This window comes from Ascaphus truei, chromosome 6, assembly GCF_040206685.1.
Source record: "Ascaphus truei isolate aAscTru1 chromosome 6, aAscTru1.hap1, whole genome shotgun sequence".
NCBI classification, from domain to species: Eukaryota; Metazoa; Chordata; class Amphibia; order Anura; family Ascaphidae; genus Ascaphus; species Ascaphus truei.
Window position 1 is genome coordinate 115,432,856 of NC_134488.1, and position 72,089 is coordinate 115,504,944.

At 45.9% G+C, this 72,089-nt stretch overlaps 1 protein-coding gene across 4 annotated transcripts; it reads left to right on the forward strand.

Annotated features, from left to right (window-relative positions):
* Positions 1–21,762: 21,762 nt before the first annotated feature.
* On the forward strand, positions 21,763–54,914 carry FBLIM1 (filamin binding LIM protein 1). Of its 4 annotated transcripts, none has more exons than XM_075605921.1 (8): positions 21,763–21,998; positions 27,347–27,572; positions 39,197–39,405; positions 42,439–42,568; positions 43,577–43,746; positions 47,085–47,263; positions 48,436–48,553; positions 49,068–54,914. In XM_075605921.1, exons 2-8 carry the CDS (start codon positions 27,350–27,352, stop codon positions 49,179–49,181), a joined length of 1,143 nt encoding a protein of 380 aa, XP_075462036.1. In that variant the 5' UTR covers positions 21,763–21,998; positions 27,347–27,349; the 3' UTR covers positions 49,182–54,914. The 4 variants fall into 4 exon arrangements, with proteins under 4 accessions (XP_075462036.1, XP_075462038.1, XP_075462037.1 ...); XM_075605923.1 differs by lacking the exon at positions 21,763–21,998 and adding an exon at positions 24,404–24,425; XM_075605922.1 differs by lacking the exon at positions 21,763–21,998 and adding an exon at positions 25,484–25,613.
* Positions 54,915–72,089: the final 17,175 nt, after the last annotated feature.

A 72,089-nucleotide genomic window follows, 5' to 3' on the forward strand; every position in this document is an offset into this window, starting at 1 on the left:
CATAAAAGGTTATTTTCTGTTCCAAGCTGCATGGTACAGCATGTAACACAGGGGTGTGCAAAGTTTCGACCCTGCGCCCCCACTGCCTTCTCACCTCCCGGCTCATGACCCCCCCCCCTCCTGACCGGCGTCAAATGATGTTGCGTGGTCATGTGTCGTCACGTGACCTGCGTCGTCATTTGCCGCCGGTTACCATGGCGACACATCGCCAAAGAGCAGGTAGGAGATGCTGCAGGGGCCTCGTGCGGTCCCCCCGGCACTTAATTGAAGTGCCTTGGGGGAGAGCGCGGGACCTCTGTAGCCTCCTCACCCCCCCTGGAAATTCTCCCGCCCCCCACTTTGCGCACTCCTGATGTAACACATTGCTTACATCTGGGACAGACGTGAGGCGTTGACAGCCCGCTTTTTGAGCCCTGCCCTCTCTCTAGCAGTTCACCAATTGTATCTAGTGACTGCCTGGTCACATGATCTTCCCCCAAAGAACTTTGCATCTTTGGTCCTCTTCTACAGCACTGACAGCCATTTAGTGAACCCCCGAGCCGAATCTTCGCCGATTGAACACATGAGAACGGATCGATCGGCAACTTAGCGAATGACTTATCCTTGTGTGGATTGTATTGATGCGCATATTAAAGGGTTAAAAAAATAAACAGCAGCCTGGACTGCTGCTTTAATAATACTGTGTCTGATAACGTATCTAACAAAAAAGACATCTATAGAAAATTACTCGAGTCCCAATCAGTACTGAGACCCAATGGTATACGGGTCTTTAAAGTATATATCTGATAGTGATCCAACCCCTCGATTCTATAACCACCTCTAATAGGACATGGGATATGTTCAATCCCAATACATGTACATTTGTTGATATTACCCTGTGCACACATATTGCAATGTCTCGAAAGTGGATGATTTAGGTCACTGTCCCTTGTCAACCGCACATGCTCCATTATCTTAATCTTGTGAGACCTGGTGCTCCCACTGACATACTGTTTCCCACAGCCACAGGGAAGTAAACACAATAACAAAATTGGTGTTACAGTTGATAAAGGACAATAGCTTCTGACACCTTTTTGTTATTTGAGAAGTAAAGCACGTTGAGGGTTTCATATAGGAACACATATTAACAAACTTGTAGGAACACATATTAGGCCTTGCCCCCGCTGCCTACTACAGCGTCCGCTGTGGTGGACACTGCACGGACGAGAGCCCTCCCCTCAATGGTGCCGGGCCCGCTGCGAGGGGGGGCCGCAGCGCTCGGGCGAGAGCTGCTCCTGCTCTCAATAGAATTGAGAGCAGGACTCGCGTCGAGCGATTAGGCACGCCCCCCGGCGGTTCAGCCAATGAGGGCGAACCTGCCGGGTGACGTCATGGCCGCGCCCCCGTCACTCCCCCGCCACGCCCCCCCCGGTCTCTCCTCCTGCAGTGAGCTGCAGACCGGGGAATCGGCTGAACGCGCCGCCAATATCGCGGGCGCGCGTTACAGCGGCGTGACCGGGGCCTTAGCCTTACAATGACCGGATCTGTGTGACCCCTTTTGGAAAATGTAACGTCTCTACAGGATCTATACAATTAAAAAGACTTGGAGAGACATAATTGGCAATTGTTTTAGGCCGTCTAAATGCAAATTTTGGACCTGAATGAGTAAGGAGTTTTTAAACAGGATCAAGAGACAAAAAAATCCCAATGTTGATGTATAATTGACTTCATTTGATTACCTGTCTGCTATACTGAGTAATAAAGAGTTGAGTGCCCCCCTCTATCTGTCTCTCTCTTAGGCCTGGGACATAGTGGTGTGAGCAAGGCTGAGCCGTGCTGAGCCGCGCTCACACTCGGCACTGAGCCACTGCAGCCCCAATGAGAGCGGCTTTAGCAGGGACTCGCGCAAGCGTCCGCACGCTTGGGGAAGCGTGTGTCTCAGGAAGATTTCCAATTTGGTGCTCGCCGGAGCGCAGGGCCGGTCACGTGAGAGGTTCGCCCAATGAGGGCGAACCAGCTCCGTGACGTCACAGGCCGCCCCCAGACCCGCCCCCGACACACCTCCGCACTGATTAATTCACTATGTCCCAGGCCTTAGAATGCCTTAATAGACACGATCTATCCATGGATACAACATCTCCAAAGACCCTCTCAAGATCATAGGGGTGACAAACCCTTCTTCTAAATCTATCATACAGGTCTATGGATTGAGTCAAAAAGTCCTCATGATTTTAACAATTTCTCCTCAGCCTTATAAACTGTCCCTTAGGGCAGGGGGCGCAAACTTTTTTCGCTGCGCCCCCCTGCCGGCTGTCCCCTCACTCCTGCGCCCCCCTCCCAACCCCAACTTACCCGCGCTCCGGCGTAATGACGTCACGTTGCCATAGCAACGTGACGTCACATGACCTCGCAGCGTCATTTTGACGCCGCGTTGCCATGGCGACACAGGGAGGAAGCCGCCGGAGCCACGGTAAGTTAGGTTAACAGAAGCCCTGCAGCTCCCCCGGCACTTAATTTAAGTGCCTTCGGGAAGCGCGCGGGGCCTCTGTAAACCCCGCGCCCCCCGTCGGCAGTGTCGCGCCCCCCCTGGGGGTCACGCCCCACAGTTTGCGCACCGCTGCCTTAGGGTAGCGGTGCGCAAAGTGGGGGGTGTGCCCCCCCCTCAGACTCGCTGCTGGTTTACAGAGGGCCCCGCGTGTTTCCCGAATACATTTAAATGAATGCCAGGGGAGCTGCAGGACCTCTGTAAACTTCTACTTACCTTGTTTCAGACGCTCCTGGTCATGCATCGCCATGGCAATGCGGCGTGAAATGACGCCGTGGGGTCATGTGACGTTGCGTTGCCGTGGCAACGTGACGTCATGATGACAAGGTAAGCAGGAGGGCGAGTGGAGAAGGGTTCAGACGGCAGGGGGGGGGGGGGCGCAGGGAAAAAAGATTGAGCTCCCCTGCCTTAGTGACACCTCTAAGTAAAGGTGTAGGGTGACAGCTGTCTGCTCCTAAAAAATGTATTGTGTGAAGTTAATTTTTGAAACACATCAATTTGAATGTTGAGATGAAGAACAATACACATTAATACATCTGTATAGTGAATGTGTTGGTGATTATAGTTAAATGTGAAGTGCAAATTATAATGATTGGTGTTCAGAATATCAATACAAGGAGAAAGATAATAAATCATCAATAAATCGCCTGTAGAATACAATGTGATCCCTAAACTTGTTTCTATGTCCAGCCATGTGGCCCATGAATAGGTTGGCATAGGAGGGGGCAAAGCTTATACCCATTGCCATTCCACGTGTCTGGAGATAGAAAACCCGATCTAATTGCAAATTAGTCATCAAAAAATATGTAGAATCCAAAATGAAAGTGCCTTGTTATAGTGAAATATCAGAGTAATCTAAAAATATCGAACAGCTGTCATCCCTGGCGGATGTTCTGTAATAGTGTATAAGGGCGTAACATCAAGTGCAAGGTAACGTAAATATAATGTATTTTCCACTTGAAATTCTGTAATTGGTTCAGGGTCGCCACTATCAAAAATAAACGACGGCAGAGAATGAACTAAAGGCTGCAAAAAAATGGTTCACATAACGTGATAAACCATCTCCCAAAGATCCAATACTCCAGATGGTGGGCCTCCATGGAGTGGAGATCAGAGTTTGATGGATCGTTGGGAGGTGGTGAAAAATTGGTATAACTGGATTGAATTTTGGTTATAGAAAATCCACCTCATTGTCAGCCAGGACTCCAAGAATACACCCCTCCTCTCATCCATCCTTCAAGTTTTTCAAACAGAATATGGTGTATCCAGACTGCAGTATAACATAGGAGCCAGTATCCATGAGTTGACGAAGAGCCTCTTCCAATGGTAGTCGCACCTGTGCTGAACAATGGCTCCCCCTTTATCTGTACCCTTGATTAACAGGGATTTGTTTGATTTTAATGCCTCCAAGGCTAATAACCCTTCCTTGGTAAGATTATAATTGATCAAAATTGGGAGAGGCCGGACCAACACAATACCCATTCAACAATAACAAAAGATCACTCTATACCAAGTTTTCAAATGTAGTGAGACAGGTAGCCTTAGCATATGTGGGATGAACTATACATCATTTTGTATAGCCCGAGTTCCCTCTTCCAGAAAAGGCAGAGAGATCTACCTCAGAAATCTGTTTACCTAACAAATCATTGAGATCTTGTATTACACATAGCTCTTTAAATGATTGCCCTACCCCTCCGTACTCCAGAGAGATAATGAGCCATTAACATCTGAAAGGGACTGAGGAGAATTTGGAGAGGTCCCACAACTATGTAATCCCCCCCCCCTCATCCATTTTATCATTAAAGAACATTTTCAAAGTTAGTTTGTGCACACATTTGTGCAAATCTACAATCGTGTCAAATAATCTAAAATTCCTATGTGAAGCAAACTTTCAGCCCTTATTCAAAAGTGAGACTTTAGCTTCAGTGAAATGGACATTGGAGATGTTAATCACACTTCAATTTTCAATTAAAAGTTATTTTTCCGTTTGTTGGAGAATCTTATTTGGTTTTCTTTTCCTGCTGTGTCTTATCCTTTTCCGTTTTGTTTTGTTGCTGTGTCCCTACTGTATATTGGCTGTGGAATCTGTATCTCTCAAATGATGTCCCCAATAGGCCCGTTGTCCAAATCTTCGGTTATGGCTAGGAGAATTGGTTAAGTCCTCCTCTGAGTTGGCACCTGATACTGAATGAGAAAACATATCACCATCAGAACAATCCGACGCTCCACTCGCTGATTCAGCAAGTGATTTATTTAATATTGATCTGTGTATCTGAGGCATTTGAGTTGTATTTATTTGTGGAGTATATTTCCTTGTACTTCTTATAGGTGTCGGGTTTTTTTTTGCCAGGCATAAACCTGATTCTTTTCGTGGTCTAACCCAGGGGTGCTCAACTCCAGTCCTCAAGCCTGCCCAAACAGGTCAGGTTTTCAGGTTATCCCTGATTAAGCACAGGTGGCTCAATCGGAGGCCCAGTCAAAGACTGACTGAAAGCAGGGACTAATTGAGCCACCTGTGCTGAAGTAGGGGCTGATTGAGCCACTTATGCTGAAGCTGGGATATCCTGAAAACCTGACCTGTTGGGGGCGGGGACTTGAAAACTGGAGTTGAGCCCCCCTGGTCTAATTTATCTCTCTCAAATTTGACTTGTTTTTAAAACAGAATTTATTTTTCCGATCTATTTATATTTTGTGCTAGGGATTGATCTAAATCATTTAATCCCTCCATATCCATATGTTGATGTAATTTGGTCTGTAGTGGTTTCATTTAATTCTCCATGGATATTTCCCATGTTTGGCATGAACGGAATAATCAGTTCCATTCATATCCAGGAGCAGCCATTCAGAACAATCTCCTATTTCTGCACCAAATCACTATCTTGAAAACCAAAAGTTGGAGACTTTTTTTGTGTGTGTTTAGACCTCTAGGAATTCTCTTAAATTTAAACCATTCTCCAATGTGCCAATGACATAGAAAACGGGAGTTATCAAGTTCTGCAAATCTCTGTACACAAAGTAAGTTATGGCGACAGAAACCCCTCCTCTACAGGAAATAAAACGACCACGTGTGACACATTCAGATGTCTCAGGCAGGTCCCACAAACCTGGCGTCACCACATTAGCTCATAGCATATAGGTAAGTAGAACAGAGTTCAACAATAGTGCTCAAATGACTATAGGTAATCAGTCTTGACAAAATCAACAATGGTTTCTTGATTGACGAAGCGCCGTACAGGCGTGAAATGCGTAAGAGCTACCCTCCATTCCTGTCTGCACCATGGTGTTTCAATAAAGAAGTTTTTTTACCCTGCTGCTGTGATCCTGATATATCCTTATTGAACGGCTGTGCTCTGCCTCACCGCTTCATGTGGAATCTCCATTTAGCTCGTAGCATACAATGCATCCACTGCAGCCAAGGATTCTGGGTAATGACATGTAAACGGGCACTCACAAATCTGTCATATTTTCTCTCTAGCTTAATCTATTCCTCCATGTCAGATATGGCGTGAACCTCGCTGGGTCTCTGAGAATCTTTTTCTATCTTCAACAGATCGAATTCTTGATAATACCGGCGAGTCTCCTCTTTCGCCGGCAAAGCACCATCTCCAGACTCCTTCCCTTTCTTCTCCCTGGAAGGTAATTTGGCTGGCATTTTTGGCCAAACATCTAAGGGTGGTGAACAGGATATAATGGACAATATTAATGTCCCTTTGGAAAATATAAAACCTATTCACTTTCCAAATGACACAAAGATGTGACTTTTTTTAAAAGTGGAAAATTCTGGCTAAGGACTGCAATCACATTGGTAAATTGCTTAAATATATACATTTTCTTTGTTTACTAAATGGATGTACCCATTGGTTGCATTGCAATGCTTTGCTGACTCCTCTAGCAGCCATGGGGTTAAAAACACAATCTGGGCAACATGCAAAAGTATATAGGGATGGATAACTAAATGATGTACATTTCAGATGAAGACGGTGCTAGCTAAGATCTAAGGAGTATAAATATATGCAAACTAGCTGATATACCCGGCGTTGCCCGGGATGTAAAGGTGGGAAGGGGGGAGGAGGGGGGAGGTGGTGGGAGGTTGTAAGGGGGGAGTGAAGGGGGGTGAAGGTGGGGGTGGAGGGGGGTGAAGGTGGGGGTGGTTGGGGGGTGGAGGGGGGGGGTGAAGGTGGGGGTGAAGGTGGGTGGGTGAAGGTGAGGGTGAAGGTGGGGGTGGAGGGGGGGTGAAGGTGGGAGTGAAGGTGGGGGTGGAGGGGGGGTGAAGGTGGGGGTGGAGGTGAAGGGGAGGGGTGGAGGTGAAGGGGAGGGGTGGAGGGGAGGTGAAGGGGGGGTGGATGGGAGGTGAAGGGGGGTGGAGGGGAGGTGAAGGGGGGGTGGAGGGGAGTGAAGAGGTGGTGGAGGGGGGGTGGAGGGGGGTGGAGGGGAGGTGGAGGGGGGGGGGGTGGAGGGGAGGTGGAGGGGGGGTGGAGGGGAGGTGAAGGGGGGTGGAGGGGAGGTGGAGGGGGGGTGGAGGGGAGGTGAAGGGGGGGGTGGAGTGGAGGGAAGGTGAAGGGGGGGTGGAGGGGAGGTGAAGGGGGGGGGTGGAGGGGAGGTGAAGGGGGGAGGTGGAGGGGAGGTGAAGGGGGGTGGGGGGGTGAAGGGGAGGTGGAGGGGGGGTGGAGGGGAGGTGGAGGGGAAGTGAGTGAGGGGAGGTGAAGGGGGGTGAGGGGACGTGAAGGCCGCTCACTCACCCGTCCGGCCACTGCCTCACCCGTCCGGCAGCTCCCTCACCCATCCGGCAGCTCCCTCACCCGTCCGGCAGGTCCCTCACCCGTCCGGCAGCTCCCACACCCGTCCGGCAGCTCCCACGTGGATCTGAGGCGGGAGGCAGCGTGTTGTGGCCGCTCCCCCGCTGTGTCCTGGGCGCTCGCTCCGCTCCCCCGCTGACTGTAGCGGCGCCGGGGGGGGGGGGGGGGGGTGAAAGCGCAGGAAACAGGGAGAGGCGGAGCCTCCGGGACCGGCAGGTAAGAGAGCGGGAGATGTGCTGCTAACACTGTGAGCCCCGCTAATGTATGTAACACCCCCCCTACCTAGTGTGTGTGTGTGTGTAGTGGTGTGTGTGTGTGTGTATAGTGGTGTGTGTGTGTGTGTGTATAGTGGTGTGTGTGTGTGTGTGTGTGTGTGTGTCCTTCACTCCGCCTCAGACCATTGAGAGGTGTGCGGGGGCGGGCGGGCCAAAGGAGCAATCTCATTGGCCTGGCCCAAGGTCCAATGAGATTGCCGCTAGGGACACGGGGAGGGACACAGGGAGACACATACAGACACGGACACATAGGACACTTTCAGAAATATATAGTAGATAAAGACAAAAGTAGATCATTTAGCTCTGCCCAATAGGTAGAAATGATGTCTAAATTAAAAGTATCTTTAATTGGATGAAACATAAAATAAACATCAAACTAGATAAAAACAAATAAAAGTGAGGGGGTTGTACAGTGTACTTATGGATATATATATTTATATATATATAGTTCATTTAGCTGATGTGTAAAGTCTCCAACAGATAAAGAGCGCACGAATGGGGTACACTTTGAAATGGGGTGGTATATATAGAATATATAGAGAGATTCTATTCAGATATAATTATTTCAGGATACGGAGTCTCTTAGTATTGCAGAGAGTCTCTGATGGAGTTATTAGGTGTAATGTTAACCATATTCTATGGTGTCTTTTGACTTATGACAGCACTCTTCTTAGGCCGAGCTGATGGTGCCGACGCGCCACCGCGCGGATTCCTGCAGCCGCAGCGATGTGTGCACTGGGCTGGAGGAGATTGAGGAGGCGATCGGGGGCGTGGCGAAAACGCATCACGGATGCGTCAACAAGCTGGTTTGCCCTCATTGGCTGAACCAGCTCACGTCATGCTGACGTCACGCGACTGCAGCCCGAAATCTCACATTTACTTGTCTGGCCAAAATGCAGCAGCGTCGACGCTCTACAGCACCGCGGGCACTTGAGGAACTACAACGGGAACACAGGTAAGACTGCGGCCAGGGTGATGCTGAGCGGACGCGCATGTTCGTGCTCAGCGCGATCAAACACATTGCTACAATGTGTTTGTCCAGGAGAGCGCATGCCTGCGCATGCCCTATGAGCGCACGACGCTCAGTTGCTTGCAGAGGCAAGTAAATTTATTTCTTCCATTCGCTGGCGCGTCACATGAGCAGTTTGCCAAATGAGGGCGAACCAGCTCCATGATGTCATGGCCGTACCCCCCAACACGCCCCCCCCGAGCGCACAACTGACTGGCCACAAATCCCCCAAGAAAAATGAGCGTCGAGCGCCAGCACACTCTCATTCACCATGAGTGCGCCCGTAGTTGGTGATAGAGAAAAGAGCAAGAAGCTATCTTTGTTGTTTGTCAAGTGTTTGAAACTATAACTCAAATAGATATTATTAAAAGTTCTTTAGTTAGATTGCAACAATGAAATTGGGTATTTGCAGCTTTTATTCCCACTAGAAGTAATACATGTACAATTTCAAAAGGGCAGCATTGGTGTTTTGTATCAAAGTAATATAGTAGCTACATACAGACAAATAGCCGCCATGCTGTATATAGCTCTAACCACAAAGGACTTGTATAATCAGGGCAGTTTAGTTCTCTCACAAGACAGCCAATTAGAGAGGAGAAAGTGTTCTGGGTGTAACCTTAGATATTTATCTAATACTTATAATAGTATCTTTGGTGATGTCCATTGACTGCCTAATACAACAGATCTAATGAATAGCTGTGTTAAAGAGAGATCACTTACAAAGTGCAACAAAATGTACAGCACTTGACTTTGTATGTATATCCTCAAAGGTCTATCATTCATTGTAAAGAGCTGTGCATACAGCATATACTGTAACAGAGAAACTGCTGTCTATACTTTAAGTCATGTTGGCTGCCTAACAGGACAGAGCTAATGGATAATTATTTAAAAGGAAATCATTTACAAAGTGCAAACAAAATGTGTAGCACTTAACTTGATGTATAAACACTCCGGAGTCTATCAATAAGGGCAAAGACCTGTGCGTAGAGTGTATAGTTAATAGCTCCCAGATAATACCTGAAATCGTATTTTAAGTGCTCTTAGTCATGGAATATATAGTATCGGCTGAACAAGTCACCGAAAACGGGGTTATTTATACATCCCCAGAAGTAGCTTAAACTCCCACACAGTTATTTCAGCAAAGATGGCCTCCGCATTAGGACCGCATGCCATAGAGCCGCCTGATGCTATAGTAAAGACCGTAGGTACAGCTCTCCCCCTTCCACCGTAGTGGGGCTCACACGTATGTGACATCACGCACCCAACTCGCGTTTCGCCAAAAATAGGCTTCGTTGGGGGTGAAGTCACCCGTCTCACGGCACAGAAATGTATACTGTTCGGTCACCATTGAGATTCCCAGTCGCTCGGTCTGTTATTGACGCTCCATAGAACAAGCGACACATGTTTGATGTATAGATGCTAAACTACACCTCGTAAGGGACATGTATTTGAGGTGCTAGAAATAAGCCCTTTTCATTATCCAACGCACCTTCTTACCCATATGTATATGGTTGTTAATGAAGGTTTATTTCTCTTTTTTTTCTCGGGTACAGTTTCAAGAGCCAATAAAGACTCCCATTCAGTAAGTATTAAGTGGTAGGGGGGTTAAAATGTTGTCAGATCTTTCTAATGTATCATAGTCTACATAAATGATGCCAAGTATTTAAATTATAGGTCCATCTCGATTCTTGCTGCAGGAGTCTACGGTTCCAGTCCCCCCTCCCCCCCGCGACCCCTCATCTGTCATGTGGGATATGTTCAGGGCCTTGGAAACTCAGAGTTTCCAGGCTCCCATCATGTGTTTCCCTGACATGTTTAGAAATTAGGGTATCCCAAGACGTTCGGATGGATCCTATGTGTTCGAGAATTCTCCTACGGAATTGCCTGTGAGTTTTTCCCGCGTGTTTTAATCTGCAGGTGCATGTGATAAGGTCGATGGCACCTTGTTGTTTTACAATTGATAAAATGGTGTATTAAGCATTCTATGGTGTCTCTTTGGTTAAAGAAGGGGTTTCTGGATCTTAAAAATGTTGCAACTGTCACATTTATTGGTACCCCTGGTTTGCAGAGAAAGACGATTCCTTTGAGTTGTTACACTGTCATTTTTTAAGTGACTGTGTACTAAGATGTCCTTAAGGTAGAAGGAGCGGCTCAGTGAGTAAAGACACTGACTGGCACAGGGGAACCTGGTTCAATTCCCGGTGTCAGCTCCTTGTGACCTTGGGCAAGTCACTTTATCTCCCCGTGCCTCAGGCACCAAAAAACATAGATTGTAAGCTCCACGGGGCAGGAACCTGTGCCTGCAAAATGTCTCTGTAAAGCGCTACGTAAAGCTGGCAGCTCTATACAAGAACATATTATTATTATTAATAAGGTTTTTTCACCTCCTTCTGACCATGGCGGGGGTAGGTTTTAGGACATTTATAAGATCCCTGTCCTCCAGGAGTATGTGCCAATGTTTTTTTTTAATAGATTGAGGTTATGGTTGACCATTGTGAATTATAGGTCCCTATAAATCTGATAGTCTTTTTATCCTCTTTCATCTATTTTTGCCAATGCAGAAGCATTTGTCTCTCCATCCCCAGGGCGTTTTGGTAAGCCCCTTTGATGTTTTTGTGACTGTATCCCCTGTATAGGAATGTACTCTTCATTAGTTCAGCTTATTTTTAAAATTCACAAAGGTCAGCACAGTTTCAGCGAATCCTTACAAATGGTCCAGTAGGGATACCTTTAATAAGAGCTTTTGGGTAATGACCATCTGCCTGTAGGTAGCTGTTTGTTGCTGTGTTTTTTTGTATGAACGGTTGTCGTAATTGTGCCACATACATCCTTTTGCTGCACTCTTGAAATTGTACACATGTTTTACTCCTAGTCAGGGTCGCCGGGGCCCAGGAATAGAGTTTTGACCGGGTATGGGCGGGAGAGGCAGGGCTCGGCAGCTGCGAGGGGTCCGGCGGCCAGACGTAGTGGCTCTCCTCACCCCTCTCAGCGGACCTGCTTCTAGTGGCAATAAAAGCTGCAAATACCCAATTTCATTGTTGCAATCTAACTAAAGAACCAACAGGCAAAAGAGCCGCAAGAAAAGGGACGACAGAAAGCATAACCTTGGAGGTGTGTGACTTCATTTAGTGCCTCCCTTTGTGTGACGTCATTGTGTGTTGAGCAACAGTACAACGAAGGTTAGGTCGCCGTGTTGGTCCTTTCTTCCATATAGTAACATAGGAGGCAGAGGGAGTAGGAGGTAGGGGGTAGAGGGTAGGATACCTTTTATTGGACCAACAAGTAGTTGATATGTTACAAGCTTCCTAACCTCTCAGGGTCCTTCATCAGGTACTGAGAGGTTGGAAAGCTTGTCACATATCACTCCTTGTTGGTCCTATAAAACATATCACACCCCCTACTCCTTCTACCTCCTTTGTTACTATGTGCAACAAGTACATGCACATATAAAAGCCCCTCCCCACCTCCTGCTGGTTTCTCTGACAGGGAGGAAGCCCGTAACTGACCTGCGTTCTGCATTTTAATGCTCCTGCTGGAAACAATTTTTTTTTTTTTTAAATGTACTTAATTTTTGGAAAAACCAAGAAAGTAACATTTTTGCTCCAAGGACAATTTAATTTGTTTATGGAACAATTCTGATTGTAAAAGACTTCCAATGAAGCCCAGTGAGAGAGATGTAAGGTGGACATTCATGAGCACTTTGTGGACAATGGAACTGGTTAAAAACCTTGCAAACCTCGTAAAAAAAAAAAAAAAAAGAAAGAAGTGTAAATATCTTACTCGGAGAGCAATGTGAATATTGGATTTTTAAAATGATACTTGGTGAAAATTGGCAAGTGTCGTACTATTTTAGATTGTTAGCTCTTCGGAGCAGGGGCTCCTTTTCCTAAATGTTACTTTTAAGTCTGAAGCACTTATTCCCATTATGTGTTATTTATTTCTTATTATGTGTTATTTGTATCTTATTATGTGTATGACTGTAACTATTACTGCTGTGAAGCGCTATGTACATTAATGGCGCTATACTAATAAAGACATACATACTATTCCCATGAAAACCATAAGCACACATTTGTTTGCCTTGCGAATGACCCGACCGCATTCTTGCTCTCGAGAACATCTTAAAACCTGCGAAGGAACATTGGAGAGCAGAAGTGGAACATATTAACACGTCTGTATTAATGAATGTGGCAACAGAGGACCGTGCTGACCAGTTCTTCCTATTTATTAGGGAGACTCCATCTCTACGGGTTACCTCTTCGAGTTCCTCCTTTAAATTATTTCCATCACCTCCGTTCCAGATCGCCTTGCATTGTCATCAAAAATCTCCGCGAAATGAATCATTATATATTTCCCAGTGTACATAGCAGTGCCCTTCACTCTACATCACGAAGGGCCAAATCCAGTCCTCAAGGGTCACCAACAGGTCAGGTTTTCAGGATATCCCTGCTTCAGCACAGATGGCTCAATCAGTCCCTGCTTCAGCACAGGTGGCTTAATCAGTGACTCAGTCTTCAACGGAGCCACTGGTTGAGCCACCAGAGCTAAAGCAGGAAAATCCCAAAAAACCTGACCTGTTGGTGGCCCTTAAGGACTGGGGTTGGCCACCCCTGCTTTACATAAAGCCTGCCCATAGACAGAGGGTTTTCTATATCTGGCACAGTAAGTGCTGCGTCAACCATTACACGCGTGTTAGCCACAAGTATTACCAGAGCTATTGCCTGCAGGCTCTTCCAAGGATTAAAATCCTGGCTGTGAATCCTTCCCAGGGAAAGCACAGAGCACTGCGTGGGAAAATGGCTGCACCCAGACACAGCTGACTCAGGCACAGAGACACAGCGCAGTTGAGAAATCAAGGGTAACACATCCTGCTCCCATCTGCAACCTGACAAATTAAACACAGCAACTCAGCAGGAAGCAGCCAGCATTGTTTATGTAGCTGATAACACCCTGTTTTTATATAAAGCTACCACAGCACACAGTGCTACGCATACACTAGAGAAAACAGATGCCTAATGAAAATAACCTATTGGGCCCCTCTCCTGAGGACAAAGAGAAACCTACCGGAGGAGGGGGGGTGGGGGTTGAGGGGGGGGTTGGAAATCCTGCTCCACAGTAAGGATGGGAATTGGTTAAATAAATCAATCAATCTAGAACCTTAAGGGTGCTGATAGCTGGGGATCAAACTTGAATTAATAATGAGGTGGCTTCTCCAAAAATACTGGACACAATGGTGAAAGGTGCGACATGCTCGAGACACACACACATATATACCCCTCTCACCTCTCACTGTTCCATGCTGTTTCCTCCTCTCCTTGGTCCCATCCCCAGGATCTTGACACCTCCTCCTAATTGATTGGCTATTGCTGGGTAATGCAGCCAATCAGGATGGACGAAGCTGCCCAGCCCACATAGCAACAGCCCGGCTCTCTCCCTGCTCGGGGAAATCCCGTGGCCCCATGTGCCTGTCAGGTAACTATGTCCAGAGAGGTAATACCGGTATACACATACATGTGCAGAGAGGTAATACCGGTATACACATACATGTCCAGAGAAGTAATACCGGTATACGCATACATGTCCAGAGAGGTAATACCGGTATACACATACACGTCCATAGAAGTAATACCGGTATACGCATACATGTCCAGAGAGGTAATACCGGTATACACATACATGTCCAGAGAGGTAATACCAGTATACACATACATGTGCAGAGAGGTAATACCGGTATACACATACATGTCCAGAGAGGTAATACCGGTATACACATATATGTGCAGAGAGGTAATACCGGTATACTCATACATGTCCAGAGAGGTAATACCGGTATACACATACATGTCCAGAGAGGTAATACCGGTATACACATACATGTCCAGAGAGGTAATACCGGTATACACATACATGTCCAGAGAGGTAATACCGGTATACACACACATGGCCAGAGAGGTAATACCGGTATACCGCAGTGTTCGACAAACCTATACATTTGCACGCCCCGGGCGAGTGGATTTAACATCGTGGCGAGCTCCTATTGGCCCAAGTAGCACACGTGTGGTACTAGGTGGCGAGTAGATTTTTTTGTTTGGCGAGTAGATTTTTTGGTGATTTGTCGACCACTGGGTATACGCATACATGTCCAGAGAGGTAATACCGGTACATATACATGTGCAGAAAGGTAATACCGGTACATATACATGTGCAGAAAGGTAATACCGGTATACACATACTGTACATGTCCAGAATTACCTCAAGTTTTTTACAGTGTCCAAATACAGGACAGTCCGGTTCAATACTGGACACCTGGCAACCCTACTTGTTAGCCACAAGTATCTAAGGTTGTGCTGTGGGCAAGAAGCCTACACTAACAGAATAATACCCTGGACTTTAATAAGTCGGCCATATACCCAAATGCCAAGCGGGGGTCAGTCTAGGCGAGCGGGGTCACCTACAAAGGAATCTGTCCCCTTGTGTCTCTTATTATTCCCTCTACAAGGATGCGGATGCTGTGCTCCTTTCCTTCTACATATCCTCTCCCAGGAGCCTGCAGTTTAATTACAGCGAGTTCCTAATCACACATCGAGAGGTCCTTTTGGTTGCAGACCCCACGACATTGAGGGGTTGATTACTACATATTGTTTAAAGGAGCAATTCATGCTATGCAGGTTAGTTTGTGTTTAACCTCACTGGAACAGCGGGTCTCTGAGCTCTCGGGACGGCCCGCAGTTGACAAGAAACGTGATTTTAAATCTCCCGGGCAAGAATACAGGAAAGGCCAACCTGACCCCACGGCCGGGGTCGCGGCCTCTGACGGCCGATAGGAAGACGATGTTACAGTTTTTCCATTGGGTTTCTTTAGAAGAAATAAAACAATGAATGTCCTGGTTCCCTGAGCTTGGAATACAGAAGGTGCGATGTTTAAAAATATTTATTTTGCTAAACGTCTGCTTTTGAAGGGACATCCCTTCCTAGGACTAAAGTGTACTAATATGGGTTACCTGTTTAAGTGGTTACATCTAATTGGCCTTCATTACCAAAGTCTGACCTATAACTATAAGTATGTTTCACATTCATTTGTAATGTTGGTTTGCAAACCCGGTGAGCGGAGACTTGGGCGGGGGTTTGATTTCCTCTTGCTTCTCCCTTTTTGTGATGTCACTGTGTGTTCAACAAGAGTTTGTACAGTCAGTGCCCCCTCCCCTTATCTTTATTGGCTCTCTACTAAGAACAGGTTGGACTAGTGTTAAAGAAAACACTTGATTGACAAACACTGCCCCAGTCAGAGGCTTCCAAGAAATGCACATTCTAATTAAATTCCAGAGAAACCAAAGAAGCCTAATATTTGCCTTTAGCCTGGTTAGATTAGAAGTCAATTCATGTTTTTTTTAATTGCGTACAAACGTTTGTTTTTGTTGGCCAGCTAGCTACATGGGATTGCACTTTGAAGTGGAATTTCCATACATAATATCACTGTTGTAACCAACTGCTTGTTTTTTCCTAGGTAATATGAGTTTGAATCAGGGCATCCTGGTGCAAATCCCTGTCTCTGCTCCTTGTGACCTTGGGCAAGTCACCTTTTCTCCGCAGGCAACACAAACATAGCATGTAAGCTCATCTGGGCAGGGACTGTGCCTGTAATAATTCCTATGTGCTGCGCTCCGCGCGCTGTACTGTCATTGTGACGCGCTTTGTGTCCCATTGGGAGAGAAGCGCTATATGAAATGAAGTTATTATTAAGATATTGCATTTGTTTTTAGCAGTGTTAGATGCTGGTTACAGTGTGTTTATGGCCCATCAATTCTGTGCGTTCCAAGTGAATTAGCTGGGAGATGCTTTCCGGTGCCGGAAAGTGTCATATGGCATAGAACCACTTAGTAAACATGGCCCAGATACTTTGGCACAAAACCGTGTGTTGCAGGTCCCTCTGGAGCAAAAAAAATGAGTCTGTGCAGGAAGTTTTGTTACTCTGCCAATAGGATTGTATTACCGCTTTCCCTAAACCCCTCAATGTCCTACCTGCAACATCTGTAATTGCACATGTCAACTCTTACTGGTCCATGCCCACAACTGGAACAACCTCCCAGAGACACTCAACGCTGACTCCAGTTTAAGTCATTTCAGCTCTCACATTGTAATCCCATCTGTAACTGTTACGTACGCCCATAAGCATGTTATCTCTGTCCATGAAATGTCTGTAACTATAACGTGTGATGATGTTGTGACCATAAGTCTGGGCACAGGACATACTTGGAAACGAGTGGTAACTCTCACTGCATTACTTCCTGATAAAACATTCTTTTATAAATAGCTAAATAAAGGGTGACAAGCGTTAGCACGTCAACACCCATTCAAATGAAAATGAAGGATGTGCTAAAGCCTGGCACCCCTTTAGTGAATATGGGCCACCGATTACCACAAAGTCTCACGTACGTGGAGTCACTCTGACTGATTTTTACCATTTGTGCTCTTACAGACTTCAGTGGAATAGACGTGAGAACTTGTCCATTTAAATGCCATCTTTTCGGCTCAGAACGCTCACATCTCACGGGTTTCAGTCCTCGGAGCTTGCCATCTCTGCAGTTGTTGAATCAGTATATTGCAATCTTTGTGCCTTGCATCTCAGCCCAAACACACGCAGGAGATGCATATGTCCATGTATTTTCCAGGTATAATATTCTATATATGAAAAACTAAATAGAAGGTACCACAAAATATCTCTAATTCTGCCGGATCGCTACAATTTATCGACGTGCGATCCAACGATTTGCATCCTAGTGAGGCTGACCGAGGTAAAATGAAGACTTCTTGCCCCTGGATAATAATAGTAAAGTGTAATCTCACAGCTGCAAGATAATGCCGTGTAATGTAATGTAGCAGCCCTGTCACGTGTAGCTAAAAAGGTCTCAATTTGTCTCTGATGTGATACCTTTTATATAACTTTTCACAGAGCTCATTAACATTTTTACAGACAAGTTTTCTGGAATATTCCTTTCTGCCTTCATCAGGTCTAGAGGTTTTGGGAAACTGGGAGCTGTTAAAGGTATCTGTCATTTGATGTGGAAAACACTTAGTCCCAGATCCGCGAAAGGTTGTGTCACGTACGGCGTCCCCGTGAGCACGTGACCTGCATATGGGACACGGGTTAATACACAGCTCTCTAGCTGGCCCACTTTTCACCTTCGCAAAGGTCCCTCAAATGAACAATATCTCCCATCAATCTGACACCATATAGCATCTGTCGTGAACAGCACACAAGTGAGCACGTGACTAAGGGCTGTAGCGTAATTTGACACGCGTTACCATGGTGATGCATCACGTCACATGATCCAGCGGCGTCATTTGATGCCGCATTGCCACGGTGACGCGTCCAGAAGCCGGCTGAATCTCGGTCAGTTTAGATTGCAGAGACCTCACACGCCCCCCCCCCCCCCCCGGCATTTAATGTAAATGCCACGGGGAAGAGCGCAGGGCCTCTGCTACCGCTGCAGCCCCCCAGAAAAAATCCCCCCCAGTTTACGCACCCCTGCTTTAGATTACAGAAAAAGATTACAAGAACATGCAATTACAATAAATACAGAACAGTTTCTTAAAATAAAATGACAAAACATAAAACAGAAATCCATATGCAGCACGTTACAATATGTCATAGGTTTTTCCCCAGAGAGGTAACTGGTGTAGAAAGATGAAATTTCACGTGTTTGATCCCAAAACACACCTCTTGTTGAATTCCGATTTTCTATTCAAACATGCCAACCTTTATGGCCAGATCTTGCAATGAAACATACATAAGACCCTCCCCTGTCATAAATTAGCTACTGGGTTGACATTAATGGCTTAAAGCAGCAGTCCAAGCTGCCATTTTTTATTTTTCCCCTTTAATATATGCATCAATACAATCTACACAATGAAAAGTAATTAGCTACGTTGCCTATCTATCGGCGAAGATTCGGCTCGGGTTCACTAAATGGCTGTCAGTGCAGCAGAAGAGGATCAAAGAGGCAAAGTTCTGTGGGGAAGATCATGTGACCAGGCAGTCACTGGATACAATTGGTGCACTGCTAGAGAGAGGGCAGGGCTCAAAAAGGGGTGTGCCAGAGCCTGTTTCAGAAGAGGAAGGGGATATGACTCTGTAAATGGTTGCTATAGAAACAACAATGCTTGTTACATTATAAAACATAAAAAATGTAATTCAGAATTGTTTAAAAAAAATTGATACAATTATTTTGTCATAGTACAGAACTGATTTATTTAAAAAAACAAACAAAATAAAACATATGTAGAATATTGCTTGGTATGCAGCTTTAAGGGGAAAAAACACTTAATTTCCCTAATACTTAGACAGACGCGTGTCAGATCAATAGACTCAGGAGAATTTGACAAATGTAACAAGCCTAATTTTGACTGGCGTGCTCCTAAATTTGAGTGACACATGGATATATCTGCCCCTGCCCACCTCCTACACCTGAAGTGTCTCTTCGAAACGATTACAAATAACGGAACGTTCTAATTTAGAAGAGAGGTTATCACCGGATATCTTCATTTTTAATAAAGTCCTCCAACGAAGTGGTGACCTGTGTGTCAGCCCTCTCTGTGATTCACAAGTGATCACTGGAGACTGTCACCGTATCCTTTGAAAGTGGCTTGTTTATACACGTGTCAGGAGAGCCACAAAGTAATCCCATCTCTGGCAAAACAAATGCCCTTATCGGTAGATTCTATCAGTCCCACATACAACACACATGCCATAAGTGATAACCCACCAATTAAGCCCTCTTTGTATGTCAGCGCAGACCCAGGAAGACCTGTCATAAACCCAATATATTGTATTTTTAAGACAAACGGTAACCACATTAACACCTGAAGCACCAGATTGATTCAAATAATTAATATCTCATGATATTATCGTGACAGTGCTAAACTTGAGCATTTCTTTACATTCCTATGAAAGTAAAGCCATGCTAACGCTTAGCATTCTTTTTTGGATCTAGGCCTTAGTCACTTGTTGTATATCTGCCGAAGTGGCCAATCGCCCTAAAGAACAAGCCCCTTAGTCAGCTTCTCTCTACCTCATGCACTTGTATCCCTCCTTGCCCGGTTCTGAAGGAGTTTACATAGAGATGAGCTATATACATGGCAGTGCTCAGACTCTCATACCTGCTCAGGGTGCTGGGTCAGCGCAGGACGGGCGTGGATATGCAGATAGCTTAAGGATGGGCGCCAGGAACATTTATAGTACAAAGAGCTTTATTCACATCCGTTTATAAGGCTCGCCGTACATAGACATACTTCACATTAGACATATTAACTGGTGGGAAATCATAAAGTTACTCTGTGCTTCTTCCCCTGGTACCTCTCACTCCTACACTGGGGAGGTACTCATGCTTGTTTCCCTTGGTATTGGTTAGATTGATAATCTTCTGCATAGCGTCAATAGTGCCTGATATCAAGTGGGCCCATGTCGGGAATACACTCTGCTTTCTGGGATCAGTATCCCATTACTGTGTGTTGCTTACCTCGTCCATGCATATTGAATCCGGAGTTTACTAAGGACCTGCCAGTGGGGACGATTCGATTATGTTCGGGAGCTACTACTCTGAGAACGCCTGCTAACCACATGCTCACTCCTCTTCCCGCATGTGAACAATCTTGGGCCATTACTATAGGCGCTAACTATTTAGGGCACGTTCCTTAACTGAAAACAATAAACAGGGACAGGACACTTAATATACATAGCTATACACTTAAACATATTTACAGGAATTACGATGAGGCCCTCTGCAGAACTCCGAGGAACCTGCTTCTAAAACATTGACTAGAACGATATATACCCTCCTATCTAACTAAGGTGACATCACTGTTTACAAGACATACAAGGGAGTGGCAATCCCTTCTGCCTAGTCATCCTACATCACATGATGGGGAAAGGAGTAACCTGAGTGATCTCACCCTGTTAACCCAGGGATTCTCAACTCCAGTCCTCAAGACCCCCAACAGGTCAGGTTTTTAGGATATCCCCGCTTCAGCACAGGTGGCTTATTCAATGGCTGAGTCTTCGACTGAGCCACTGATTGAACCACCTGTGCTGAAGCTGGGATATCCTGAAAACCTAACCTGTAGAGGGGTTCTCGAGGACTGGAATTGAGAACCCGTGAGTTAACCCATTAAGACCATTAACCCCTTACCTTACTTAATAGTCCCCAGAGGGAACTACACACTAAAAATTAAATCCTTTTTTCGAAACTCAAACTGTGCTTATTGATTTTTTTAAATAAATGTTCTATCTTTATATAAACATATACTGCTGTTGGCGTGTGTGTGTCTGTACAAGAGATACGCACGCCAACAGCAGTATATGTATAAAATGAAACAGACAATACAGAAATAAAAGAACGAAACCAACTATATGCAAATTCTTATTTTTCTGTAAAAATGTCATTTCTATGTGTACGCATCAACGAGAGATCTGTATGGCTTCACACGCTCTGCACACTATTATTTCAATAAAGAAATTTAATGAGGGACCAATAAAAGTTATTACAACCTCCAATTACACTTTTCCATGAAAAATACCGCTGGTAGAACATGGAACTTTATAGATTTTTTCTTTTATAATATATATATACAGTATATACATATATATATATATATGTATCGCCTAATACTGAAGTACTAATTTTCTCTGCACTACTGCAACTAGGCTGGCTATTTCTACTTAATTCATATATTAGGACGTTTAAAGCTGTATCACGCGCCAGATATCCCCAGGTTCTGTGTACAGCAGACAGAACTGCAAAACAACAAAACAATAAATGTAAATGATATTTTGTTCGATAAAAAGTTTGCATACAATATAATTATTGTGAACATTTTCTTTCTGTTATTAATCATATATGTGGCTGTATTAGATGTAAAGACAGTTGTTTTTTTGGGGGGGGGCTGCTATGTTAAAAGAAACAAAAACGAATGCCTTTTTGTATTATTATTATTATTCTGCTGCTGTCTTCCAGCACATCAGCAGGCAGGTAAATGAGCCACTTCCTGCTGCTGCTGCTGCTGCCGCCTTGTACCTCCCTTGTAACGCATACACCTTTTATGGTAAGGCACAGGGCTGAGGGGCAGGACGGGGCAGGAGAGAGGGGAGGTGGTGAGGGAAGGGGCTTGTGTGATGTCACCAGCAGGAGGCTCTGCCTCGCTCACTGACCCCTGCACAATGCACAGCGGGGCTGGATCACAGAGAGAAAGCGCAGGCATAGCGCAGCTATTGTTCTGAGAAGAAAGAGAGGAGAGGAACACACACACACACACACCCACTCCAACACAAACACACACACACACACACACACCAAGGACCCCGCAGCCTCCGAGAGCCCACCCCCTACTATAGCAGCCAGGTATGGACCATGCTCTTTTCTCTGGGGAATGCTAGTTCTGCTTTTGTCCTGCATCCCTCTGTCGTTCAATCCTCTCTTGTGCCCGTCAGTATATCTTCTAGTCTCTCTCTCTCTCTCCCCCCCCCCTTCTCTCTCTCTGTCTCTCTCTCTCTCTCTCCCCCCTTCTCTCTCTTTCTCTCTCTCTCTCCCCCCTTCTGATTTTCACCTGAATGCATTGTCTCTCCCTCTGAAGGGACGAAGTCACTAGCCTCTGAAGTGGGAATGCTGGTTTTGTAAACCCACTGACAATTCTGTGTTGACCTTTTTGTTATTTTTATACTTTTTTCCCCCGAAGTACTGGAAAAAAAAAAATGTAAACTGTTTGGAGCAGGAGGTTTATTGTGACTGTATTAATCTATGTGAAACGCTTTATACAAGTAACGTGATCAGACGTTGTATGTATATACACTTTAACGTCGGCTCTGTCCATCCATCGTGTTCCTTCTCTCTGTGTCTCTTTACACTGTATTTTTATCCATCTTTGGGATATCTATCTCCTGCCTGAGAGGCAGTCCCTATAAGCAATGGGACCTCCGTGGCGCACAAGGGGTTAATGCTGCAAACTGGTCCAGGGGGGGATCATCAAACATATTCTATGTTTTATGATTTTAATGCTGGCTAAGATTTTAAATTGTGCTTCCTCTTAATACTGTTTAACTCAGGGAACGCTAACGTGTTTAATCCCATTTGTAGCTGGTTGGTTCTCGCAGAGCACAGAGATGTGTTGCAATGTGGGGTTTAAAGACTTACTGTAGGGCAGTGGTTTCCAACCTTTTCTTGGCTAAGGAATCCTATGTGAAATTCTGCGGACCCCAACCCTCTCTAATAGCGCGTCTGAGATCAGATGCATTGTAAGGAACCCCAACCCTCTCTAATAGTGCGTCTGAGATCAGATGCATTGTAAGGAACCCCAACCCGCTCTAATAGCGCTTCTGAGATCAGATGCATTGTAAGGAACCCCAACCCTCTCTAATAGCGCGTCTGAGATCAGATGCATTGTAAGGAACCAAAACACTCTCTAATAGCGCGTCTGAGATCAGATGCATTGTAAGAAACCAAAACACTCTCTAATAGCGCGTCAGAGATCAGATGCATTGTAAGGAACCCCAACCCTCTCTAATAGCGCGTCTGAGATCAGATGCATTGTAAGGAACCAAAACACTCTCTAATAGCGCGTCTGAGATCAGATGCATTGTAAGGAACCCCAACCCTCTCTAATAGCGCGTCTGAGATCAGATGCATTGTAAGGAACCAAAACACTCTCTAATAGCGCGTCTGAGATCAGATGCATTGTAAGGAACCCCAACCCTCTCTAATAGCGCGTCTGAGATCAGATGCATTGTAAGGAACCCCAACCCTCTCTAATAGCGCTTCTGAGATCAGATGCATTGTAAGGAACCCCAACCCTCTCTAATAGCGCGTCTGAGATCAGATGCATTGTAAGGAACCCCAACCCTCTCTAATAGCGCGTCTGAGATCAGATGCATTGTAAGGAACCCAAACACTCTCTAATAGCGCGTCTGAGATCAGATGCATTGTAAGGAACCCAAACACTCTCTAATAGCGCGTCTGAGATCAGATGCATTGTAAGGAACCCCAACCCTCGCTAATAGTGCGTCTGAGATCAGATGCATTGTAAGGAACCCCAACCCTCTCTAATAGCGTGTCTGAGATCAGATGCATTGTAAGGAACCCCAACCGTCTCAAATAGCGCGTCTGAGATCAGATGCATTGTAAGGAACCCCAACCCTCTCTAATAGCGCGTCTGAGATCAGATGCATTGTAAGGAACCCCAACCCTCTCTAATAGCGCTTCTGAGATCAGATGCATTGTAAGGAACCCCAACCCTCTCTAATAGCGCGTCTGAGATCAGATGCATTGTAAGGAACCCCAACCCTCTCTAATAGCGCGTCTGAGATCAGATGCATTGTTAAGGAACCCAAACACTCTCTAATAGCGCGTCTGAGATCAGATGCATTGTAAGGAACCCCAACCCTCTCTAATAGCACGTCTGAGATCAGATGCATTGTAAGGAACCACAACCCTCTCTAATAGTGCGTCTGAGATCAGATGTATTGTAAATTCTTCTGTATTTGATACAATTTACAAATGACCATAAAATGACAAGGAACCCTTTAGGGATGCCCAAGGGTTCCTAGGAACCCTGGTTGTAAAACACTGGCTTAGGGCTATGAGTTCCTTTATCAACCCCAGCATGGAGCCCTCAATTTGCCAGCACTATCTCCGCCCTGTGTCTCTCTTACACTATTACCATCTGCTCAGACAAAGCTGTGCATCCACTCAACACCACACAGCTTGGGAGCGCCCCTTTCCTGGAAACACATAGGCTGCGAAGGTATCACAGGCATAGAGGTGTCCGGAGTGGAGGTGGGTTATTGTGCGTATCTTTTTGTGTGTGGTACACAGCGTTCTTGCATTACTAAAAAAAAAAGGTGCTTTTTTATCTCTGCAGCACTTATTCCCAGTGTGCCTCCTATTTTGTCACGTGTGTTACTGCTGTAAAGCGCCATGCGCACGGACGGAGCTATACAAATAAATATTTACATACGTTAGTAGGATACATTTAATAAAAAGATGAGCGCTACATGAACACATGGGGATTTTCTGCCTTGAGTTCATAGTGAAAGCTGTATAGTGGGGGCACAAACAGATACCTTACAATAGGTACAAAGAGGTGATCGCAGTCAGATTTCCGGTGGGGAAAGGAGAACGTACTTACAATAATAGTAACCGGGGTAATTAGGAGAGGATAACAGTATTGATGGAAGTCTACTGAAACCTTCCTGACGGTTAGGGAGATAAATGTATTTAATAAATGTGTTGTATGTTATGGTTATTATTTTTAATAGCACTAAACATGTACACATTGCAGAAGTGTACAAAATATAACATTGAGGCCAACTATATATATACACACACACACACAACACCGGCATACCAAATGTAAGCAAACTAAAGGACAATAGAATCCCCACCCGAAATGCATACAGTATAATTCCTTCCCCTGTGGTTAAATTACTATAAACAAGTAGCCGTGATGCCTGAGTGCTTGGGAGCACAATGCTTTGATCACGGTTTAATGGGTTATTACTAACATTTGTAGTGACTGCTATTTCCTTAGCACACGGTGAAGAAACCGCTAATGCTGCACCGCACGTCACAGATGTAGCCCATGTTATTACTCCTGTCGCCGTGATGCAGCGTAAGCCTGCGCTTATACTGCCGGGCGACGCGACCGATGATGTCGCCCGTCGCCATTGCGATAGTTGTATTTAAAGTTTAGGCGACGTCGCTGGCTGCAAGGCCAGCGACGTCAGAAAAGGGGGAGGGCAGAGGGACGGAGAAGCTCCTGATTGGCCGCATGGGGAGACCGTCTCTCTAAAAATCAAATAACGGTGACTACCAGATTATTGTCAGCGCTGATCACCTTGGAATCACATCACCTTGATAAAGGTCCCGTTTGAGGACCGAAACGTTGGAATGATGTCTTGTTGATTCAATACAATATTTTGATTATCATTTGGAGTGCGGCCTCTGATATTTCATCTTGATGCGGTATCGTATTGCCTAAATTATTTTATAGGATTTGCACCCAGTATTTTGTTGATTCAGATGGAGTGCTTGTGGTTCTTTCAAACTGCTATATATATATATATATATATATATGCTCTGTAAAATGCACCATGTTTATTTCCCGGATAAATATAAAGTTCCATGATAAGCGGCTGTAAAAGCCCAACAGCCTATGTCTTATTTAGTCTGATAAGGACGCGAATAATGCTTCCCCATTCCTATCATTCACTTGGTGTGACGGGGCCGGGGCTAGGGGCTGACTCTCAGCTCAGGGTTGAGATTGAGCTCACAGTACGCTAGGTATCGTGCCACAACTTGAGGGCAGCAAGAGCAGGACGTGGAGTTCTCTGCTTCGATGCTAACCCAAGTGCTGTGCCATGTGTGGGCCTGTAATGGCATCGTGTCCGTGCAGGCTCAGAACGGAGACGCACAAGGCAAAGTGCATGTCTTGGGTAAACAGTGCCGTCTGCCCTACTTACTGCACAACTACAGCAAACACGCACACGGTGCCACACCCAATGCCCGGCAGCGTCTGCTTTACTGACACAGGCAAGGCAGGGACCAGACCATAGGAGACATGGGCACAGAGAGGGCATTATTAACGGCATTAGGGTGCAACAAAGGTGCCCACCAGACCTCACACATGGAACCCCTAGTAAAAGTGTATGGCTGCTCCTAGAACATGCATTCTGATATTGAATTGAACTGATATATACTTATTGCTGTTATATACATGACTGTTTTATTGCATGGATGTACACACATTTTCCCCTCTAAACTCACATAGTGAAACTGCTGCTTTGCAAAGTGTGTCATACTGACACAAAGTCTAATTTATGAGCCAGGCCACTCTGTGACGAGCTTTGCTGTGTGACACACACTGATGGGTTAGGCTCCCAGCCCTGAATTATAATCTTTATAACCCCCCCTGGGATAGAACAAATGGTTGCTATTTCTTTAATAAGAAATAATTGGCTTGGATGCCTAGAGGTATAATAAGAGTACCTGCCTTTCTGTATCTATCTTAAAGCAGCAATCCCCTCTAAATATATATATTACTTGTGAGCAGTCACACGTCTCATTATCTCCCAGCATACACTGCTTCCACTGCAGCCAGGGATTCTGGGAAATTGCATGTAATTGATCACACTGTCTTCATCTCCATTTTAACATGGACCCCTATAAACTTATGCCTGCTGCATTACACAGCTTTTTAGCACAGTCTGGGTTATAGAAGTGCAGAGCCAGCAACCCTGCGCACAGACAGCTATTTTGACCTTTGGGTCTCATCAGTGTGAGGTTGGTTATACAGACTTTGCAATATGAAGCTGGAATAGGTTTTAAAAAAAAACTACAAACATGACCGCTTCGGTCACCAACAGAAAGCCACAACACCATCTCCTGAGCACAGAGAAACTCTGAGACACCCGTGGTACAGGATTGCTACTTTACAAGCTTGCTATAGGGATTCAACAATAAGACATTACCTTATCACTGGGACGTGGTTACTGGAGATCTGAGCGCCCCGGTTTATATGCTCGTACGGGCAGGGCTGTCAGTACCTCTTAGACCGGTCCGCATTCATGTGTTGTTATTTTGCATGTCATTCTAGTTAATGTAACTGCTGTTCCCCCTCTGTACCGCACTGTTGGTGCTTTTGTAAATAAACGATAACAATGATGGGAGTTACAACGTTTCCTGGTCTTCTTCGGCAGGAGATGTCTGGGAGAAGGATGGTGTCCTCTGTCCAGATCACACTGGCTCCTCCCTGGCGAGCTGAGACAGCGAGGAAGATCCAGCAGGCTGACACGCTGCACGTCCACCAAGCACAACATGCGGAGCCAGTGCCGAGGCGGACAAAATCTCCACCCTCTACACCACCCGACCTACTGCCCCCAGCTGATGGGTACTGGTCAGAGCACGGCGACTTTTCAAATGGAGGTAAAAACATGTCCACACAACATACGGTGCACAGACTTTTCTTACTGACTGTGACCACAATTATTACTCTCTGCGCTGCTTGCCAGTACAGGCAGTCCCCGGTTATCCAACGGAATCCGTTCTGGAAGTAGCGTTGGATAGTGAAACCGTTGTAAAGTGAGTCCCATGTTAATCAGTGGCGGTGAGCGTTGGATAACGCATACCGGGTTTGGATAACACATTCCGGCGTCGAAAAATGTCCCTTAGGGTTGCGTCGGTAAGCGTTGGTTATGCCATTCGGTGTAAAGTGAAACGTTGGATAACGAGGACTACCTGTATCGGGCATCTTTCATTCTGCTCTTCTCCAAAGCCCGTATTCCGTATGGTGTGAAGCTGTTCTTTCCTCTGAGGCCGAGGCCATGCTAGGCGTGTGGCGTCACACGCGCCTGCCACAGAGGCGAGTTGAGGCCTAGGGGGAGATGGGCAGGTGTGGCCGTGACATCACGGAGCTGGTTCGCCCTCATTGGCTGAACCGCTAACGTGACCCGGCTCGTTGCGCGACAAAATAAAATATTTTGTCGCGCGAAAAATCAGCCGCGCCGTCGCTCTCGCGCACGCTTGCTCTATGGCCGTTCTCATTGAGGTCGCGGTTAAGCATGGACGCGGCTTTAAGGGAAACTGCAAGCTCCATGTAAATAAGGCTTAGTGTCTTTATATGAGATGCTTGTCTTTCAGCATCCAGATATTCCTCAGTCTGCTCCTACACCGCTATTTCTCACACTGGTTTTCTCATCATAAGGATGACTGCGGACCAGGTGGCCCAAACGCCATTAACCGCATTGAACGTAGCGATAAGAGTAATGCTCTGTCCACAAAGGCCACGAGCATAATGTTAAGCTATGTTTTTCGCCTGTGTTCACTATAACGGGCGCTAGTTATGACATGCGAATGAAGCGTTATCCTAGCATCGCCTGTCCACTAAAGTACATTGAGGTTAACGTGGGGATGTAACGTCACGTTGGTTAAGTTTTGCAGGGTTTAGCACCAAATTGCGTGATTTGTAATTCGCGGCGCCATGTGTTTGCATAAAGTCTGTATCAGAGTAACACCAAGACTGACACAACGTTGCGTTATTGAAAGATAACGCAACGTAACGCTATAATAACAACGATGTTCTGTCTATTCCCGTGAGTTGTAGTTTGAACGTTGTCTCAATGTAATTGGGTTTCAGGATACCACAGTCACTCAGGGAACATAACATCCAATCTTGTTTTACTTCTGTCCCGTTCTGCTGAATTAAATCAGCAATACTACACCCCCACCCCACCACCTCCTTCATTTTCTTATCTACTATATATTTTTGAAAGCACTGTATGTCTGCGTCCCAAGGGCCAATCGCATAGCACCTTTGGCCTGTCACTCCGGCTCAGGCCATGCCCGCCCCCACACACCTCTCATTGGCCTGAGGCGGAGTGACGACACACACACACACACACACACACGCCGCCCTGCACCGGCTCCGGACGGGAAGCGCGGCCCTCCTACCCCAGCCGCTCCCTTACCTCCCCGGCGCTACCTCCCCCTAAGGTAAGTCACAGCGCGTCCCGCCTCAGCTTATGGCGCGAGTAACTCTCCGCGCAGCCTCGCGCCTCAGGCCCACACAGGGCGCTTCCTGCACGAGCCTCACTCAGCCGGACGGCAGATCGGGGGACCAAGCGGGCGCCACGGGGGGGGGGGGGGTGCGAGCCGCGAGTCACAGGAAACGAGGGGGGGGGCGAGTCACAGGGAACGGGGGGCGAGCCGCGAGTCACAGGGAACGGGGGGGGCGAGTCACAGGGAACGGGGGGGCGAGCCGCGAGTCACAGGGAACGGGGGGGAGTCACGGGGAGGGGGGGCCGAGTCACGGGGGGGGGGGCACCAGCCGAACCAGCAGGGGGACGGACGCACGGAGGGGGGGGGGACATGCACATACATAAATTATGACAATACATATGCCCACTGCTCTCCACCCCCCCCCACTCCCCTTTCCCCCCCCACTCCCCTTTCCCCCCCCCCACTCCCCTTTCCCCCCCCCCCCACTCCCCTTTCCCCCCCCCACTCCCCTTCCCCCCCCACTCCCCTTTCCCCCCACTCCCCTTTCCCCCCACTCCCCTTTCCTCCCCCACTCTCCTTTCCCCCCCTCCCCTTTCCCCCCCCTCCCCTTTCCCCCCCCGCTCCCCTTTCCCCCCCCGCTCCCCTTTCCCCCCCGCTTCCCTTTCCCCCCCCGCTCCCCTTTCCCTCCCCCCCGCTCCCCTTTCCCTCCCCCCCGCTCCCCTTTCCCTCCCCCCTCCCCTTTCCCTCCCCCCCCCTCCCCCCCTCCCCTTTCCCTCCCCCCCCCTCCCCTTCCCCCCTCCCCTTTCCCCCTCCCCTTTCCCTCCCCCCTCCTCCCCTTTCCCTCCCCCCTCCTCCCCTTTCCCTCCCCCCTCCTCCCCTTTCCCTCCCCCTCCTCCCCTTTCCCTCCCCCCTCCTCCCCTTTCCCTCCCCCCTCCTCCCCTTTCCCTCCCCCCTCCTCCCCTTTCCCTCCCCCCTCCTCCCCTCCCACACCCTTCCCCTCTCCCACACCCTTCCCCTCTCCCACACCCTACCCCCTTCCCCCCCTCCAACCCCCTTCCCCCCCTCCCACACCCTTCCCCCCCTTCCCACCACCCTTCGCCTTCCTGCCCGCCTTCCTGCCTCCCCGCCTCTGCTTTCGCGCCCACCCGCCTCTGCCTTTCACCCGCCCTTACTCCGCCCGCCTCTGCCTTTCACCCACTGCCTCACAGCCGCTGCATGCACTCAACAGACACCCGCCACACTCGACACATACCTGCCGCCACACACACCTGCTGCCTCCCGCCCCTACGCACCGACATCACTGACCCACCGCCTACCACCCTAGCAGGACCCCCACTCACAGAGAGCACTCTCAACCCACGCGCCACCTGCCGCCTCACACCCTAGCAGGCCCCCGACTCACAGACAGCACTCACAACCCACGCGCCACCTGCCGCCTCACAACCTAGCAGGACCCCCACTCACAGACAGCACTCACAACCCACGCGCCACCTGCCGCCTCACACCCTAGCAGGACCCCCACTCACAGACAGCACTCACAACCCACGCGCCACCTGCCGCCTCACACCCTAGCAGGACACACGCCTCACATTTTTACATCTGTTATGTCACCAAAATATACATTGTACTGTGGTGTGTTTACAATAAACCATTTTTAAACAACATCGTATTACATTTTATTCCATCTTTCTTTTCAACATTATTATCCAACCTTTACAACAAATACTCACCTATTGTTCCACGATTTATAAATAATACTACCTATTACGCATTTACATCCCGGGCAACGCCGGGTCTCTCAGCTAGTTTTAATATATAAAGCATGTGACAATGAATAATTCTACCTTCTTACCTAAACTGGTAATCGTTTGGTGCTCCTGTTATAAATCTGTCAAAATTGAGATTGTGTGCCTAACATAATGGTTGCCTTTCAGTTTCAATCAATCCTTCAGTCAGAGTAATTCAGCAGCTACAATGTATCCTTATATTACAGGTAACATTATCTATTGTTACAGTTTACAGCTCAAACTGCTGGGGATATTAGCAACAAATGATCACTAACATGAAAGTGGTACAAAGATCTTGCACTGTTGGGGAGGTGGCTAATGCCTGCTACAGACATCAAAAGATGCCCGTATATATATTAAAACTTATAAAAAATGGCATTGAGCTGAATCTAAAAAAACAACACAGTCAGTATTATTTAATACGACAGACCTGATTGATTTACAAAAGAAAACATAAGATGTCACGTTTTGCTGCTTTAATGGAACTTTGTGGCTGTAGTTCAGTGATCACAGGGAAGCTGTCTGAGAGTATCTGCAATTACTATGTCTGATTGATAAACCTCAGTGTATTCCTCATTGCAGTGCAGGGATGGGACAGAAGTCAGTGACACGAATTAGAAGCAGCGAAAAAACAAAGTGACTCATGCTGATTGCTAATTAAAAGCTCTTTGCCATTTAAGAGCTCAACCATTTCAACCCATCCATTGCTATAGAGAATCAGTGAATTGGCTCTTTGGCTGTGGATTAGAGCGAACTGATCCACAGCAACGGCCTGTTATCAGACAAGCAGGGTCAGATTTCCCGTTGGGCCTGGGCCTAAGGCGGCAAAATTTGGGGGCGGCAAGAATGTCCGCCCCCACTTGCATGGAGATTCTGGCCTACCGGACCTAATGGGAAGGGACTTATTTACCGGTGCCGGCCGCCTCCGTTCTGCCGCCCTGCTTCTCCTTAAAAATCGAGCATCAAATCACGCGTGGACGTCACAACAGCGTCTCGTTACCATGGCAACCGTGACGCCGTGCCGTGAAATGATGTCATGACAACGCATTACCACGACGCTGGATTCTGAAGGAGAAGCAGGGCGGCAGGCACAGGAAAGTGCCTAAGGGCGCTTGTAAATCCGCCGCTGCAGACAAGCAAGCTCTCATGCTGCACTCAGTGTGCAATATATGTACCATGCATTGCTCCCAAACGGGCAGCACAGGCATCCTTTGCCTCTGCATGACTTTGTGTCAATGTACCGAGGTGCCTTGTTTCAGTTTTGTTCTGCTTATGCCAGTAAGTGATTTAAGGAGTAGTTATGGAAGGGGTTGAAATGGAGGGAGTCATTGCAATTGTATAATGAGATGTATCAACATGTGTGCCTTTTCTCCTCTATTAAATCTGCCACGTTTAGGTGACGCTAAGAGATCAGTAAGGAATAAGGCTGAGCTCAGACAGCAGGTGATGCGATGTGCGTGCGCACGTCCGTCGCAAATTTGGGTGGTGCGGTGGGAGTTTTCAAACGGAAAACTCCACCGGCAGCAAAGTGCAGCGTTGTCGCTGCGGCATTTTGCCAGCACAACCCAAATTGAAATTTGGGGCTACAGTCGCGTGACGCGAGCTGGTTCAGCCAATAAAGGCGAACCAGCTCTGTGACGCGCTCGTTAAACGCCCCTGCCACACCCCCAAAACGCCGCGATCTGCCTCCTGCAGTTTGATCACAGATGGCTGTGCTGCAGGAGCGAGCGGAGGGGGCGCGAACGCTAGCAAGCTGCCGTAGCGCACTGTCTGAGCGAGCCTTAAAATGACAGTTTTCACACGTAAAAAATAAACTGAAATTCTATCCCATTCACCCCATTGTCATATGGTTAAGATGCAGCCAAGGATTCTGGGTAGTGGTATGTACGTATAGCTTTATTTATATAGCGCATACTGTGTACTCAGCGCTTTACAAAGACAATACAGCACAAGGGCATCATAATAATACAATAAGCGCAGCAAAGTCAGACAATAAGAAAGGAAGGGAAATTCCTGCCCTGGAGAGCTTACAATCTAAGTGGTATGTTGGGAGACTTAAAGAGACAGCAGGGGAGGGAATAAGTGCATGCAAAAGAGCATACTGGGTTTGTCACTTTTGCTTCCTAACCGTTTTCACGTGGCCTCCCTAGAGCTTTTGACTGCTGCAGTTTATCCTGGAAGTGCAAACCTTGTAACCTGAACCTTAGGATAGATTTTACTGCCCTTATCTCTTTCCTTAATCTGTGTGGTTACCCAGATTGTTCATAGACAGGGAAGAGGCACCCATACATTGTATTGTATTGTATGTCTTTATTTATATAGCGCCATTAATGTACATAGCGCTTCACAGTAGTAATACAGTAATATATCTTCTTATCTTATTATTGGGCAGCGTCGGATTTCGAAATCAGCTGCCCCATGGCACTTGCATATGCCGGCCGCCTCCTGTCTGCCGCCCTCCTCCTCCTCCTTCCGATTCGCAGCGTCAAATGATGCCGCAGACGTTACCAAAGTGACGTCGCGCGGAGCCTCGTTGCCATGGTAGCGCGACGGCATGATGTCATTTGACGAGGCAATGTCACGTTGCCGTGGCAACGAGATGCCGTCTGACGCCACATTGGTAACGTCCCCGGCGTCATTTGATGCTGCGAATCGAAAGGAGGAGGAGGAGGGTGGCAGAAATGAGACGGCAAGGAGGTGCCCGGCATATGTAAGTGACTTCCCATCAGGCCCGAGAGCGCGGCAAATGTATATGGGGGCGGACATTTTTGCCGACCCAGGCCCAGGCCTATTGAGAAATCTGCCCCGGTTATTGGGGGTAGAGTTTATAAAATTGACAACCATCTCTTATTCAGAATACCCATTGTTGATTAAAGTAAAGGACAAGACACCTAGTCGCCTTATTTTACCCTAGAAATAAATACAGAACGGTCAGATAGATTTGGTCCTACATGGGACTTACTACAGAAAGACCTGGCACTTCACAAAAAGTCACGTCAATGCAACAACAATGCAGTGCGTCCAGCACCAAGCGACGGCGAGAGCCTCTCAACATCTGGCAAAACCACGAATGCTAAAAACTAGAAAGGAGCCGGGACGCCGGAAAAACGTTCATCAAAAATAGAAAATGACCATAAGCCCAACGTTTCGGCTATAGATTTAGACCTTCCTCAGAGCCAACCAATAGCTTGTGTTTCTTTCATGGTGCCAATCCGTAGCAGCTATATTGGTTCATGAGAAGTGTCCATTTTTTGCAGGATATGATACTTTTCCATGAGCCTGTCTGGGAATTATTCATAAATATGGTTGTGGATGCGATTTGGAGTTCGCTGGGGTGTCAAAGGAAGGGGTTTTTAACCCTGCCATCCCACTTGTAAAACCCCACAAAGTCTGAAGATGTCCCTTTTTAACCTGTTCACTGCCAGTGGGGGCCCTGTAACCCTTTGCTTAACACTGCCAGAGAACCGGGGCAAAACATATGGCAACCAGCATGGTAAGAGTTAACATGGAGGGTTTGGATGAAGACATGACACAGGAGATAATCCTGCCCACCCCTGTAAGGAGATGTGAAACACACTCATTGTGCCCTAATTCCCATTGTGTCTGTGCGGAGACGCTGCATTCCTGTGTGTGCTGTGACAGCTATTTAGCAGGCTACGGAATCAACCACCAAACTATTGTGCTCTGTGGGATTTGCACAGGAATTCCCCCCTCCCACCGCTGCTGTGGATGACAGAGGAATCTTTGCTCTCCAGTAACAAGGGGAGGTGCTATGGGAGACACTTTGGAGCCCAGGTCAGAGGTAGTTAGAGAGGGGGAGGGGGAGGGGAGGGGGAGGGGAGGAGGATGGGGAGGAGGGGAGGGGGATGGGGAGGAGGGGAGGGGGATGGGGAGGGGGGGAGCCATGGTTCTCAGACCCCACCTGGATTGTTATTTTTTTCTCTGTGCGTTCAGCTGTATCTGATTTGTTTTTTTTTTTTAGTTGGCGCGCTCGCGTGTGCTAATGCTCGTGCACGTGCATCACACTTTTTTGTGTGTACAGGTCTGTGCTGTGCTGTGAGCGACAGGTGGCCAACAATTCCGGCACTTCCCCTTCAGTACTGCAGTGTTCTATTTGGTCCATTAGTCTCTGTATGCTGTAATACCTTTTATTATACCAACATAACAATTATTGCCATGCGAAGAAGGGATCTCTGGGGTTTGTTATGCACAACATGACATAGGAATCATTTCCGTGTTGGCTTTATATAGTGTATCACAGCATATATTCAGTGGGACTATTTCATTAATGTTTCGTTTAAAATTATGAAGCATGTTCTCTTACAATACTTGAGTTTTATCTGCATCTTTCTGCTCGGGATATGTTTTTTCTAGGTCCACGACCAACCTTCTATGAAGCAGACGTCACCCATCACAGCGACAACCGCGCTGTGATTGGCTTGTCAGCGTCACGTGGCGCGGCAGCAGCCCGAAAGTGCAAATTTTCATGTATTTGCTGTGATCCGCCACGCCACCGCTCACGACCGTGTGCGCGCGCATCTCGTCTGTCAACGTCGGCCTCCCACAGCCAATTGTAATTGACGCGCGTGCGCACAGTAGCGCACGCACACACGCACTATCATGCCTTAGAGGCAGTCCATGTCGGAGACAGTCAATTCTTCTGTATTTAGTACAAATTTCAAATGACCTGAAAATTGTAGAGAACCCTTTAGGGATGCCTGGGAAACCCCTGTTGATAAACAGACCTTGGGGAAGATACAACGCAAGTAAATGTCAGTTTGGATGCACTGCACTTTATATTAATTGTGTAAGAATGTTGTTTTGGACACAGATTGTTCGTCAGGGAAGTTTACACCATCGCATAGGTGAAGAAGTGATGTGCGCTGACACAGAATTGGATACATCCCATTATAATGTGCGTCCTGCAACTACTCCTCCCTATCTCTTGGTGACAATCCCGGACGCACACAGAGCATAATTGGAAGTTAAATACTTTGTCCTGAAAATAGAACATTAGTATAACCTAACGTGTTAATGAGAGAGGGACACAGCACATACATGACGAGCAAATGTAATTGTATTTATAATCTCTGCCCCTGATTGAGCAGGAAAGGTAATGTCACGGAGATGACTGAATTTGTTTTTAATCCACATGTTAACTCCTTGTGACCTGCGGAAAATAGTCTAGCACAAGTGTTTTTCAACAGCGGTTCCTAGGAGCCCTTGGGTTCCCCGGGAATCTGTAAAGGGGTCCCAGGAATTTTAAGGTCATTGGAAAAGTGTATCAAATACAGAAGAATTTACAATGCATCTTATCTCAGACGCGCTATTAGAGAGGGTTGGGGTTCCTTACAATGCATCTGATCTCAGACGCGCTATTAGAGAGGGTTGGGGTTCCTTACAATACATCTGATCACAGACGCGCTATTAGAGAGGGTTGGGGTTCCTTACAATACATCTGATCACAGACGCGCTATTAGAGAGGGTTGGGGTTTCTTACAATGCATCTGATCTCAGACGCGCTTTTAGAAATGTATTTATTTATAAAATGTTTTAACAGGAAGTAAGACTGAGAGGTACCTCCTGGTTTTCAAGTATGTCCTGGGATAAGAGATGGTTGGGGGTTCCTCAGAATTTCACATTGGGTTCCTTAACCAAAAAAAGGTTGGAAACCACTTCTCTAGCAGCTCTATGCAGCAAAGACGTCTGCCTGCACATTTCTGTGTTCAGCATTGTATGGAAATAATATAATATCATTTGTATTAGGTGGCGTTTTAATAGCATGTTCTTGTATAGCGCAGCTAGTTTTACATAGCGGTTTTCAGAGACATTTTGCAGGCACAGGTCCCTGCCCCGTGGAGCTGTCAATCTATTTTTTGGTGCCCGAGGCACAGGGAGATAAAGTAACTTGCCCAAGGTCACAAGGAGCCGACACCAGGAATTGAACCAGGTTCCCCTGCTTCAAACTCAGTCAGTGTCTTTACTCCCTGAGCCACTCTTTCTAGATTAGAAAAGCTGTGTACAGGACTGATTTCCATTTCAAACAATTCCAGTAGGTGTTGCTATGTGGGATACACAAAGATAGCACAATAAGTTCCCCTCTCCACATTCTCCTCTGTCTTTATGTTCTGTACGGTCATTGTTCGAGATAAGCGCTTCTGATACCGCACTGCCCGGGCACACAGAGCATTCCATGAATTCCTGCTCCAGATATCTTACCAGGTAATTGCTGGTACAGATACAATGACAATCAATGGGAATCAAACCATGAATTCTAAGGCCTTGCCCCCGCTGCATGCTGCAGTGTCCGCTGTGGCGGACGCTGCGCTCACCAGAGCCCTCCCCGCAACGGCGCCGGGCCCGCTGCGAGGGGGGGCCGCAGCGCTCGCGCGAGAGCTACTCCTGCTCTCAATAGAATTGAGAGCAGGAACTCGCGTCGAGCGGCTAGGCACGCCCCCCGGCGGTTCAGCCAATGAGGGCGAACCTGCCGGGTGACGTCATGGCCGCGCCCCCGTCACTCCTCCGGCACGCCCCCCCCGGTCTCTGCTCCTGCAGTGAGCTGCAGACCGGGGAATCGCCGGAACGCGCAGCCGAAAGCGCGGGCGCGCATTAGAGCACCGTGACCGGGGCCTTAGCCTAAGGGCTGTTATATAATGTGCCTGCCTGTTCGAGGCGCATGCTTTTTGTGTGTATGCTCTGAGTTGTGAAGGTACTGTGTGTGTGTGTGTGTGTGTGTGTGTGTGTGTGTGTGTGTGTGTGTGTGTGTGTGTGTGTGTGTGTGTGTGTGTGTGTGTGTGTGTGTGTGTGTGTGTGTGTGTGTGTGTGTGTGTGTGTGTGTGATTTATTATTTATTAAAAAAAAAACATTGGTAAAAATAAAATATTTATTACATTTGTACAGACACACAAATACATGCACACACACACACACACACACACATACATATACATACATTCAGCGCCGGTAGCGGCGCGAAAAGATGATTTTCCTTCTCTTCCCCGTTGTCTGTCGGTTCCCCTCTCCCTGCCGCGCGCGCAGCCTTTGTATAGAAGGGCTGACTAACCTCAGCCATCTATAACTGCCGTGCGCGCGCACGGTGTAGCGCACACGGCGTAGCACGCCCTGGCAGTATAGAACCAGCCTAAGACTTTTTTTGTTTTTGTTTTACAAAGTTTGATAATGACCGCCATTTTTAAAAGGCCCTAAAAACATTACTTTGCAGCATTAATTTTTGCAATATTGAAAACAGCTGCAGCAATTTAGAAAGTAAATTAAGTGATCAGGATGAAGAATCCAAAGAAAATCCATTTGAAAAGAAAATGATCTATCTATATAATATAGATTTATTTATTATTATTTTTAAGGACGCGATCAGCTACTTTCTGTCGCCCTTTTACTGTATGTTTCCTAATTCAAGATCTGCTTTGAAATGTAGGCCTGAGAGCCTAACTCTCAGGGAAATGCTATAACACATGGTATGGTGTCAGGGGCTTGTAACGAATGGGGGGAAATGCTACAGCAATTACAGAGATGCAGTGATCAGGTCCGAGTTCTAGAACATTTCAGGGACCTTTTACAGCAGCTGGGTTTTTTCTTTTAAACTAGTTCCCAAAAATATTATCAATAGTTATGAAAAATGCAGAACTGTCAAGATGTCACAATGTAGTATGCGGGGAACATTAGAAAAAAGTAAATGCATGTGTTTTTGGTCTGGTTGTACTAGAACTTAGTTGTCAGAAGTACTGCTAGTTTGCTGTGTAATGCATTGCTGGGAGCAAGCACTGATCTTACCCCCCTACTCATTCCGAGTCATCTCTGTGATAGAGGTGCCAGACTTTCTCAATACCATACTATATTACAGGGTGCTCAATCCTTTCCCCCCCCCCCCCCAACAAATCAGGTTTTCAGGATATTCCAGCTTCAGCAGATGGGGCTCAATCAGAGGCTCAGTCAAAGACTATTTGACTGAGCCTCTTATTGAGCCACCTGTGCTGAAGCAGGGACTGATTGAGCCACCTGTGCTGAAGCAGGGACTGATTGAGCCACCTGTGCTGAAGCAGGGATATCCTGAAAACCTGACCTGTTTGGTGGGGCTTGAGGACTGGGGTTGAGCACCCCCTGCTCTCTTATATCGACGCTGCCAACAGACGAGCAAATGGTGATACAAAACTAGGACTGGATCATTATCTCGTCACACAGGGAACCACAAGTGCGTTGGTTAATCATGAGTTTGCTATGTGTCCCACCTTCTTCTCATTCCTTCAGATATGCCGTCCTTCCCTCACTCCTTCTTGGATGAGATTCCCACCGTGGAGAGTTTTCTTAGCCGGGATCTCACGCCTCCACCCCCTCCGCCTCCATCTTTGATCGGGGCCCCTAAGCTCATCCTCCCAGACCCCTCGCCTTCTCATCTGACGGACACACTCAGTTTAGAGTTGCAGAAGTTGGATTTGGCCTACCCCCCTGCTCTTCAGGTAAATGCTCCAGCCAATGTTTCTGGGTGTAGTTATTGGTTTTTCCCAACTTCTTATCCTCCTACCAATGAGTCTTTGTTCCATTTGCTGTTCTTGACATACTGAGCCTTTAATAGCAGAGGGGAGGGGGGGGGGGGATGACCATTGTGGATTGTCATCAACACCACAAATAGAAAAATATATATCATTAACTCCTTTCATTTAAAGATTAAAAAAAAAAAGACAGTATGCTTAAGGACAACGCTGCATCATACGAAATATATGAGTATATCCATGCTGGCAATTCGTAGGACTACAAGGAAATGTACCTGAAAACTACATTCTCAAGAATATACTAAATATGGTGTTAATTCAGTTCAAAATAATATCCGTTTCCATTATGTACAATGTGGCATTACAACGTGCCACTACTTAATGAAACTACCCCTGGTAGGTAAGGGGGAAATACATCCTTGGTATCTACAGTATAAAAAATGTTCACTTATGCATAAAGTCTACATACCCTACTATAATATTCTGGACATACTTGAACACAAGAGGTAATTTTCAATGTATTTTTTTTCTGGTAACATTTTTTTATATAAATAAACTAAAACATATTGGCAAAGACAGACGGAATTAGTGACATAATGCTGTCTAATTATCCCATCAGTGGCTGTTGGTTAAGCAGTGGCTATTAGTGTGTATATGTACAAATCAACGGTGAATACTTCAGTCACCTACGATTTGCAGACCACCGTGGTTTTTTTTTCACAAGTCCAGAAGACCCCCCCCAGCAACAAATCAGAAGATAGACCTCCACATAACTCTTAGCAAGAGCAAAGTGATGTCCAACAAATGTTTCAACTCCTTCAGGGATCAAAAGATATAGAATAGAACCAGAAGTCAAAAACTACATCTGATTTGACTATCGGGTATCAAGTTAAATCAACCGAAGGATGGAGCGCATTTTGGAAGAAGCAGGACAATCTTTCAAGGAAACCTTCCACTGTGCCTTAAGAGAAAAGTGGTTGATCAGTGTACTCTGTCTGTGCTCACACATGGATGTGAATCGTGGACCCTAAATCCGAAGATAATTCAGAACCATCAGATAGCTCAAAGAATTATGGAGAGATGTATGCTGGATGTTACCCGAAGAGACAGGTTCGGAAGGAAACAAAAAGTGTATAACATCAAAAGGGCGAAGAAATTAAAATGTCGATGGTCCCTTGAAGAAGAAACGACCATCGTTGGACAAAAATGGTACTTGACTGGATCCCAAGGGGTGTTACTTTTATGCCTGTAGCACTTATTCCTATGACCTGTTATTTATACTATCTGTTATTTATTTGATTACCCCGTGTATTACCACTGTGAAGCGCTATGTACATTAATGGCGCTATATAAATAAAGACATGCAATACAATACAATTAAAAGACCAACACGACGACCAAACGTAAGATGGGAAAATGAATGTAAGAAATTTGTTGTAGCATCACAGAGTATAGAGGCTTGCAACTGCAGTAACTGAACAGCTACTGGGGAGGTCATTATCCAGCAGTGGATCGACAAGGGCTGAAGTGTGTGTGTGTGTGTGTGTGTGTGTGTGTGTGTGTGTGTGTGTGTGTGTGTGTGTGTGTGTGTGTATTATGGTTTATTCCGTTATCTGCTGCTGTGGTTGAACTGAGACGTGTTAATGCCACAGGGGCCTGAACAGGATCCCTGATACTGACGCCCTTGACCACAGAATTAAAAACGCATATGAACCACACGCTAACGTGTAAATTCTAATTACTTATAATATTAATAGAATATATTGATGCAATTCCTCCCAAATAGTTTTTGAGAGAGACGGCAAAGCCAAATACTCCGAAAACGTTCAGAGCTGGGTTTTTATTATTACCTTTTAGAATTTGTCTTGGTGTTTATACGGTGGGCAGAAAAACTATGATTTCCTATGAAGGAAGGATATAGCCGCAATATTTTTTCTGTCCCTAAAAATCACAAATGAATAACTGATTCTACATCATAGAAACGAAAGTCACTACATTATGTAAAGCATATAGATGTCTATTGAGGTGACCAATGAAAACATTTGAGCATCTATGAGTGCACCTTTAGCCTACATATACTATAAAGTTCCACCTTTCACTGCTTCACTGCTGCTTTGCTGTTTTCTGGCTTTTTATATATACGATACTCTCACATTCACAAGGCTGAAGTTACATTGCAGGGGAACCTTTTCCAAAGCTCCCTTAGATTTGGATTAGTTTAGTTTAATCTCACATTTGGCTATCTCGCATGTTAGTTGATGGTAGTACACATATTTGTCTCTTTATTGATGCTGTACAAATGTGTCCTTGGGACACAGTCCTTAAATGTTGGGGGAGGGGGGTGTGGGGCAGAAGAGGTATAGTTCAAATGCGTATGAAGTGGTATCAAATTAAGTAATTTCCATTTATTTTGCTCCATATTATGACCAACAACTGTGATTTCAGCTGCACGTCCTCTTTCATCCGTCATTGTAAATGATCATATCCCAAGTGTGTAATTGTACCCTGAAAAACTATCACACCTGAAGAAGAACCTTGTGTGGTTTGAAGTCTTGTACCTAAAGAATAAAGGAAGACAGCCTACAAAGGGTTAATGCCAGAAACATTAAGAAGAGTGTCGGCGCTCTAATATATTTCCCACTGTATTAATGAGAGTACTGAAGTTTTTAAGGTTAGAAATCTTGTACACTGTTGGTCCAATAAATGAGATCACACCACCTAATCTTTCTCTTCATTAGTTTAAATAGATACACACGAGACTTCTCAGTAGATGAAAGCCACACAATTTCACCTGGGGCAGGTTTACCAGAGTCAGTGTTATATTAGGGGAAGAGTAAGGGGCTGCTTTAAAAATCTAACCTTAAATACATTGAAAGAAAACATGCTTTTTGTGATTTTTAACACGTTTTTCATTCCCTTCCCTCAATGGGTCACTTGGTCTCTTTTCTTGTGTACAATCTGCAGCAAGACCACCGAAATAATCTTCTGTTTTGCTCATAGAAACCCAACTCTGTAACACCAACTGTGTCTAAGCCAGTGAAAAACATGCCCGCCAACCAACAGAAGAGAGAGGATGCAATGCCAGCCAAACAGAGCCTGAATGGGCACACAGGAAAGCCGGATTCTGCAGGTAAGGGAAGAGCCATGATAAAAGGGACAGAGGTGGTCATAGATGCAACATTTTCTATCCTCTTCCTGACAGGTCCAGGCTTCTCTGGCAGCTAAAAGAATAAACCAAATAAAATATGATAACAGGAGGGGAATCCAGGCACATTATAAGGGTGTTATCATGGTTCATTGGCTTGTTCACCAACCTTCATGACATACCCAATGTCCCACTGACCAATGGTACACACCACATGCCTTTGGTGCTCATAGCAAAAGCTGGACTATCAGTAAGCTGATGAATAGGCAAGAGCAACAGCCTTCCCACAGCACTACATGGTAAACGGGAAAATACAGGTGGTCCGACGGTCCGATGGATAATGCATTCCGCCAAATACATTTTCAGATGTCGGTAACGGATTATCCGCCGCTCACCACCGCAGATCCGCAACCCGACGGTCCGCTATTCGACGGCTGTTTGCGGGACGGATTCCGGCAGGACCACCTGTATATTATTTTTCTAACATTATTAAACGATTACAGTGATTTAATAGAATTTAATTCCATTGAAAGTAGATGCACCTATCTTTTCCAGGCGCGTTTCGCAATGTAACGTTGCTTCAGCAGCGATGAAGCCCCCCCCCCACTGTGGAAAGACCCTGTGGCGAATCTAGCTTTTTGATGTAATCACAATAAAATGTATGTTTTTACCTATACTAAACGTGGAGTAAGTGCTGTATGAAGGCTGTTCCCATTGCATAGTCAGCAGCTTACTGATAGATGCAGCTTTTGCAATGAACACAGAGGGGCAAGTGCTGGTTGTTTGTATATTAGTAAATGGCGGGAGGGGGGAAATGATGATAATAATAATAAAAAGTTATAACCCCTTGAGTGCCAGAGAGGTTTTCTGCCTTGCTGGCCCATCTGGTACTCAACGGGGTTAACGTTGCTTCGTAGATTTTATTTAGCAGGTGCCACGATTTCTCACAGCGCAATGCAAGGGATCCGCTACCTTCTTTTTGTTCTGGTTTAGATATATGTGCCTTTTGTCACAAAGCCATCTTGCCCCACGCTGCTGCCATTGAAGCGATGAAGAAGCAATATCACGCGGACTGCTTCACCTGCAGGAAGTGCCACCGCCTGCTGGCCGGCCAGCTGTACTACCAGATGGATGGGCAGCCTATATGTGATCTTTGTTACAAGGTATGGTGTGTGTGTGCGTGTGCGTGTGTGTGTGTGTGTGTGTGTGCGCGCGCGCGCATTATTTCCTTTTTTTGTTAATGCAGATATTGTAGAGGCTCACACATTGTAAAGCACTTTTGCCCCTAAAAGATAAATACCTCACCACACAAGTTGAGGTCATTTGGGGCAGAATGGCACAGGGTGTATTAAATTCTGGGTGTAAATTAGAAGTAGAGAGGGCACGTTTGTTAGCTTGGCAAATATCTCATCTAGGTCCGATCTTTCTTTCAATATGCATTGAGGCTGCTTCCCAGCGCTGGAGAAGTGTTAAACTCCATTCAAATGAATGGGACTAATCTCTGATACAAGTAAGCCTCTTCATAGTATAATAAAGACCTAAGAGAGTTCATAAGAACATGCATACATTGCTCTGGATTTATGGCTTTGCAAATGTTACATTCATAACATTTATTTAGACAAGAGAGCTTAATTAACCCCTCACCATCCGGGGCTGCCAGACCGGACGAATATTTAGTTGACACGAGTTTTAACCCTTTCACTGGGGTTCATGGAGCCATAGATATATACAGTGTTGTGCACAGTTTTGTGCCTGCACACTCGCACGTATACCAAGGTACCCACAGAACCACACATGCTCATGTAATGCTGACGACGGCTGAAATTGTAAGCGTAAGCCTATATGTGTGCTACGCCCCTGACATCATTGAACTCATTCCAAATTCAGTAGTTTAATGTGGCTGAGGTCACTGCACAAAGCTGTAATTATGTGATTTGGCTGTAGAGCTGCCGGTTTGCACATCGTTTTGCCGATTGTGCAGATTCCTGTAAGCCGCGCTTAAAACAGATACAACATTTTTTTTTTTTTAATAGGTCTCTGGTATTAAAATTACAAAAGACAAAAAAATGCCAACACACCAAAAAAAGCGAGATAATAAAATTGACATCGTCGACGTTTCGGTTCCCCAGGCGAACCCTCATTGGGGTCTAAAGTAAAATGCTGGGTTAGATCGTGTGTGGGCAACTCCAGTCCTCAAGGGCCACCGGCAGGTCAGGTTTACAGAATATCCCTGCTTCAGCACTGGGGGGCTCAATCAGAGGTTCAGTCTTTGAATGAGCCTCTGATTGAAACAATTGTGCTGAAGCAGGGATATTCTGAAAACCTGACCTGTTGGTGGCCCTTGAGGACTGGAGTTGCCCACTGCTGTTTAGATTCACTGGAAATTGATAAATGTTAAAAAAAAAAAAAAAAGTGGTGTTATTGGTGTTGATGCAAATTTTATCTGTCGACCTATTTACTAAGGCCCTGCCGCCAGCGGTAATGCAGCGACGATGAGCAGCTCCTTAACCCAGCCACTGGTCAGCGTTGTCTTTAATGCAGCATATGCCAATGAGGAGTTCAAGCCAACGTTCTGTGGATCGCTTGATGGGGTCATTTTCACCAGCTATGCACCACAATATAGAATACACCGCAATGATAATACCGAGAGGCATAAAGAAACACAACATGAAATCTTATGTTTAAAAAAAAACATTTCTGTAGTATTAGGTAATAGTGACAGGTTGTTTTTTTTTTTTCAATTCAAGTTCTTAATGCCATTTTTAATGCATTTTAAAGCATCCTTTGATTTCTATAGCAGGCTTTAGCCTCCTCCCCAGCATGGCAAGATCTTTGCAACACTTTCCTGTTTGTGATAATGTGTTGCCGATGTTCCCAGCAGTTTGAGCTTTAAACTGTAACAGTAACTAATGTTAACTTAGTAATATAAGGATACATTGTAGCTGCTGAGGTACACTGACTGAAGGATTGGTTGAAACTGAAAGGCGGCCATTATGCTAGGCACACAATCAAGATATTTACAGATTTATAACAGGAGCGATTGCCAGCTTAGGTACAAATGTAGAATTATACTTTGCCACATGCTTTATATATACAAATAATAATACGAAAAAAGTTGGACAGTAGTATTGCTGATTTAAGGCTCAATTATCACCGTCTTCCAGGGGTTAAGTTAAGGCAAGAAATGCCACCAAAGTAATCACTGAAACGAAAATACAATTCCGCACAACAGCTTTTTTCTTAAATAGTAGTCATTTGGGGTGTTTTTTGCACTACTATTGCCCCAGTTTTGCAGTTGGGAAACGTGTATAAAATCTCTTTTCAGAAGTGACATGTTTACTTTTCTGTAATTACCGTTTGTTTGGTATAACAATACAGGCAGTCCTCGTTTTACAACGCTTCGCTATACAACGAATGGCTTATCCAACGCTATGCAATGCATACCTATATACATATTTACAACGCCAAAATGGCTTATCCAACGCTCTTACAACGCTTTGCAACGTTGTGTATGTGTGTAAATATATACACATTCACATAAACAACGTTGCAAAGAGTCGTAAGAGCGTATATATACTGTATAATATTATACTATATAATATATTATTTATTATGTTATATTATATATATAATACAGTATATACACTATATAATTTATGTGTGTGCTGCATATCTTATTGCCTGCATAAAATATTTGGTGTATTTTAGTGTTAAAAATGCCTTCAGGACCGGAACCTTTCATTTAAACAGTGTTCCTATGGGAAAACGTGTTTCGCTTTACAACGTTTCGCTTTACAACGCCATTTTGAGTAACGCATTGTGTTGGATAACTGAGGACTGCCTGTATGCATATAAATAATCATACACAATAGTAACAAAGGAGAGCCAGAGAGCTTTGTAACACGGTGACACCAAAATGTCCTATCAAAGGGTGCAATCCCACATAGTCGGATAGCTTAATTTCTATGGGGTCTCCAAATTGGGCAGTGTTTGTCAATCAAGTGTTTTATTCGCTCTTCTCTCCCCCTGTCCTTATCAGAGAGCCACTAAAGATAAGGGCAGGTCGGGAGCGGGGACGCTGGCTCTACAAGCCTTCCTGATCACACAGTGACGTCACACAAAAGGGAGTAACCAGAGAAAATTAAGTCTGACTTTAAGATATAAATTAAAAATAGTTATAGGTGTCAGATTTGGGTACCAAAAAAATGATCACCCAGCTGAGACCCCCTTAAATATGTCACTGGAATTAGTTCACTTGGTCCTAGGAGGGATTGCCCCTTTTAAATAGTGTCTATTGCCCAGTGCCGTTTTAAAAGCTTAATAAACTGCAATTCAAGTGATCAACCTTTACTGAATAAGGGCTTTACACCATTAGCATATGACTTATCCTTACAATAGATTTTTTTTAAAAAGAAGAACTGTCTACAATTGATCCATTTTATCCGATTGATCCATTAAATGCAAATGACCTGATTGGTTTGTTTTTTTTGTCCTCTTTCAGGACACATTAGAAAAATGTGCCAAGTGTCAGACATTAATCCTACAGCATATTGTGCGTGCCATGGGCAACGGTTACCACCCAGAATGCTTCACGTGTGTGGTGTGTCAACGGAGGATAGCAGATGAGAGCTTTGCTGTGGATGAATATAATGATGTTCACTGTGCAGATGATTACTATAGGTAAGTGCAGAGGGCACCTCATTGAGATCACAGAGCTATGTGGGACAGAGTCTGGCATCTCTTGGGCATTGGAGAGAGGTCTTGCATCTCTTGGGCATTGGAGAGAGGTCTGGCATCTCTTGGGCATTGGAGAGAGGTCTTGCATCTCTTGGGCATTGGAGAGAGGTCTGGCATCTCTTGGGCATTGGAGAGAGGTCTGGCATCTCTTGGGCATTGGAGAGAGGTCTGGCATCTCTTGAGCATTGGAGAGAGGTCTGGCATCTCTTGGGCATTGGAGAGAGGTCTGGCATCTCTTGGGCATTGGAGAGAGGTCTGGCATCTCTTGGGCATTGGAGAGAGGTCTGGCATCTCTTGGGCATTTGAGAGAGCTGTAATACAGAACTTGGCAATTTAGTAACAGAGTAGTGAAAATGGGAATTTGGTGCACAGATAATTACTATAGCTATGACTGATGTAGAAGACTCAGGGATATAGCGTGTGACACCCCAAAGATTTTCTCAGCTCAGTTGTGTGTGTCATAGCACGATAAAGCATTGGACAAAACCGCTTACAGTACATATATGGTAGCACGATTAGTTAGGATATAGCTTAGTGACACAGAACCTTGAAAACGTAGCTATAGGACATATTTGTCGCGAAGAGGTAGACACACAGCCTGGTAATCCAAAGGGTGAGACAGTACAATGGCACAGATCTTGGCACCTCAAAGACTTGATCAATCATCTAATGTTATGAGACATCATTGGATGCTGTTTTACTGGAGTTTTTTGTTTGCCTTCCTCTGGGTCAAAATAGTGTAAATACAAATATAGGATAAGTGTCTGTCGTCTAAATTTAGCATAGGTTGAACTTGATGGACATATGTCTTATTTCAACCACATCTACTATGTAACTATGTAACTAATGCCGCTCAAAGTGTTGGAGATCTATGCAAAAGAAGACGTCATACAGGATTATTAGAATAAGAGGATATTGCAGTCTAAGAGAATAGCCTGTCACCTTTGGGTGTTCACAAATATGTGAAGGGTTGGAAAATGAAGTGAGGGCCTTTTGGTAAGCCATGGAAATGAAATTCATGCCACAGACTCCGAATAAATGTTTGTACGGGATTGTGTTGATGTGACTCCTTCCGCCATTACTTCAACTAATGAACCTCTGTTTATTTGTACCAGGAAATATGCACCAATTTGCAGTGTCTGTAAGAAGCCCATTATCCCCAGAGATGGACATGACTCCTATAAAATAGAATGTCTTGGGCGCAGCTTCCACGAGAATTGTTATCGGTGTGAGGTGGGTAATAATACAGATTATAATGCAGAGGCAGCAAATCTCTCTCTCTCTCAAACTCATTGGTGGCAAACTCTAGTGCTCGAGGACCAATAGGCCAGGTTGTTTCAGGATGTCCCTGCTTCAGCACAGGTGGCTCAGTCTTCACATTATACTACATCTAGGTAGCTTTCAGGATTCCTAGCACTCTTTGTAATCCAAAGTGATACTATTCCATATACTGCTCAGGGTCATATGCTCCTGTTATCCCTGGAGGTAATCCTGACTATTCACACGCAGTGCTGGGCCACCGGGTGACAGATTTAGATCGGTCTGCCACAAGTGGACATTCACATACTAAGGGTCAGTATCCTCTTAAGCCCCTTAACTTTGTTTGTTCTTGTCCATGTTTGATTGGCCATTATGTTTTTACTCATCTGTACCTTATAGTTGAGGACTGGAGTTGCCCTCGGTTAAAGGTTCCCATTGCCTTTAAGATCTGTGATCGTTTGCACTGATTTCCTTTATTGCGTTGCAGCAATGTCACATCCACTTGTCCCCGGAGCCTACAGAGAGCGGCTGCTACCCACTGAAGGATCACATGCTGTGCAAGTCCTGCCACCTCACATGGAAGAGCCAGTTGTCTTCATGAGTATTTGTCTTGTGTCCTTTTCCACACTCCATGTCCAAGAATCCTCTCTCCAGAGTTGGACTATAACGTCCAGAGACCTCACCCAATGCAAAAGTTTCCTATGTCCCTTCCTCACCCAATGCAAAAGTCTCGGCTATGTCCCATCCTCACCCAATGCAAAAGTCTCCGCTATGTCCCATGCTCACCCAATGCAAAAGTCTCCGCTATGTCCCATCATCACCCAATGCAAAAGTCTCCGCTATGTCCCTTTTCACCCAATGCAAAAGTCTCGGCTATGTCCCATCCTCACCCAATGCAAAAGTCTCCGCTGTGTCCCTTCCTCACCCAATGCAAAAGTCTCCTGTGTCCCTTCCTCACCCAATGCAAAAGTCTCCTGTGTCCCATCCTCACCCAATGCAAAAGTCTCCTGTGTCCCATCCTCACCCAATGCAAAAGTCTCCTGTGTCCCTTCCTCACCCAATGCAAAAGTCTCCTGTGTCCCTTCCTCACCCAATGCAAAAGTCTCCTGTGTCCCATCCTCACCCAATGCAAAAGTCTCCTGTGTCCCATCCTACCCAATGCAAAAGTCTCCTGTGTCCCATCCTCACCCAATGCAAAAGTCTCCGCTGTGTCCCATGCTCACCCAATGCAAAAGTCTCCTGTGTCCCATGCTCACCCAATGCAAAAGTCTCCGCTATGTCCCATCCTCACCCAATGCAAAAGTCTCTGCTATGTCCCATCCTCAACCAATGCAAAAGTCTCCTGTTTCCCATCCTCACCCAATGCAAAAGTCTCCGCTATGTCCCATCCTCACCCAATGCAAAAGTCTCCTGTGTCCCATCCTCACCCAATGCAAAAGTCTCCGCTGTGTCCCATGCTCACCCAATGCAAAAGTCTCCTGTGTCCCATGCTCACCCAATGCAAAAGTCTCCGCTATGTCCCATCCTCACCCAATGCAAAAGTCTCCTGTGTCCCATCCTCACCCAATGCAAAAGTCTCCGCTATGTCCCATCCTCACCCAATGCAAAAGTCTCTGCTATGTCCCATCCTCAACCAATGCAAAAGTCTCCTGTTTCCCATCCTCACCCAATGCAAAAGTCTCCGCTGTGTCCCATGCTCACCCAATGCAAAAGTCTCCGCTATGTCCCTTCTCACCCAATGCAAAAGTCTCCGCTATGTCCCATCCTCACCCAATGCAAAAGTCTCCGCTATGTCCCATCCTCACCCAATGCAAAAGTCTCCGCTGTGTCCCATCCTCACCCAATGCAAAAGTCTCCGCTGTGTCCCATCCTCACCCAATGCAAAAGTCTCCGCTGTGTCCCATCCTCACCCAATGCAAAAGTCTCTGCTATGTCCCTTCCTCACCCAATGCAAAAGTCTCCGCTATGTCCCTTCCTCACCCAATGCAAAAGTCTCCGCTGTGTCCCATCCTCACCCAATGCAAAAGTCTCCGCTGTGTCCCATCCTCACCCAATGCAAAAGTCTCCTGTGTCCCATCCTCACCCAATGCAAAAGTCTCCGCTGTGTCCCTTCCTCACCCAATGCAAAAGTCTCCGCTATGTCCCTCACCCAAACCGCAATGTCCAGGATTTGACATGCACTCGTTATTGACATAGATTTTTGTACCGTGGTATCCTACCATCAAAGACACTTGTAGTAGGTGCGGCTAGAAGCAATTTTGTTGCAAAGTTGAAGCACAGAAGAGTAACATATTCATACTTCTCTGCACACCAGCGTATAAAAACAATTTGTGTTGCGTGGGGAAAAAAATGCGCTACGGGCTGGCGGTTGTCCATGGTGCACAACAGGGGCGGAGCAAGGGATTTGTGAGTCCTGGTGCAATTATATACACTGCCTGCTCTTCTTGTGGAGCGGGGCATGTAGGGCCTTTCCCGGCTATGGATGGGACCCAACCATGCGGCTGATTGCAGAAGTTGGGCCCGAATTCCGGTTGAACCTAACTCCTTACGAGCGCCGGGGCGGGCGCCGTTCAGCAGGGCACTGACAGGTGCCGCTGCACAGCTGGGGAGGACTCAAAGTGAACCTTACAGAACTGCCCGAATGCTGTTCCGGCAGCTAAAATATGCGCTGGAACAATGTTCCACTGCGTAGGAGGATGGGCCCTGGGTGCGGCTGAACTCGCGGTAGTTACACCACTGGCGCAAATATGTAAAGATGGAAAATTGCGAGCATGCAACATTTTCTTGGTGTAAAAGATGAAATGCATTCATATGTATGAACGTGACTGTAACCCTCCCTGCCTCAGCTCCCTAGGGAGGGGACATCGAGGTAGATGTATGTTTGCCATTAGCATAGATTTATCTTGTCTCAGGCCTGGATGTGGTCGTCTGGGCGGTGGAAAAGATGGACGCCAGGAGTTTTTACAGTACAACGTCAATCCTTATTCATGTCCCCGGGCTTGGGAACACTGCAGTCAGTTACAAAAAGATTGACAGGGTTGCACTTTTTCTCATCCATACCACTATCACTCCAAATACATTTCTCACCTGGGTGCCCACTCAACACCCATGGGAGGTAGATTCACTTGTTACTATTCTGACTTCATCTGGTGGACACCGTGCCCCCCTTTTTAACAGCATCCTATTGGTCCCTTTTACTGCAGGTCCCTGCTGAGATCCTGGCCTAGTCTGTCTACGTTGCTATTACTCTCCAGTCGTGTTCTGGCACGGCCATTTCCTCAGGGTAATGAAGACTGTAGCCGAGGATCTGCTTGTAGGGCTGATCCTCTAACATGCTGCGGCTTCTCTGCTTTACCCACTGTGGCATGTGGCATTCCCACTCTGGCACATGCTCCTCTCTTATGGCCATGCTATAGGATCCTATCTGCAACAGAAAGGGGTGCCAGCTCTTTTTATAACTCCCCAACCTCTACTGCCGAGGCTCTGCTCTTCCTCTCACGCTGGAACTTCCTCTCTAGAACATTCCCCTGCTCTTATACCCTCTACTACGTAGTTCTATGTGTCATCACAGGGTGGGTATCATCCACTGCTTACCATTAACTCCGTAGCTTCCTTTAGTAACTGTCATGAATATTGACACAAAGATGTATGAACATGAATTATGATATACCAACATATGCCGCTTAGTGATTTTAGGAAAGAATTTTTTTTTTTTTTTAAACGATTGTTTATAAAAAAAAACAATTCTTTATACATGGCCCCCTTAGGGTTATGTTTACTAGACAGTGCTTTTTATGCCATAGGACATCTTCTGATGCCAGAATGGACTTTAAGGTGTCCTATGGCATAGCACTGCTTAGAGAATAAGACACTCGGTGCATTAGTATCTACGGTTGATTTTGCTGGAAATTATTGAAACGTTTCTCTGCTGTTCAAATGCCGCCCAGCAGTGAGATGGGAAATCTAAGCATGTTTAGCAGTATACGGATTTCATAATGTTTTTACCCAAAGGTGCTCTGCGCGGCTTATTTGGCTCTTGCTACCGGAGAGGCCAGTGATGCAGTATATTGGTGTTTGCCTTGTGATGCGGTCTCCTCTAGGAATGAATGGTAGAATTTGCTGCTGACAGTGGTAGGGTTTCGTGTGCATCAGATAACGGGCTGGATATTGCTAATGAAACTGGGACAAGACAAAATGGCTACACATCTAATGCAAAGATGTAACTTTCACGTTACTAGTAGCTTTATATAGAGCGGGCGAGGTATACAGAGCGTGCGAGGTATACAGAGCGTGCAAGGTTGTTTGTTTTATCTGATAGAAAGGGGAATGCCGCACATTGCTGGTACAGATATTACCATATGGTAATATCTGGCCCCTCTGCAGATATGAAAACCTCTGCTGTTGTGTCTCCGGAGAGATGGCCGTGCATACGTCTGTCCTTGTAATGCTGATAGCACCCACAGTGCCAGAGTTACTGCAGGGAGCAGTCCATGCAACAAGACTTACTGCAGAAATAAGGGTTACTGCAGGGAGCAGTCCATGCAACGGGTTACTGCAGGGAGCAGTCCATGCAATGGGTTACTGCAGGGAGCAGTCCATGCAATGGGTTACTGCATGGAGCAGTCCATGCATCAGAGGTTACTGCAGAGAGCAGTCCATGCAACAAGGGTTACTGCAGGGAGCAGTCCATGCAACAAGTGTTACTGCAGGGAGCAGTCCATGCAACAAGGGTTACTGCAGGGAGCAGTCCATGCAACAAGGCTTACTGCAAGGAGCAGCCAATGCAACACAAGGCTTACTGCAGGGAGCAGCCAATGCATCACAAGGCTTACTGCAGGGAGCAGTCCATGCATCAGAGGTTACTGCAGAGAGCAGTCCATGCATCAGAGGTTACTGCAGAGAGCAGTCCATGCAATAAGGGTTACTGCAGAGAGCAGTCCATGCAATAAGGGTTACTGCAGAGAGCAGTCCATGCAACACAAGGCTTACTGCAGAGAGCAGTCCATGCAATAAGGGTTACTGCAGGGAGCAGTCGTGCAATAAGGGTTACTGCAGGGAGCAGTCCATGCAACACAAGGCTTACTGCAAGGAGCAGCCAATGCAACACAAGGCTTACTGCAGGGAGCAGTCCATGCAACAGGGGTTACTGCAGGGAGCCATCCATACAACGGGTTACTGCAGGGAGCAGTCCGCTTACTGCAGGGAGCAGTCCGCTTACTGCAGGGAGCAGCCAAAGATTACAGTAGGGACAGTCCACGCAAAAGGGGTTACTGCAGGGAGCAGTTCATGCAGCATTGCTGAATTTGAAGTAAATGGTCTTTCTTAGCCATGATCACAGTGGTTATTGCTCACTTAGGGTCTCTGATATTAATTTATTCTGCCCTCTTGGAATGTGGCAATGATTTTATTGTATATTAATTTTACGAGTACATGTTATACTAACCCTTTTTGCTGCCTGATGGACCTGCCAGGCATTGCTCTGGACTGTGTTGCAGGCCTGTTTGGCAGTGAAAGGGTGAATTTGGAAGCGGGGACTCTTGTTTTGATTGCCTAGTTCAGACAGAAAATAACTGGATTGTTACTATAGCAATAACGACCATTATTTTAGCAAACCTCCTGGGAGACAAATAACCAGCAGCAAGGGCACAACAGAAATCGTGCAATGTATTTATTGTGGGTACACAAAGTGTGGCTTTTCTGTCCCTGTGTATATATAACCCCCTTTTGTGCCAAAGGGCCTTCAATGCATTGCAGAATGTGGTGTTGTAGGCAGAGTGTGGCTTTATTCACACGTTAAGGAATCTGATTGTTTAGATATTATTGTATTGTTCCAATCTGTGCAATATATTGTTACCATATTTAGAATGTATAACAAAGTGATGTTTGTATACTTTACCCGTTGCTGATTGCAGGTCTCGCATATAATTCCAGCTGGGCCCCCAGTAAAAAAAAAAAATCCCCCATGCCCCCCTCTTTTTTTGTGACATGGATGGGAAGCAGGGCGTCTCGGAGCCGTAAACGCGTTAACCTCAGCTCGGGCCGTTTCCCAGGATCCCGCTGAATGGAACCCCCCCCCCCCCCCCCCCTCCTGGTGTCATCACCTCCCCGGGTCAAGGTTTTAATCTCCCGAGACCCCAATACGAAGCTGCAATGTCACCCCGGGGATTTAAATACCAGGAAGTACCTGGCGGCACATTTTTTTAGTTACCTGCAGCTGAGAGTAACACAGTTCTACCCCGGGGTCCTCTCCTGCTTCTCAACCATTTAGAAAGAGAAGGGAGGGGGGGGGCGGCTGCCTTTCAAAAATGAAAAAGGGTTACCCCAAAGCAATATGTTTTGAAAGAAACCAAATGGCAAGAGAAGACTCCTACAAATATCCTGCACTCCTTTTTGTAAATCATATATGGCTTCTTTACCAAGCAGCAGCGTAAAGCATAAAGGTACCTCACTGTATAATAATATAATACCCATTTAATAAGACAGAAAAAAGCATCAATACCTTTTAATAAAATGTCTTATACACTTAAAAATGTGAAAAATACAGGCCTAGGAAAAGTACCACTGTAGCAATCATTACAATTTCCTTTTGCACATGACGTGAGACATGTCTTTGATCTGTGTGCCCAGTGTGCTAATGTAGCCCAGATCCACAAGAGGGTGGGGGCTAAAGTTTAGCATGTCATTTACACCCGTTCATATCAATGGGAGTAAAGGCTTGCTAACGCTTAGCACCATTTAGTAGATCGGGGCCTTTCGATAGTCACTACAGTATAATTGCAGTGTTCTGTTGACCCCTTGCATTGCTCAGCAGTACATTGCAGGCCTTTCTGGCAGTGAGGGGGTTATAAGAAACCCAATTACAGGGGGAAAAGAACAAGGTAAAAATTGAGAAATGCCTAAAAACGTGCATATGGACATTTGTAAATCATCGCTGGGTTGGATGCTGTGCGAGTCTGGAAATGGATGGCTAAATATTCTTGTCTTGTTCCTCGTAAATCAGGTGTCAACTGTGATGGTCCAGATGCCACAGTCATTAAAATGAAAAGACCCCCTTTTTTTTTTTTATTGTAACAGTATTTAATTCTGCAGCGTTCATCCGTTGAGGCTGTGTCTGTTTTTTTTATATAATAAATAATACTGAGCCTTTTGACTTCTGTTCCTGTAACATGTTGTATAATTGAAATAAATAAATCATATTTTATTAGTGCAATTAAGTTTATTTTCTCATCTTTCCGGTAACAGGAAAGGTGTCATTTTACAAAGGACGAAAGTGTTAGTTCAATCTTATTCTTTAACCCTATCAGAGAGGTGTAAACATTGAAATCATATTGTTTTAAACGGTTGTTTTCATTTACTGCTGTTACTATAAAAGTGTATGTATGTCTTTATTTATATAGCCATCCTGTACATAGCGCCTCACAGCAGTAATACACAGGACATAATAATATAACACTGACATAAAATTAAAAAGCGTTTTAGACATAAAAGTAACATTTGGAAAAGGAGTCCCTGCCCTGAAGAGCTTACAATCTAAGTGGTAAGTAGGGAGAACTTACAGAGACAGTAGGAGGGTGTTTGGGTAAGTGCGTCTGCAGGTGGTCAAGGACAGTGCATCCAAGATGTATCAGTATCAGCCACAGAGCTACCCATGTGCTTCATTAAAGTGTTTTAAGATGGGTCTTAAAGGTGGTTAGAGAGGGTGTTAGTCGGCTATTGAGGGGAAGGGCATTCCAGAGGTGTGGGGCAGTGAGAGTGGGTAATAGGTGGGAGAGGGCTTTAAATAAATGTAGCCCTTGTACCCTCCCCCTAAGTGAGATTGAGGGTGTACGCTGTAAATATGCTACCGGTGCTGCCTTTACCTGCTGGCTCACGGAGTTCCCAAGCCTCCGCCACGGGGAGCCTGGGGGTGACACAATACAATACTCTTGGTGCAGCGCCTCCACCCGAGAGGGATCCCAGCGTAGTGGGAGGAGCCCCTCACAGGACCCAATGACAATAATCACACACTGGTTAAAACAACAATAACCTTTACTGGAAACAGATTTTATATATATATTTATTTTTATATATATATATATATATATATATATATATATATATATATATATATATATATATATATATGAAAAGAAATATAAGACAGCGCCCGTATCAGCATACACCCAAATTGCTGCAACCCCGGTCCTGACCTGCAAGCCGACACACCCTGCACAGATGCCTAATAACAATGAAATTATCAATATAAAAACTGTGATATGGAACAAAGTGATGTATCAAATATAAAAAAATATATATAAAAAAATATATAATAAAAAATGAAAAAAGTGTGTGGCAAATTGAAAAATATAAATACCAATAACATATGAGAAAAAAATCACAAAAGTCTAATCATATGAACAAAATAAAACATGAAAAAAATATAGTCTCTGTAAAAAATGTGGAAAAATAACAAAAATTGAATAAAAATAAAACAATACTTATGTGTCCATATGAAACCACCATACAAAAAAGAAATTTATCCAAAGAAGAAAACATTGCACTGAAGGAGTTAAGTAGTGTGAGTAATCTTATCATCAGACAAGCAGATAAGGGGGGGGGGGGTAGTCCTGCAAGATAGAGTGGACTATCTAACTGAGGCATATCGTTTATTAGGTGACCAATCCTCTTATTGTGTTTTGGGTAAAGATCCTATGGAAGATTTTCAGGTTCAGTACAAGGACTTTCTAATTAAAGCCTTTGATATGAGTATTATCAGTAAAGCAGAATTAAATTTTCTATTCATTCGTTCACCCAGAACCCCAATATTTTATCATATCCCTAAACTGCATAAACACATCACAACGCCTCCTGGTAGACCCATTGTTTCAGGGGTGGAGTCGATGACGTCCAGCGTGTCCCAATATGTAGACTACTTTTTACAACCTATAGTTAGCAGATTGAAATCATATCTTCGGGACACGCTGCATGTCCTTGACTCCATCTCTGGAATAAAATGGAAGCCCACATATATTTGGGCTACATGTGACATAACATCTCTATACACATGTATCAAACATGATAAGGGTTTACAGGCCATTAAACATTTTTTGGACATAGAAGAGAATGTATGTAATAAATAGTCTACATTTATATTGCAAGCCATTTCATTCATTTTAGAGCACAATTATTTTTTGTTTGAAAAAACATATTATTTACAGGTCTGTGGGACGGCCATGGGCACGAGGTTTGCCCCCAGCTATGCGAACCTGTACATGGGTTTGTGGGAGGAATACCATGTTTGGGGTGATGCGGATCTAGGGGCCGGCCTGGTGTTCTATGGCCGTTACATAGACGACATTATTATGATTTGGGACGGGCAATTTGAACATTTGGAGAAAAAGTTGAATTCTTTTAACAACAACGATATGGATCTAAAATTTACATTTGATATAAATAAGAAAAAAATAGTTTTTCTAGATTTAGAACTGGAGGTTAGTGAAAATCATGAGATTATTACCAAAACTCATTTTAAGTCGGTTGCAACAAACAGTTATCTGCACAATAGATGTAACCACTACAGAAAGTGGTTGGACAACATCCCCAGGGGCCAGTTTCTCAGAATCAGGAGAAATTGTTCTCTTGATTCTGATTTTCTGGCCCAGGGGGATTTGTTAGTCTAAAAATTTATAGCCAAAGGTTATGACGTTCACATAAGCCAAGAGACATTTAGACAGGTGAGTGCTTTGGAACGTATAGCTTTGCTCAACAAGTCCAAAAAGACCTATTTGAAAGATAGGACTGATAATGTAAGTAAATTTGGTACATCTGTGAAATCACCCTTATTTGTTACAACATATAACAATCCAACACATGGTATAACATCCATTTTAAACAAGCATTGGAGCATTATGTTAAGAGATCCTATCATTGGTCCAAAATTACCACCAAAAATTCCTATAATTTATAGGAAAGCAAGGACCCTAAAAACTATGTTGGCTCCTAGTCATCTAAAGCAAAACATCAATCATCCCACAAAGGGGATATCAAAAAATGGCAACTCATCCTGTGGACGCAGTAGATGCCTAACATGTAGCCATATGAATAAAGGGGATCATATCACTTCCCATTTCAATAAATCCATCTATGCAATAAAAGGCCAGATTAATTGTTTATCTACATTTGTCATCTGCATTATTTCATGCCCATGTGGCTATCAATATGTGGGTAGGACAACACGTACTTTGAGTACACACTTTTTAGAGCACAGGCGAAATATTATTCATGGTACAACTTCACACAATTTATCTAAACATTATCTTGAAAAACACAACAAGGATCCATCTTCTCTCTTGGTTATGGGGTTAGAACTAATACCATCCACATTACTTAGCGGTTATAGACTCAAGAAACTTAACTTAAGGGAGACCTACTGGATCTATGTGTTGGATTCACTAAGTCCGGGTGGTCTCAATGATTGTATCGATACGAGTACAATTGTGTAGTGGCTATTTTCCTCTGTTCAACATCATTGGGGTCACAGAGGTCTGGGTTGAACGTGTGTAGCATGTTCCCTCTGTTTCCCCAAGTAGTGTTTGAGAGGGGGCCCCTGGTCAGAAGCATTTTGAGTATTTTGTATATATTATATTATACACTTCACGTTTACACACAAAAGATAATAGTTAGTTTAATGTTTAGTTTATTATTTCTTTATATATTCGATACACATATATTGTCATATTACACTTGCGAGGTTATGTTTATTATACACATGATTGTGAACCAATACAAGGTTCATAACACTATTTTACATATAATTGTTAAGACACATAAATCATTAATGTTAATTGATGAGTTTGTGTGTGTATTTATATACATCATGTATAGTGTATTATATTATACATGTTTGTTACAAATAGACACTATGTTCTTTAGTTAAATTATTAGTATATCACAAATTTTGTAAATATGGATTGCTGGTTCTTTGACATTACGTCTCTATATTTAAATCTATATTCTCTCTCTGCTCGTCTTTCTTCCCTTATCGGGGTACCTGTACTAATATCACATATTCATATTGATATATTTTATATTTGGGGTCACTACGTTTGTGATCAAACTTATATATGTCTCCTCATTTTCTAAATATATATTCACATGGTTCTTTTGTAATACATTATTCTATGAAAAATGATATGTAATTATTTTTATTAGATACCTGTCTCTATTATCATCTCTATCTGGAATTTATATCCATGCATAGTTCATATGGTGTTTTTACATCTATATACACACAGAATCTCAAATTTAAAGTTTTTAATCAATCCATTTTGTTGTCCATTCTATGGTTGGATCAAACTAATTCGAAATACAAATATTATGTTTGATCATGGTTTCATTTCGTCTTTAAATCACATAGCGTTTTGCGGTCAATGCAAACGTTGTGTGATTAAAATTTCAAGCTTAAGACATTTATTAATGCAGTAATGCAATTTAATTTATGATTTAACATTTATTCCATCTATTTGTTAGATTTATCTAATTTATTATTATGACATGTATCATTGTGGTTAAATAGGAAGACCTAATTATTACTTTTTATGTTCTATTAACAAAGTATTTGAACACAACGGATCTATGGAATATTTTATGTTACATAATAACTAACAATATTAGTCATATGTTAGTTTTGTATATATATATATATATAATAATTAAGTCATTTATATCAATATAGACAATTAATTTATCATGTATTAGGGTTTAGTTTATTGTGTTAACTATGTAATATATTTTCTTATAGCCACTTGTTATGTTATGTGTGTATTTTAAATCTTGTCCTCTCTAAAGTGATCTGTCAGTTTGTTAACATCCAGCACAGATTACCTATATTAATCTAATTGATTGGAACCATTTGGGTTTGACTTGCTTTATTGGACTAAAGTACTATAAAAAGCAAGTCATTTCAACGAGAGTCCATCCCCTGATGAAATCCGCTGAGTCGGAAGAAACGCGTAGGGTCACGTGATATAGGAACTACGGTGGTGGAGCAGCCCAGACGCCTGAGTGCAGACACCAGTACAGGAGTTTCCTGCTTCCCTGTTTCTTCATTGGTGAAGGTTTGTGTACAGCCGTGCAGACCGGGAACCACAAGAAGCTCATCCGGGTTGTCGGAGAGAGGCTTAAACGGTGACACCAATAGCAGCAGTAACTTCTTGCAGTGCAAACAACCGCATGAAAACGGAAGAAAGTAGTGGAAGTCTGACGTCCGCCTGGTGCATGGGCTTGTCCCATAAAATGCTTTTAAAACACTGAAAAAGTGTGAGTGTGCAATTGTCTGTCTATGGTAAATTAAACCTTTTATCAGAATTTACACATGGATCGGGCGCTTTTTCTTTCTATTTTGTTCTAATATATATATATATATATATATATATATATATATATATACTACTAATTGCTAAGATGGTACAACTGCCCACCAAGCCTCGCACGGCCGTTACCCACCACCGTGTAGCCCACACCGTGTCCCAAGAGTCCCACTCCCACATGTTGTGGTGAGGTACCTGCCGGGTGTGTCCACACCCGGGTGCGCCGACATGAAGACAGAGTGGATCCGCTGATCCCGCGATGAGTCCGCCTCTGCATGGGGTGGTGTCCCGCTAGATGGTCCCACTGTGAAGACAATCTCTGTATCTTGTAGGGGTCTGGTCCCAGACCACAATTATCAGGGCTGCGCAGCGTCGCAGCTGCGTCCCTGAACTTATCAAACAGCTAATGTGGTAGGGTCCCTACCTAAGGGCCTGTCCCTGTAGCAGCCACAAGCTTCCCAAGTGAGTCTGGGCCTAGGGGGATACTTGGCCTAGTGCAGGGGCCACAGACACCCTGCACCTACAACCTCTGTGTCCCAGCTCCGACTGACTTCTGATTCCCAGTGCGCGAAATGTATCTTCCTGGAAGCATGGAGTCCTCTCAGCCCTATTGGCTGTGCTGGTCCATGTGATTCGCATCCCCTGGGGCTGCTGGGAGTTGTAGTCCCTTGCGGAGCCTTCCCCTTTTGCCACCGTGTGCGTGCAAGTATACTGCGCATGCACGACTGTAATGGCCGCCGCGAATCGCATCTGCGCATGCACAACTTGGTAAGGGCCCTGCACTACGTAGCGCTGCATCTGAGCATGCGCGAGTATACCGCGCCCGCACCTCAAAGATGGCGGCGCCCTGCAGAGGGAGCCGCCCATTGTTACATACAAAAGGGGTAGGCATAGGACATCCTTGAGCAAAATGCAAGAGTCGGGATGGTGCATAGCGAGAAATTAGGGCTGAGGTGTAAGGAGGGGCAGAGGAGTGTACTTTAACCTTAAAAGAAAAGAGGAGAATTTTGAAAGTAATACAAAGTTTAAAAGGAAGCCAGGAGAGGGATTTCGGCAGGAGAGAGACTAAGACAGATTTGGGAAAGAGTAAAGTGATTCTAGCAGCAGCGTTTAGGATAGATTGTAGGGGAGACAGGTGAGAGGCAGGAAGGCCGGACAGCAGGAGGTTACAGTAATCGAGGCGGTACTGCACTGGCTGTACCCAGAGGAAATTTACCTGCTTTGTTGCTGGAAAGGCCTGAAATGTACAGGTGTATGTATATCTTTATTTAAATAGCACCATCCATGTACATAGCGCTTCACCGCAGTAATCCACTCAACAAAATAATATCGCACATCATCGCACATCATGGGAATAAGCGCTTCAAACATAAAAGTAAACAGGAAAGGGGGAGTCCCTGCCCCGGAGAGCTTACAATCTAAGCAGTAATAAGAGAGAACTTACAGAGTCAGCGTTCACCCGAACTGCAGCAAGATTCAGCATCCGCCGGTAATCACAACCCGGGTAGCGTCTCAGCCTCCCGACACAATTCTAGTTCCAGGAGGAAAGTACCGATCATGCGTTCGGTATACAGCTCAGCCGCTGTTTGGGCTCATTCCCCTCCGGTCTAATTGTCAGGGATCAGCGTTACTCCCTTGCTTCGGTACTTCATCTCGCACAGACTCCTCATCGCCTGGTCTATGTCACCAGACCTACGCCATCGAGCGCGCCAAAAGTCCTCGGCAACAGAGTAGGCAAAAAGTATAAACAAAGTCCCGCTGGCTCCAGCCGCTAGTAGATGCGCTCGCATATATAGATAGAGGTATATACCCAGTGGAGAACACAAATCCTACGCGTTTCGTTACAAACTTCTTCAGGAATATAAGTGCAAGTGATCAAACCCTATATATATATATACCATATAAGGCTGTTTGATTGGTCCAGACCGGGGGGTGGTCTCCACCAACCACAGAGCCCTACAATGGTGACTTTCTTCCTGGAACTAGGATTGTGTCGGGAGGCTGAGACGGTACTCGGGTTTTGACGGGCCCCCCTGATTACCGGCGGATGCTGAATCTTGCTGCAGTTCTGGCGAACGCTGACTCCAGTTGGTAACATGTGCCAAAATCCATGTATTGCCTAAACAACTTTAGTATTTTGTACGTGCATTTATCACCTCCTTCGCTTTATTTCAATATATTTAATTGATTTCACTATGAGTTGTGCGCTGTTTGTTCTTTTCTTTGTACACCCGCTTAGATTAAATAAAAGATATATATATATATATATATATAGGCCACAAGCCCCTATTCTTACTTTCAAGTAATGAATGAATAGTGCAGCATCAGAGGGGTACAAGGTGTTGATGTCACAGCATTAAAGGACACTATTCCATCAGAGTACACGTCCATAGAGTATACCACAATAGTACAGTTCTTGTATGGGTCACCTCGTGATGTCCGCGTCCTCCTCGGTGATAGTACGTAAGGGGCCGCCGGTTATATCCGCGTCTCGGGAACGCTGCCGTCGCCTGCAACAGCAGGCTCTCCGCGCTGTGAACCTCTGTTGTCTTCTGGACTTCTCATGCCCAACACTGATGTCTTGCGTCTGACGTCAATAAGGTCCTCGCTGGCCGTGTGCCAGGAAAAACTCTACAGTCCTTGCAAGCCTCTGATAGAAAGAGTATAGCGCCACGTTGACAACCCTACTAGTTTCGCTTCTTCCTAAGGCTGGGGCCATAGAGGGGTGAGGAGTTGAGAGCCGCGCTGACACTGAGGCTCGCCTGCTGAAATCTGCGCGATTTCATGCCCATGCAGGCACGATCGGAGGCGGGGGGAGACTGAGTGAGGCGGGGCAGTGACGTCGCTGGGCCAATCGCCCGTGACGCACCAACGTCAACGTCACGGCGCCGACGTCACGGCGCCATGACGTTGACGCTGCTCCGTGCTGATTGGATGTTTTCAGCCGACAGCGCTCTGAAAAACAGCTTGGCTGTCGGCTGAAAAATCCAGCGCCTCCGCACGCCTGCGGACCCTCACGTGAGCCCCCTCTCAAGGCATCCTCATTGAGGATGAAGGGGCTCAGCGCGGAGCGTCCGTACGGCTCAGCGCGGCCTGTCCTTCTATGGACTCGGCCTAAAGCTTCGTCAGGGATATAGTGGCTGAATCTCTTACTGACTCTTATATACCCTCAGTGCTGATTAGTGTAGTCAACCATTCAACTACATATTAAAGTGCATCAAATTTCAAGTGCAATTAAAGAAAACATATAGATTTGATGCTTTTTTAAACATCAGCACTTGAGAGTATAAGAATCAAGGATTAATCTCTATACAAGTGTAGCAGGGTTCCCCCTGGGCCCCCTTACCTGCGCTCAGTAGCGGGGACCCCCGTGGCATGTCGGGGAGATGCGGGGGCGATCGCGTTGCCGGGGGCTCCCAGCGGCAGGGCGCCGCCATGTTCAATGTGCTTGCGCATGAAGCGGAGTGTCACGCATGCGCAGAATGTGTCCGGTGGCCATGTTGCGGTTGGCGCGAGGTTCGCGCATGCGCGGCGAGTCAGTGCAGGGCCTACCCGAGCTCGCGCATGCGCAGGAGAGTTAGCGGCGGCCATTACAAGTTTGCGCATGTGCAGTTGCAAGCGGCGGCCATTACAGGATTGCGCATGCGCAGTAAAGATAGCGCACGCGGCGCCAATAGAGTAGAGGCTCTAAAGGAACTACATTACCCAGAAGCCTCTGGGGACTGCCCTTTCACCCATATCACCTGCGGCATTACTGCCAATAGGGCTTACAGATTCTCCTGCTGCAAAGGGGATACATTGTTGCGCGCTGGAGTCAGGAAGTCAGTCAGCGCTGGGAGCAGGTTAGGGAAGGGTGTGTGCAGGGAGCAATAGCCCCTGCACTAGGCCAGGTTAACCCCCTAGGCCCCAGATAGGCCCTGAGCCATACCCAGATTGTGGTTGCTACAGGGACAGGCCCTAAGTAGGGACCCTGCCCCTTTAGTTATACGCTGAGTTCAGGGACACAGTTCACCTGCTGTGCAGCCCTGATCATCGTGTCTGGACTCAGACCATCACTCAAGATAGAGACTATCTTCATAGTGGGACTGTCTGGCGGGACACCACCCCATGTAGCGGAGGCGGCATTGTGGATCAAGCTTTCAGATCCATCATCCAAGTACAGCATCTGCGCACCGGGGGGGGGGGGGGGGGGAATCCAACAGGTACCTTCACCATACACCAAGTGCACCAACCCTCATCACAACTTAATGGGCAGCGCTGTCTCACACTTGGGTGGGTGGGGGACTCTTGGGGATGGTGTGGGGTTACAGCCTGCACTAGGCCAATGTTACAGGGTGACACTATTGTCATGTGGTTAATTTTATATTGTGTTGTGTTGCATATAGTAAACTGTTTTATCCATAATCTGGTGTATGTGGTTACTGTATATGTGGTTCCTGTGTCAGGGGTTATTACACACACTAGAATCCCTGCTCAGGTGGAGGCGCTGTAAGCATCATTTCAGGAAACACTCCAGGCTCCCAGTGGCGGAGGTTCAGGCCTCCTGTGAGCCTATCAGGTATTGCACCAAACACGGTAACACAGGTGTATTCCCACACATGGTCCCGATCTGCGATTGAGGGGGGGTGGGGGGTGGGGGGTGGGGGGGGGGAGATATTGTCTTATATTCAATATTCTAACTATATATAACAACAATTTAAAATAACAATTTATTAAAAAATACTTATAAAATTAAAAATGCTAAGGGAAAGGGACAATATCTACATGTTCATTTAAACCATTGGGAGCTCTTGTGTGCAAATTATAGATCCACTGTTGTTCTTTTTGCATTAGTTTTTTATTTCTATCCCCCCCCCCCCCCTCTAATATTCGGGGGGGGATTTGCTCCATGCCAATGAATTTAAAGTTTGTTAAGTCACTATCGTGATTCAATAAAAAAATGTTTTGGAAGATTATGCACTTTTTTGTTTTGTTGCAGATGTTTTTTGGCATTTTTTTTATATTATTCACATGTTATTTTTTATTTTTATTCTTAAATGGAGTTCTCTCTTGGATTTGCCTACATAATTCAGGCCGCAAGCACATGACATTTTGTTGTAAACTATATATTTAGACTTGCAATTTATAAATGTCTCAATTTTATTTATGTTGCCTGATAATTAGTGCAAAATGATAGGGAGTTCACTTCCAGAGGAGGTGTGTGCTGCCTCCTCCAGGCTGGGGGTGACATGCCAGTCAGTCCCTCCTGGGCTGACTGAGAAAGAAGGATCAGAGCTGAGAGCAAGGCCTCAAGATTATCAGAGGGCCAAGCATCATCCACAGGTCTGGGACCCATCTCAATCCTTCTGTATCTGCTGTATAACACCAGCAGTGGCTGCTAAATAAAGCATCCCTTTTTATATACCCCTGCCTGAGTCTACAGTCTATTTGGGCAGGGGTGTGAAAGAAGTCTGCTCTGGTGGGCACTGTCTCTGGGAACCCTGGAGCCCACTGGAGCTGGAGGTGCTAACACCCTGAGTGGAACCTAAAGATCACCAGAAGACTGTCCTGTAACCCCACAACACCATGGACACTCCGCTCTCCTGGACCCTCACAGGTATGACCGCACCACAGACACCAGTAGCAGCAACATCTTCCAGAGAAGGGGGGAAACAGGACTACACAGGTATGAGTCTCCCCAAGTTATCTTATGGATTAAAGTATGTTTTATTACATTTGTGCATTTACTATAAATGTCTATTCAGTCAGCCCAGGCATCCATATAGGTGCCGGGAAGTCTGGATAGACATCGGAGTTCAAAGAGCAAACGGGATGTTGAGAGGTGTTGGGGTGTTAAGTGGCCGGGGCAGAGCGGAGTACTGAGTCTGGAGAAAAGAGACCCCCTGCGGGGAGGACCCTCTGGTATGCCTGACTCAGTGGAGCCTGCCCAGTAAGTGGCAATGGGTTGACTGGGGGAAGCAGCAGAATGTCGGCGCGTTTCCCATTGGTCAATTCATATGTCCCGCCCACAGGGCGTCCCGAGCCAGCTTGACATGCCCCCTCCTCTGACGAGGGAGGGAATTCCCACGCTCTGATTGGTCGCTCCTCCTTCCTCCATGCTGAACATAGAACAGCGGAGGGTATGAAAGGAGGAATCCCCTGATTTGGACTGTGCCTGCAGGTCTCACACTTTGGATGTACAACTGTTTTTTTATCCATTTATTATTTATATTGGTATTTTAGGTTCTTTTATCTTTTTTATTGGGACGTTATGTAAATATTCTATTTTAAGTGGTTTTAGTGTTTTCTTCTGAATTTGGAACTGGCTTACTGTAGGTGTTTAGCGCTTCCTTTTACTCTGTTTTTTTGCGACTCAGAGAACTAGACCATCTAGTGACGTGTCGATGAAGCTGGGGCGGGCTTTTCAAAGTTGCTCCGTCACGAATAGCAGAGCAACCGGCTTCGTTTTGAAGCAAGGAAAGTCTGCCCTGCAAAGACCAAGTCAGACGCGTAGTCCAAGTTCTGAAAATCGAACGTAGCAGTCGCGGCTAAGAACTGAAGCCGAAAAGAGGCCCAGGAAACACGGGTGTATATCTCAGTCAGGGTAAGCCTACCGAAGCAGGCGCCCTGCATCTATTTGAGCCTAGATTTTACCCCAGACCCCAAGTAAGTGTGATTTTGTCTAATTCGTTGTGTTGTATGCAGGTTTACCCGAATAAACTGCATTTTGTCCTTACTACCTTGTTTTGCCTAGTGAATGATCCCGGTACAAATATAAATAAGTATTAAAAGTCCTGGTCTCCCGTGACAGGCTTTTTTCTGGTGGCAGCTGTGGGATCATTAGGCTTTGGGCTATAAATTCCTGCAGGGATTTATAGTAAAAAGACGAGCTCATAGATTGCGAGCTCTTAAAACAAGTAGTAGCGTACACACGTTGAAAAAACGTTATATCTATGGCGCTAAGCCAATGGCAGTGGTAGATGTAAAATATATTAACATATAATAATAAATATATTATACAACCAGATGAAGGGTGTAATCCGCTGGATCTCTTCCCATGAAGACGATAGATTATGCAATAAAAACAAAAACAAACATAGTGTGATACAGTAACTACAAAAACACACAACACTACTCACAGTTAAGAGACAAACAATTGCTGAGACAACTGACTGATATATAAAAAATATAACATTTAATACAATAAGTAAAAACACTAAAATGAAGGGTCACATATGCACTGCAACCACAGTAGAACTGGCCGCTTACCAGACACTCAGAATATGAAGGCGGTGGATAAATCTGAGAGTATCCCCTCTCTTACGGGCCAAAAACGTGTCCTGACGTCTGAAGTGATGAACAGGAACTTTGGAGGGGAGCCCTCCCTGCCTTCTGCACCACAGACCTCCGCACGATGGACCCACCGGGGCCGCGTGTCACGGGAGAGGCGACGTCACGTGCGCTGCATCGTCGCAGGATCCACGCCGACAGCAGCAGCCCAGCGGTGTTGTACAGGTCCGGATCAGTGCAGCAGCCGCCGCAAACTAGAACCGCAACAGGGAGACGTCCGTGGAGCTGGTAAAACAGCAGGGATTTATAGTAAAAAGATGAGCTCATAGATTGCGAGCTCTTAAAACAAGTAGTAGCGTACACACGTTGCACAAAGCAGGAAATCACACTGTTCACTTGTCACTGAAGTTTAGTGCCCAAAAGCGAAAAGCTCTGGGATCGCCAGAGAGTTGTGACCCGGTGTGAGGGTTACGGGCTATGACAAACGGTCGGGCTAAAGCTCAGCTCGAGGAGGATCTGGAGCACCACGAAGCTGGCATGGCTTCCCCCATCGAAATGGACATCACCCTGGACATCGTGGAGAGCGCAGATTAAACAGAGGGTGAGAGTGAGGGCGAGGATGAGCCTGTGGCCCCACTTATAGTAGCCCCAATGGCAACGGGCATCCTTTCATGGCTATTGCTACGGCCATGGCAGTCGGGGTCACTTTTGAACATAAGTTGCAGCTTATCGCAGCTGCCCAGGGTGTTCAGATGCCCCGACCCCGTCGGGACCCCGACCCACGAGGGTGTCTCACCACAGCTTTGCCAAGTTTGTTGATGGCACCGATGATATCGATAGCTTTTTGAAAGTCTTCGAGGACCAGTGTGGAAAGTTACATCTCCCACCTCGAGGCTGGGTCCTACACTTGTCACCCCTGCTAACCGGCAGAGCCCTGAAGGCTTTCCAGGGAATCCCGACAGTGGAAAGCCATGACTACAAGCATGTGAAGGCAGTCTTGCTTGAGCGATATGCCCTCAATCCAGAGGCTTGCCGGGGGCTGTTCCGATCCAGGGTGAAAACTACCCGGGATACTCACCTGGAGCTTGCATCCCGGCTAGCCCAGCACGGTACCCTGTGGATTGAAGGGTGCAACACCACCAAATGCAGCGGACTTCTGGACCTTATATACCGGGAGCAATTCTTGCAGAAGTGTCTGCCTGAAGTGAGGGAGTGGGTGATTGACCACAAGCCCAGGACCTTCATTGAGGCTGCCAGGATGGCGGACGAGTTTGTGACAACTTGTCCGCAATATGCCAATCTGGCACCCTCTCCTACAGGTGTCGCACCGACCTGGGTGCCCAAGGCGGCTGAGGCTGCTGCCCCCGACCTGGAGACCCAAACCTCCTGCCGGCGGAAGTGCAGCCAAGCCCACAGTATTTCTGCATGAGCGGCGGTGCTACCACTGTCACAGAACCGGGCACATAAAGCCTGATTGTCCCGATCTGCACCATTCCAGCAACCCCCCTCCGGGGCAACGTACCCAAGCTGCAAAATCAGTCGCCTGCGTGGGACTGGTACCCACAGAGGAGCAGTGAGCAGCCATCCACCACATACAGCTGAGGACCCAGGCGGCAGTCCCTACACCATCTACAGCCAGCACAGCGGAGGAAACAGACGGCATCAAGTGGCAGGAGTCGGCCTGCAGGTGAAAGCATTTACGTCCAGTGACAATTGGAAATCGCCAGGCATCCGGCCTGATCGACTCCGGTGACACCATCACTCTGGTGCAACCTGATATGGTCAGCCCAGAGGATCTGCTCCCAGGAACAGGGATGCAGGTCACTATGCCAGACGGGGGACCAAGGAAATCCAGGTCGTCCAGATGTTTTTAAACTGGGGTGCCGGTCTAGGAGTGAGAGATATGGGTGTCTTGCCAGGATTAGATACTAAGGTGCTACTCGGTAACGACCTGGGACACCTCATCTGTTCTTTTGCGGAGGAAGATGCTCCTGTGGCTGTGGTCACAAAGAGCCAAAGTCGGGCACTTGCACAGGCAGGGGAGCCTTTGGAACCCCTGCCCACTGAGGAAATCACCGTCCCACTGCATTTGTAACCAAATCCTGAGGTCCCCGCGGAGACCGGGCAGGTAAGCCAGACCGAGTCTATACTGTGTCCTGACCTCCCTTCCAATACACCTGTTTCCCATCCCCTGACTTAGTGACTGTGGATGAATGGCCGTAGCTAGGAGCACGGTTCAGAGAAGCAGTGCGGTCCGATCCCAGCTTAGAGGGCATGAGACTTCGGGCGTTCGAGTTTGCCTCTGAGAATGGATCGGATCGGTATCTCTGACACCGTGGGCTCCTGTACAGAGAGCATGCCCCTCAGAGTATGGACGGGGAGGAGACAGCTAGTGGTACCCAGGGAGTATAGGCAGCAGTTATTACAGGTAGCCCGCTCCATCCCGCTAGCGGGGCATCAGGGGCTCACCTGCACTAGAAACCGGCTATTGCAGTGTTTCTACTGGCCTGTGGCATCCACGGCAGTTGCAGATTTTTGTCGCTCCTGTGATGCCTGCCAGCGAGTATGCAAGTTGGGTGACTGTGTGAAGGTCCCCCTGAACCCACTACCGGTGTTTAGTGAACCTTTCCAGAGGGTAGTGGTAGACATAGTTGGACCTCTTATGGTTCCAAGCTGGACGGGGAAGCACTACATCCTTACGGTGGTTAATTTTGCAACCAGGTACCCTGAGGCTGTGGCTATGTGTGGGGTGACAGCCCTCTGTCCTGCCCCTTACAAACCAGGGTCTGGGTACCGCTTGACCTATTCTGTGAGGGATGGGAAGGGGAGTTTACTGATACTGATGCTTCTATGCTACAGTATGTAGTAGAGCTCAGGGACCAATCAGAAAGCCTCATGGGGTTAGCACGGGCTAACCTGAAGGATGCTCAGACCAAGCAGAAGCTTTGGTATGATAAAAATACCCGTAGCAGAGAGTTCATCCCTGGGCAGCAAGTGCTTGTTCTGAAGCCCACTCAGAACAAACTCGGCAGCCTGGGCCGGCCCGTGTACGGTACTCCAGCGGATGAACGAGTGCAACTATGTTGTGCAGTTAGATGAGGAGACAGGGAGACATAGAACATATCACATAAACATGTTATAAGCATATTTCCCGAGTGGGCTATCAGTGCTGGCTATCTGTAGCCCACCGATGGGGCACCCGGCGAGCCCCCTCTATTTCCCTCCCTTTTCCCATGTATTTCTCTCAGTCTCACCTCTCAATCTCCCCCCTCCATCAATTACCCCACACACTCAATCCCTGCCCCTTGCCACCTCACATGTATTTCTCTCCCCTGCGTATCACTCTTACTACCTCTTTTCCTCACTCGCCCCCTCTCTCCTCTCACTCACCCCCCTGCGTCATTTACCCCACTCTCACTCTCTCCCCCCCCTCACACAATATATAACAAAAATCCCCCCATCTTCCCAATACATATAAAAACCCACCAAATACATCTAAAAAAGACCGTAATGCAACCGTAAAAACTAGCCAAATACATATTAAAAAAACCAATCCATATATAAAAAATCCCAATACATATTAAATAAAAACCCAATACATATAAATAAACCCCCAATACATATACTACTATATCAGGAATACACATTAATAAACAAATGCACAAAGTGGCTCTATGCGGAGGGCATCATATTAACGTTGCAAAGGCCCCATGGTGCCCAAAACTATGTGGAGAACAAGCAGACTTGTTACATATGCTGTGGTCCGGCCTTCAGGTTGTGCCCCTGTGGGAGCAAATGAAAGATTGACTACAGAGGATTTGGGGCCTCACGATTCCTATGGACCCTTCGCTATTTCTTTTAAACAAGTGTAACACCCCTATCCCACCCGGCTG

What these genes read in the sequence shown, in the direction of transcription:
- FBLIM1 (XM_075605921.1), top strand. Translation starts at nt 27,350, where the DNA reads ATGTCTGGGAGAAGGATGGTGTCCTCTGTCCAGATCACACTGGCTCCT. An exon ending in CCTACCCCCCTGCTCTTCAG is followed by an intron (nt 39,406 to 42,438) that starts GTAAATGCTCCA and finishes TTTTGCTCATAG; the next exon opens with AAACCCAACTCTGTAACACC. An exon ending in AGAATTGTTATCGGTGTGAG is followed by an intron (nt 48,554 to 49,067) that starts GTGGGTAATAAT and finishes ATTGCGTTGCAG; the next exon opens with CAATGTCACATCCACTTGTC.